General features: G+C 46.3%; 1 long non-coding RNA gene across 2 annotated transcripts; it reads left to right on the top strand.

The window, feature by feature from the left end:
• Window positions 1–25,152: 25,152 nt before the first annotated feature.
• Window positions 25,153–70,486, top strand: LOC109028522 (uncharacterized). 2 transcript variants are annotated; one of them, XR_010135128.1, is made up of 6 exons: window positions 25,153–25,228; window positions 25,871–26,043; window positions 29,846–29,916; window positions 37,930–38,056; window positions 54,319–54,392; window positions 70,194–70,486. It is a non-coding gene; the product is annotated as an uncharacterized lncRNA (long non-coding RNA). The 2 variants fall into 2 exon arrangements; XR_002007532.3 differs by lacking the exon at window positions 70,194–70,486 and adding an exon at window positions 62,811–62,848.
• Window positions 70,487–71,761: the final 1,275 nt, after the last annotated feature.

The raw sequence follows: 71,761 nt of genomic DNA, 5'->3' as shown, positions 1-71,761 counted from the left end.
CTGGCCAGAGAGCAGAATAGGTATACACACACACACACACACACACACACACACACGAATTCTTTTCAATTTTGGGGGACATGTTTTATAACACCAGGTATAGTCTGTCTTGGTTAATGTTTCACATGCAACTCAAAAAAAATATGTGTTCTGCTGTTATTGGGTGAGGTGTTCTATCATTGTGAATTAAGTCGACTTGCTTCATTGTGTTGTTTGAGTCTTCTACTGATATATCTTTATGAATTTTCTGTCTATTTTTTCTTTCCATCATTGAGTTGTTGAAATCTCTGGCTGCAACTGTTGATCTGTTTATTTCTCCTTTCAGATCTGTTAATTTTTGCTTTATGTACTTTGAGCTCTATCATTGGCTTCATAAACATTTAGGACTGATACAGCTTCTTAATGAATCAACCCCTTTATCAGTATAAAATGAGCCTCTTCATCCCTGCTAACTTGCTTGTTGACTTTGATATTATATATCCACCGTGCCTTTCTTTTGCTTGGACTTAGAATGATATATCTTTTCCCATCATTTTACATTAAAACTATTTGTGTCTTTATATTTAAAAAGGGTTCCTAGGGAGCACACAATTCAGCCTTGCTTTTAAAAGTCTGTCCTGATGACCTGCCTTTTAATTGTTGTGTTGTGCTCATTTATATTGATGAGGTTACTGACGTAGTTAGTTTTAAGTCTATTATCTTGCTATTTGTTTCCATTTGTTCCATTTGTTTTTTGTTCCTATTTCTTCTTTTTCTGTCTTATTTTGAATTAATTGTATATTTTTTATGATTCTATTTTATCTCTTTTATTGGCTTCTTAGCTATAACTCCTTGTTTTGTTGTTTTAGGGGTTGCTGTAGAATGTGTAGTTTACATCTTTAATTTGTCATTCTACTTCCATGTGATATTATCTGACTTTATGTATCTTGTGGGAACCTCGTAATAGTGTACTTCTATGTCTCCCCTCTCACCCTTTGATCTATCCTTTCCACACATTTTACTCCTACATATATTATAAATATACTATGCGTTATTATTTTTGGTTTTAACAATCAAGTATAAAGAGATTTAAATAATAAGAGTAATTGTCTTTTATTTACTCATAAATTATCACTTCCAGTATTCTTTATTCCTTTGTGTAGATCCACGTTTCCAACTGTTCTCATTTCCTTTTGCTTGAAAGACTTCATTTAGTGTTTCTTGTGGTACAATTTTATTGGTAATAATAGTTACAGCTTTTGTATTCCTGAAAAACTATTTTGTCTTCATTTTTGTGAAGTATGTTTGTTGAGTAAAGAATTTTAGATTGACAGTGTTTTCTCACTAATTTAAAGATGTGTAACCATCATCTTTTAGCTGGCACTGTTTCCAATGAGACATCTGCTGTTATCCTTATTTTCCTCCCCAGGTAATGTGACCCCTTTTTTTCTGGCTGCTTTTAAGATTTTTTAAATTACTGGTACTGAACAATTTCATTATAATGCTCTTTTGTGTAGTTTTGTTCATGTTTAATGTGCTTGAGGTTTGTTGAGCTTTTTTGACCTATGTATTTATGTTTTCATCAAATTTAGAAAATTTTGGCCATGTTATCCCCAACCTCTCCTCTCCCTTAGGAACTCTTTACATGTATATTTGGCCATTTGAAGTCCACAGGATTTCAAGCCAGGATTTCACTACAGGATTTCAAATCAGACTGTCTTTTAAATTGGTTCTGATTCATTAAATCACACTTTAGAGAGTACTTATTTAACTGATAACTCTTATGGTATTGAAGTTTATGAAGTAACAATATTAATTTTTACTAAACGGAGTAACTAACACTCTGGGTGTTTTGAGCCCTTTTCCCAGTGTTTAATTTTACATGGTTTTTATTGCTGTATCTTCAGGTTCACTACTTTTCTTCTGCAATGTTGGATCTACTATTAACTCCACCCATTATATTTATTTTTATCTCATAACTTATAGTTTTCATTCCTAGAATTTTAATTCAGGTCTTTTAAATGTCTTTCACAGCTCTTCTTAACATGTGTAGTCTTTGCTCTATCTTCTGGAACACATGGGGCAGTTACAATAACTGTTTTATTCCCTTTTCTACTAATTTTATCATTTGTGTCAATCCTGGGCCAGTTTTGACTGATTGCCCTTTTTCCTCATCATGAATATTATTTTCTTGCTTCTTTGTATGCCTGGTAATCTTTGATTGGATGCCACTCATTGTTAATTTTACCTTGTTGTATGCTGGCTATTTTTCTATTCCTATACATATTCTTAAGCTTTGTTCTGCACCATGGTTAAGTTTCTTGAAAATAGTTTGATCCTTTCAGGTTTTGCTTGTATGCTTCTAATGAGTCCTCACATAATATGGTTTCACTTAAAATATAAGATAGGATATAAACGTTTAACACTCACCTAACTGGAAATCTGCCTCCCTTATTTGTAATTTGCTCTTTCTTAATAATTTTTTAATACACTTTTGTCCAAACTTGCCCTTTGGTGGGTGAAGTTTAGACAAAAAACTTAGATGGACACAGAAATTTTTAATCTTCTGTTAACTTTCCCCACTACTGAGGTAAAACTCTTCTGAGTACTCTACCCTATGCCTTGTAACTTACGATTTTTCCACTCTGGCTGGTGGGAATAGGCAGTATCCCTGGCCCTGTGTAAGTTTTAGTGATTGCTCCCTCTAATTTTTTCAGATTGTTCTTTTCCTGGTCTTGGGTAGTTTTTTTCACATGATGCACTAATCAGTGCTCTGCTGACTATTCAAGAGAAACCTTCTGCAGATCTTTGGAGTTCTCCCTGTGTGCGGCTCTCTCCTCTAGGTACTCTGCCCTGTGTGCAGCTCTCTCGTCTCATATACTCGGCCCTGTGTGCAGCTCCCTCCTCTGTGTCCTCTGCCCTGTATGCAGCTCCCTCCTCTGTGTCCTCTGCCCTGTATGCGGCTCCCTCCTCTGTGTCCTCTGCCCTGTGTGCGGCTCTCTCCTCTCATATACTCTGCCCTGTGTGCAGCTCTCTCCTCTGTGTACTCAGCCCTGTGTGTGTCTCCCTCCTCTTGTGTACTTCACCCTGTGTGCAGCTCCCTCCTCTGCATACTCTGCCCTGTGTGCAGCTCCCTCCTCTGTGTACTCCTGGCCCTGTGTAAGTGTTAGTGATTGCTCCCTCTAATATTTTCAGGTAGTTCTTTTCTTGGTCTTGGGTAGTTGTTTTTTTTGTTTTTTTTTTTTTTTTTTTTTTAACATGATGCATTAATCAGTGCTCTGCTGAATGTTCAAGAGAAACCTTCTGCAGATCTTTGGAGTTCTCCCTGTGTGCAGCTCTCTCCTCTAGGGACTCCGCCCTGTGTGCAGCTCTCTCCTCTCATATACTTGGCCCTGTGTGCAGCTCCCTCCTCTGTGTCCTCTGCCCTGTGTGCAGCTCCCTCCTCTGTGTCCTCTGCCCTGTGTGCGGCTCCCTCCTCTGTGTACTCCGTCCTGTGTGCGGCTCCCTCCTCTGTGTACACCACCCTGTGTGTGTCTCCCTCCTCTGTGTACACCACACTGTGTGCGGCTCCCTCCTCTGTGTACACCACCCTGTGTGTGTCTCCCTCCTCTTGTGTACTCCGCCCTGTGTGCGGCTCCCTCCTCTGTGTACTCCGCCCTGTGTGCAGCTCTCCTCTCATGTACTCTGCCCTGTGTGCAGCTCTCCTCTCATGTACTCTGCTCTGTGTGCAGCTCTCTCCTCTCGTGTACTCCGCTCTGTGTGCGGCTCTCTCCTCTGTGTACTCTGCCGTGTGTGCAGCTTCCTCCTCTGTGTACAGCTTCCTCCTCTGTGTACTCTGCCCTGTGTGCAGCCCCCTCCTCTGTGTACTCTGCCCTGTGCGCAGCTCCCTCCTCTAGTGTAATCCACCCTGTGAACTCTGGCCTCTGACATTTGTGGAGTTCCTGCTCAATCTCCTTAACTCAAGGAGACTGCCAGTCTCTGCTTACAGGATATTTCAATGAATACTTACTTTTTATGGCAGATACTAGAAAACCACTTGTTATGTCTTTTCTCTACAGCTTTCCATCTAGAAGTATAATCAACTGACCTTATTACAGTGCCTTGTTTCATGTCTGGTCACCTGTAAGTGTCAGAAAGTGCCTCCTCACCTGTAAATTTTACTGATTAGCTGAGTTCCACCACTCTGACATATATGCAAGCCTTGTGACCAACCTTCCTCTGTATTTCTAAGGGCCTGATTTCAGTTCCTTTTCCATCTAGGTTGTTCTTCACTGAAACACAACTGTTGTCTCTTTTCCCTTCCAAGTGAGGTGCTCGTATTTAAGTATGACACTACAGGCAAGTTCCAATGATAGGGTGTGTCTCTTACCTCCTGCTTCCTAGATGTTATGATTCTATCAAGGTGGTGCAAGATTACTTTGGACTTTCTGATGTTTTCTGTTTTTTTTTTTTTTTTGCTGTCTGGAGCTAGCTTACAGTTTACTGGAATCTCCAAATCTTATTTACATATGTGATTGTTAAGCTGTAGTAAGCATGATATTTCTTTGCTTGAATACTGGCCTCTGAGGGGCAAGTTTGGGCAAAATTGTATTAAAAATGTATTGAGAAAGAACAAAAGTACAAAAGAAAGAGGCAGATTTCCAGTTAGGCGGGTGTTAGACATTTATGTTCTATCTTATATTCTAAGTGAAACCGTATTATGGGAGGACTCGTTAGAAGAGGGTTCATGTTCAAAATACAGCTGAACATTTGGTTACATGAAGATCTTGATATTTTATCAAAGTACTAAATTTTGCAGATTTCAGGATTTCAAGACACACTGTCTTTTAAATTGATTCTGATTCATTAAACCACACTTTAGAGAGCACTTATTTAACTGATAACACTTATGGTATTGAAGTTTATGAAGTAACAAATGGCATGTGCTGTTGACTTAGTACTGAAATAAAGATGAGCTATTGATATTTGATTAAGATAACAGCTGTTCTATAAGTGCTATACCCTAATGCAAAGAACACTGTTATTATACAGTAGGATAAAACAGTTACTGCAAAACACCACAATTTAGAAAATAAAGGTTACCTGAGAGCATGAAATTATTTCAAGTTAATTTTGCACTCTGCTCTTGAAGCTGATTAGTATAAAATGTAATGAAATGTAATTTTTGCAAAACAGCTTAAGCCGGGAAAGAAGCACAGAAACCTGCAATTAGCACTGATTGATGCCGAGCCTTTTCTGTATCAAAGAAGATTGGAATGCACAGCGTTGGTTCACAAGGTGACTCCCAGCAAGGCTGGTCAGCCTGGCCTCTGGGAAGTGGACCAACATTGGTTTGTTTTTCTTTTTGTAATTGCTTTTTGGGAGCCATGGGGACATTGACAGCCACTGTCAATTTTCCTAGGGCAGGAGTTTGTGGCACGTTGCAGCAGTTTCTCTCTCTCTCTCTCTCTCTGTGTGTGTGTGTGTGTGTGTGTGTGTGTGTGTACCCATGGTGGGAAGGGCAGGAGTTGTTTCTCATTCAATTCTCCTGGAATGAGCCCAGGCCTAACCCCCTACTCAGCTCCTGTATCCCTCCCCCTAAATTTTGGGCTAGCGGTGGTTCAGTTATGCTGGTGAACCTTGGCAAGCCACACTTCCTGTGGACACCAAGAAAATAGTGCTCCTTTCCAAAGTCCTAGAAAAGAACCACATCTACATGTCCAGACACAGTGTGTGCCTGACAAGGAGCGTCTGACCCAGCCACCCAGCACCTCGAGTTGCCTCAGGAAAATTGCTGTGTACATGTAAATTAAGAGGACTGTCCCTAAAGAATTGGGCATCGGGCCCAAGCCTGTAGTGGCTTGACATGATCACAGCTGAGCATAACACTGTGGAGAGGTTTTCTTCCACTAACTCGGGGAAACCAGTGCTGGACCAGTGGTGGGACCTTGCCTTTGCTGCCGTGCTGGGCAGGATCTGGGCTGAGCCACTGGGCCACTTGGCATGTCATGGGGCTGCATCACAGACCACAGCAGGAGCCAGACCTCAGGCCAACTGAGCCGACTTCCTGGGTCTCTCCCTCTGCTCCACAGGAGACTAAGTGAGCCTGGGACTGGGGTTTCATGATAGGGAGGTCCCAAGCTGAAGGAAGAAAAAGCATTCTCACAAAAGCAGTTTAGATATACAGTGTTACTAAGTTGATAACTAACAGGTGTGTGAGCACATTTTGTACTATGAGCTGGTGGAGGTGCCACATCAGTTACACACCCGTGAGATTAATATGGGTTACACACTGGCATCCTGATGATGCCAAGGCAGGCGTGAAGAGAAATCCAGCTTACTCCAGACCTTCATTTTCTCTTTCCTGATTTTCACAGGTGTCCACATTGGTTAGAATGAATTTTTATATCCTCTTAAGTCAGTGAATGAGGAGACAGTAGAAGAAAATCAGATTAGCAACCAGTAAGGAGGACAGACATAGCTGATGTGCAACAAACATACGTGTGCGGGAGAAATAGATGTAAAATACCTCCCTCTTTTTCTTAAAGTCGTGCAGGTACAGCCAGTGGTCGGCAGGCATCATTTTCTCTATTTAGGCTCCCCAGGTGTTCTTCTTGGCAGTGGGTCTTATTCTGGACAGCATTTCCTCATTCTGGAGTGTGGGAGAGGTCCATGCTCTGGAGAACTTTGACCCCAAACCAGTAACCAGATTCTGTCCCTGAGGAACCACTTGCCCTGTGACCAGGAGCCAGCCACGTGATGCCTTGCATGACTTCATTTTCTGAAAAAGAAGGGGACAAGGTGGTTGCTGGTGTCTCAGATTTTTGTGTGGGTTAGAATGGGAAGTCATTTGCTTTCATCTTGGGAATCTGCTCTGTTGAACCCAACAAAGGTAGTCTCATGTCTTCGCCGTAGTAGAACATTTCCTGGTGTCAGAAAGAAAAGTGGAGTTCTTTGGGTTGCAAGTGGCAGGCACCCCCATCTCAGTGGCAAACAGGAAATTCATTTGCACACAGAGTTGAAAAGCACTGGAGATTCAGGGCCTTAGCTGGACTGTCACTGTGTGGTCTCTTCTGTGTGTGCCACCTAAGCTCTCAGGTGGGTTTCCGTGGGCTGGTCCCAGCAACTCCAGTGCTTTCCCTGTTTTCCCTGAAAATTACAGCAGAAAGAAAGGGTCTTTTCCTGATGACTCCAAGATTGGGGTCCCAGGATTCTCACTGGGTGATCTTGGGTCACATGTCCCGTCCTGAACTGATCTTCATGGCTGCAGCATGGGGTATGAGGATTTGCCAGGCCCAGGTCATGCATTTACTTGAAATCTTGAAATGCAAGAGAGGTGGGGTCAGTCCCAGCCAAAACACACAAGCTTGGAGTTAGGGTGGGGCTGGCTTCCAGAGAATATCATGGTATCATTTTTGAATAATGCCATAGTCAATGCTAAGTATAAAGTTAGCAAAGTGTATCATAGTGCTCAAAAAATATTTGTTAAATCACTGAATGAATAAATGGTGCATAGGTAGATAGTATATTTGTCAGGGCTCTTCAGAGACATAAAATCAACAAGATGTGTGTGTGTGTCTGTCTGTGTATACATGGGTATATATATACATATATGTGACTGTATATATGTGTATACATATATGTAGACATATATGTATATGTATACACATACACATAGACATACATAAGTCTATGCATGTATATATACACATGTATATGTATATGTGTATATGTGTATATATGTATATGTGTGTCTAGATACACACATATATATGTGTATATACACTAACATATATGTGTGCATGTATAAATGTGTATGTGTGTGTATATACATACATATATACAGAGAGAGAGAATTGGCCCATATGATTGTGGAGACTGATGAGTCCCACCATCTGTGGTTGGCAGGCAAGCTGGAGACCCAGGAGAGTGGATGGTGCAAGTTTCAGTCTGAAGGCAGGAAAATCCTTGACATCCCAGCCAAGCATAGGGCAGGAGGAGCTCCCTCTTGCTTTGCCCTTTTATCCTGTTCAGGTCTTCAATTGACTGGATAAGGCCCACCAGTAGTGGGGAAGACAATCAGCTATACTCAGTCTACCAATTCAAATGTTTGTCACGCAGAAATACTCTCCCAGACACACCCAAGAGGATGTTTAACCAAATGTGTGGGCAGCCATGTCCCAGTCAAGTTGATACATGAAATCAACCATCACAGACACAGTGTTTTTCTGTTAGGTGAGTTGACCAGACCTCTCTTTGACTCTCAATCGACTTTATTTCCTTGGGAAATATTTTAATTTCAGGAGAGTCCTTTTTTTTTTTTTTCATCTGATCAATGTTAACAGCCAAGAATTGAGAAATTCAGAATAATAAAGTACCATAGTCCTACTTTGGGGTGTGACTGTAAGAATTTTAAGCACTATGAGACATAAATATCTCTTCTTGCCCAAAAGACATCCATCCAATGGGTTTGTTTCTTCCCCAATGCCCAAGTTAATTGCATTTTTAATGTTGTATTCTATACCTGTCACGAGTTAAATAAAGCCAATAAGCTCAGATTAGCTTCTAATGACATTTGTGCCATTTCTAAAGATGAAAATAGTTTGTTAGCTGTGCATTTTTTAAACTAAAGAAAACAAGGTGTGACCTGAACTCGTGCCTTGGAATGGAGCATGTTTCCATCCCCGCAGAAAGAGGGTGTGTCTGATGGGCCCACATTCTTCGGGCCTTTCCACATCAATGCTAACAGCTTCTGGAGATTCTGGCACATTCTGCACTTCCTTGTCCCCTGCCACTTGCTCTGATGGGCCCCCAAAGCAGGTGGGTGACAAGCAGAGTCCAGGCACTATTCATAGCCAAATACTGTGCCGTGCACCTGAGGTTCCCAGTCAGTCACAAAGCTCTGGGCAGGTCTGGAGCCTGGTGGGCAGTGGGGGTGCCTGAACTGTCTGCTCCAGGTGCAAGGGCTTGAACAAGCTGGTGGGGGTAGGGGGTGGTTGCAGATACACTGGTAACGGCACCCGCAAAACATCACTGGACTGTGTGTTCAGCCTGCCAAAGAAGCCAAGGTTCTCTTGAAGCCACAGCTCAGCCTGACCTGCAGGGGCAAACATGGATGCTGTGCCACGACTCTCCCCTCCTGTGCCCCACAAGGCGGGAGTCCCCGTGGCAGCCCGTCTGCCCAAAGCTGCCCTTGTCCTGACCTTTCCTGAGATCTGTGCCTGTCCCCAGCCCCCCGCAGAGTCTATACCTCGTTCTGACCTTCTGTACCTTCTATACCGCCCTGACGTGGTGCATTCTGCCCTGTTTTTCTCAATTGTAGCCTTTCCCTTCATCTCTGGCCTGCCCAGCTTAACCACCCGCTTCTTAACCTGCCTGTTTCTTCTTTTTCCCAGATCTCTGGTGGTCTCAGGCCAAGGCTAAATACCCCCAAGCATCCCTGGGTACTCTTTCTTATTCAGGAGGGCTGGTGGGGAGATGCGGGGGTGAGAGTTGCTTTTGAAGATTCTATAATGGGGGGGGGGGGCTGAAATTGTAGGAGGGCCCTAAAAGCGGATCAGCCAGAATGTTTGTTCATGCCACTTCTCCAGCAGGCACAGGCGATTGCTTCCTGGGAGACTCCCAGCATTGTTTACTTGCCTACAAGCCTGTGTCTCAGTGGCCAGCTGAGCATTTCCATGTAGACATCCTGTTTCTAGTGGTCACCAAAGCTGAGGTCACTTTCTGCCTACATGGCCCCTATTTCAGCTGTTCCTCTTCCTGTTCGGGGGGCCTCATTCTCCTGGGACCCTGGCGGAGGCTCAGCCTCCCGGATCTCAGGCCTCCCTATTCCCCACTGAGGTTGCGGCCCCCATCAGTTGGTTCTAACATTTTTTCTGTCTTCTTTTCCATATCCTCACACTCTCCACCCCATTGTAGGCTGACACCTCCTTGTGTAGCTCTAGCAGTTGTTTTCATCAGGATAGAACACAGGGCACCTGTGAACTAGGATGGGGAAAAATCACGTCTTTACGTTCATTAGCCTCTAACTGAAATTTAACATTTTCTTCCCTGTGAATGCAGATCTCAAAGCCCAGTGCTATGAGCAGTGACCTGGGATGGGACTTTGTCCCCAGAGCAGGCTGGCTTCTGGGGGGCGCTGTTGTACCTTTGATCTTACTGAACATTTGAAGCCTTGAACATCATTAAAATCCATGGGAACAATGCAGACCTCTTCCATATCACTTTAGCGTTGTTGCAGATATCTAGAAATCCATTCATGTTCACCAGTGCTTGGAAGTCCTGTGGTTATTGGACCTGCTGCCTGAGAGCTTATTTAGCATATTCATAAAGGAGCTCATATGTTTCCATATCACAAATTTGTTTTCCAAAACATTTGAAAACCATAGTTGATTATAATGGATTTCTATTGCAATCGTGTGTGTGTTTTTCTGCCTTAAAAACTCATTCTTCTGAGAGGGGGCCTCAGGATGTGGTAAGACCCTTGTCCCCGCTGGGAATAGCTTCTCTGTCTTCTTCTTCAGCCACTTTGATTCAGCCTCATACGATTGCTCTTTAATCTTCCCAAAGCACAATGAGGTGATGTCACCTGCTCTCCCGGCGACCACGGTCTGCAGGATTCAAGCAAGGATCCACAGCCCAGCATCCCTGGCGCTTGCCTCCCTGCCATCCCATCAGCCTCGGCCTTGCACATGTCCTGTGCTTTATCCACACTGTGCCACTTAGGGCTTCCTATGCGCCCTGCATTTTCCCACCCTCCTGCATTCACACAGCTCCTTCTTCTGAACACTCTCCTCTTTACTTGAGGACAACTTCAAGTAATGTCTCTTCTGCAAGGCCCTTGGAGAAGTCAGTGTGGTCTCCCCTCCTCTCATGATGATGGCTGCCCAGGGTTGTGCAATTCAGATGAACACTTGCCCTGGGCCGAGTCTCATGGAAGGCAGGCAACAGGTGGGGCGGGTGGCATTCTGGGTTAATCCTGGTGCCCACACCAATGCCTTCTGGAATGAGGGCCATCTTCAGGGATGCGAAACTCACTGCCACGAAGCCATTCCTGCCTGGAAGAACCAGAAGCTCCAGTGAGCTTTTGAATAGGAAGCATTCAGAGGCGTCGCCACCACACATCTGAAAGGGACCAACAGGGATGCAATCGCGGCTTGGGGGCTGCAGAAGGCAGAGCCCTGTGCCCTGACGCACAGTTGATTGAACTGCCCTAGAGCAGGTGATGACATTGCTGCCCTCATAGCATGGGGACAGCTGTGGCTTTGGCCCACTCGGTTGGAAACTGAGAGCCTTGCTGCCTGTACTGGGCTGGATAGCAGCATGCCCCAAAGTTCATGTCTGCCAGAACCTTAGAATGTGCTTTACTTAGAAACAGGGTCTTAGCAGATGTACTTAGTTAAAATGAGGTCCTCCCGGATTCGGGTGGGGTGGACCTAAAATCCACTGACTGGTGTTCCTGTAGGAAGGCTGTATGAAGACACCAAAACCCTAGGAAGAAGGTCATGTGAGGATGGAGACAGAGGCTGGAGTGACGTTGCTGCAGGACACACGGATGGCCTGAAGTCCCCGGAAGCTGGGGGAGGGCCTGGAACAGATTCTCCCCCTACCCCGGCCTCCAGAAGGAACCAGCCCTGCTGACACCTTGATCTTGAAAGCCTGGTCTCCAAAACATTGAGGGAATAAATTTCCATTGTTTTAAACCATCCAGTTTGTGATAATTTGCTACGGCAGCCGCAGGAACCAACGCACTTCCAGCCTCTCCTCAGGCCGCACACTGGTGAGCTTCCTGCTTCCTCCTGGCCTTCTGGCTCCCAGCTGCCCTACCCTGCACTTCCTCCACATGGATGAATGTATAAGGCCTCTACTCAAGATAGGACAAAACTTTTAGGAGTGTCGATGTGTCAGCCTATGGGCCCAGGCGGGATTAACGACAACCTACAATTTAAAGATTTTTAACCAGCCATGTGCTTGTGTTAGTGTGCCTTTTACTTTTAATTGTTTGGCACATAGCATGTTTCCTGATGCTTTCAATTATCACATATAATTCTTTAGATATACATTTTAGAAATGTCAAATGACTAGTTTCTTGGCAGAAGTAGCTGGAAAAATATAAACCTGTCACATTTAGTGCTCTGTTCCCCAAAGCCTGAGCCTCTCAGATCAGAGCAGCCATGCCCCTGGGTGGTCTGCAGGGCAGGTGAGGGGCCATGGGACCAACACGCATGACTGATTTGACCAATGAGCAGTAACTGAAATCACACAGAATTCCTGTGGATTTTCATACAGGTCAAGACTTGTACCAGTGTCCTGTGGGGATGTATTTAAGGGAAACATTGAAAACGTCTTTTCTGCCTGTGGTAGGGTCATCCCTCATTTCTTGGCCTTTCCTTGGGCATCTTCCACATGCCAGGCGGGGCACCAGGATTGAAGATCCTGAGTGATTTTGTGTCTCCAGGACTCAGGGAGCTGACCATTGTCTTTGAGGTGTCCCTGCATGGCTGGGTGGCTGGTTGGGGAGGATTCTTATCTGCCCATCAATGGGGATGGTCAGGACAAAAGTTCTGAACCCAATACATCCTTCCTCATCCATTTTTCTGAGACCATCTTGAGGATAAATGATATATAAAAGTCAGTAAAATGAGGTAAAACAATACAAATCCTTCCACTTGAGAATTCGAGAGAGAATTTTGATCATCAGTAGCCACAGATCATATTCTAACTATTCAATGAGACAAGTGTTTCTTTCTTCAGTGGGGTTGAGGCAGGACAAGAAGCCTGGAGCCACGTGAGCTGCCTGTGGTCCTGCCCCTGGCCAGCTGTCAGTGTGGTAGGGTCACAGAGGGGGATGTGGACAAGTCTGTGGCCTTTACTGGTGGATGGAGGGAAGGAGAAGGGGGAAGAATACTCTCGCTATGAATCAGATGGAGGGTGTAATGGGGAGAGGGCGTCTGGGGGAGGGTCGCTGCAGGTGCAGCAGCATGAGATCACACAAGGTCAAATGTGCTCCGGTGTTCCTAGAACCTCCTGCTCACTGCAGGACCCCCTGATGCTCTTCTCAAGACTGAAGCCCAGACAAGGGTCGGAGGCTTCCTGAAAACACTCTCCTCATTTCCCATTGTTCCTGAAAAGTTCACCTTTAAAGAACAGGTGGCAGTCCTCAAGGTCACACCTGGGGCCCTGACCTCAGGAAGCAGATGAAGTCCAGGCCTGTGCCCAGGACGGGGACACTGGCCTGTGGCCTGACGTGCCGCGGGCCCTTGACCTCACATCACCCCAGGGCTCCCTTGGGCAGATGTGTCCTGGAGCAAATGTCATTCCCTGAGGCCCAAATCACAAGCCGAAATGCAGTGTCCCCTGAGCACCTATCATTTTAAAGAACAATACTTTAAGATTCTCTCACACATCAGGTTTTAAGTTGTTTTTAGGTTGTGTAGAATGTAAACAATGCTTTCTTGGTGACTGAGAAAACTAGAATGGCCATCTCCCCATGCCATGTGGGAACAGCTCTCACCATGCCATGTGGGGACAGCTCTAAAGCCGTTCAGATGTGCAAAGCCATTCACCTCCACGAAATGGCCCCAGACTATGAGGGCTTTTTTCTCTGCCTAGTTTGTAATTTTCCTAGTGGCATCTGTGGAACAGGTTGAAGAATGTGGAAGAGGATTTGTCTGCTACCAGTGGCAGTTTCTCCACTGGGGAAAATCCCAGTGGGCAAGGACCTGGGTGAAGGGCAGTTCTCTATGGAGTAACCCAGGGCCAGGTGCGTGGGAGATGTTCAGTAAATCTCAGGAATGAATGAAGTGGATACCACCACCATTGAATTTGGCCATTAGAGAAATAGATGTTTGCATACTCTATTCAAGGGAATACAATAAATATTTTTCCTCTTTGTTTTTCTATAAATTATGGCATTCTTTAGTAAGTGCTAGTCCTTGGGCAATGTCTTATATTTTGTATCTGTTGTTTATTTGATTTTGTGCTACATTCCAGAGCTGGTGAATACACATAGTCCCACTTGAACCTGACTGGAATTTAATTCAAGCAGTAATTATACATTTGTGTTGAAGGCCTGTTTAGTTCAGGGGCCTGTGGTCTCCATCTCTGCTGGCAGATGGAGAGAAGAGGAAGGGAGGAAGAAGGCTCTCCACAGGAATGGGACGGGCAGCACAGTGGCGAAGGGATCCTGTGGGAGGAACGCCATAGTGCGCAGCAGCACCAGGTCACTCACATCAGATAGGAGTGGACATGGTGCTCTCAGATCTCAAAGGGGAGAAGCTGATCTGGGAAGATGGTACCCACAGAATCAAGGATGACTTCAAGGAGGTGGCATTTGGATTGACCCAGGGAGGATGGGTGCATTTGGAGCAGGTGGAGGGTGAGCAGCATAGAGAATGTGGGCTGGCGATGGGGAAAAGCACATGTTTTGGTTCTGTTGGAGTTTGTGCTCTGCTGAGTAGAATTGGGGAGAGAGAGAATCAGGCATTGAAGGCCTGACACACAGTCCTGTTCCCTTGGGGAAAGGGTACTGAATAGGGCAGAGGCTGTGCCACAGAAGCCCTCAGGAGAAGTCATCCAGAATCCAGGTCCAGAGAGGCCTGGATGGGGAGTGACAGGAAGCAAGGTCAGATGTGGTCTCCAGAGAGGGGGATGGGGGAGCCAGGGCTGGCATTTAGGGTGGGAAGGTGGGAAGAGGTGCTGAACCCATGGCGGGGGCAGATCAAGAGGTGTCCCCGACTACTAAGTGGGTGCTCCTATTAAGTGCAGATAACCAAGGAAACCATAGCTTTCCTGATCAAAACGCTCCTGTGTTTCTATGCAGTGGGTTTAGGCCTTGGACAAAACTTAATCTCAGGACATCAGGGCCATGACACAATGGCTAAAAAAAGTAACCATTGAGAGTTACTACTCAACTTTCATCTTAGTAAAGACTTCGGGTGTCAATTGCCCAAGCTGCTGGTGCCTCTGAATATTTGTAGAGGTCTTGCTAAGTCTACTGAATTGGAATTATTTCTGTCCCTCACCAAGCTGTGGTCTCCTGGAGGGAGGGGCCCCCTGTCCTGGCCACCCATTGTTCTCTGCCACCCACACGATCCTGGGCACTGAAGGGTTAGGTGCTCACACACTGTTGGTGGATGAGTGCGATTCATGAGACATCCTGCTTGGGAATCTACTCCAAATAAGCTCATGGAAAAAAAAAATCTGAAGAATAGTAATATTGACACTGTTTCGTATCTTCTGTGCTTCACAATATTGGACAATGTTGTGTGTCCTACTGCAGGAAAAATAGACATTTATTCAAGGTAGTGACTTCCTGCAAAATCCAGTTCCATCATTTTATGTAATGAATGAGATCACACTCCGTATCCTCCAAAATATTACATATTACAGCCTTACCGTGCTGATAACTGTAATCAGGGGTGAAAGCGGCTTAATAATCTATCATGTGCACAGCCAGTGGATAAAAAGCTGTGATTCCAATATTGTTGATGTGTGTGGAAAAGCTTTTCCAGCCAGGTTTGAAGGTTCATCAGCTCAGGAAAGAGAGTTCATCAGCTGGAAGGAAGAATGAGAAGGCAGCGGTGTTCCCACTAAAGCCCAAAGGCTTCCTGTATCTGCAGCCCCGGTAGAAACCTACACAGAGTATCAGGCAACTAGAGATCTGAGGAGGGCAGAATGTTTACAGAGGCAACTTGGAAACAGGCCTCAGCTTTCCTGAAAAGCCCTGAACGGTGATGCCCAAAGTTGTGCCATGCTCTGCCTTCCAGAGTCTTTTTTTCCCTCCTGCATCATTCCTGTGTCCAAATAGGCAAGTTTTCCAGGGAGCTGAGCTCTGGGTAGGTGATCACAGAAACTGAGAATTGAATGCTTGGGGGATTCAGAGAAAAGTCAACATGAGCTGGTAAGGAAGGTGGACATAGCATGTCACCCACATTCGGAAGTTTCATCTCAGCAGAACGAAACTGCAGGCTAAAAAAGATAGGAAAAGAATTAAACCCTCTCAATAATTTAAATAGTTTTTAATCTTTGTTTAAAAGTTCACTTCTAGGCCTGAGCCTGAGAAGCTTACTATCTAAGGAAGGCCTTCACCTTGAGGAATGTTTACTTCCAGCACCGTCGGGTCTTCCCAGCCAAAGACCCCGCGGCCTCTGCAGCTGATTTTGCTGCTGGACTACCCACTGCCTCTTTGTTGGCCAAGTGCTCAGGGTGTTGTGTGCTTGAGCTGTAGAGTCCAAATATCTGAAGACAAAATAACTTTCCACTTTTTCTATTTTCATACATAAACAAACTGCCCTTTAATGAGTGACACTTCGGGGGTCAAATGAAAAACTCTTTCAGATATGTTAGAAAAGGGCTGCATGCAAATCTGAGCCTAAATTGCAGCGTTCACAGACGCAACGTGGTCGTGACTGGAAATCTTGACTACACTCGATTCATTAAGCAGAGGTGATGCCCAGTATTTATCTGCACGTTATTTGTAGAACTGCAATAGATGTTTACAATGCGATGAAAATGTGATTTTTTTTTGTTTTTGTTAATGGGTAAGTATGTCACCCACGGTGTGTGCTTACACTGTGATCTATAGAATTTAAAAACTGCAGTTTGCCTTCTTCGGATGCCTCAGGCTGCTCTTCTGTGCACCCAGCGTGCTATGTGAACACCTCTGTGTGTCTGGGTGGAGAGAGGACATGGGTAAGGAGAGGCAGGGATGACAGTGCCAGGAGCCCTGTGTCTGGAGTCAGAGTCTGTACAAAGAGCCCTGCACCTGCTTCTCTCCTTGAGCTGAACAGGTGAGGAGGATCTCATAGAGCACAGATTCCTTGTGTTTGAAAATGAAAAATCGGTTCGCTAGAACTTCCGTGCACGATGGGTGAGGAGGCCCCTGCTATATTTTGAGTGGAGGAGGGAGCATGAGCTGGAGGCTGGGGATGTGGGAAGACCTGAAGCCCACAGCCCACGGGCTCTGTGATCACTGCCACATCCTTCATCTCTGAGTCTGGCTAGGACAGGGGCATTGAGTTTTGTTCCCCTAGCCTCTCTGTGTTTGTTTTGGTCATCTGGGGCAGGGATGAAGGCCATTTCCTGAGGCAGGTGTTTCAGGCAGGAGGATTAAATGAGATCCGTTCATCTCTGCAGAACGCTGAGCACCATGTCCAGCACGTTGTAGGTGCTCATTAAGTGTTAGCTATTACCTTTACCAGAACTTAAAGGCCATTGGAGTTTTCAATGCCACAGTGAGACATAAAGACAGTGACATGCGGATCCTGTCCCTGCACACCCTGGCTGGGATCAGGCATCTCTTCCAGTGTGGCCTCCTGGGCCTGGGAATTTGGTTAAAGAGGGTGGCTTTTTCAGACACAGGGCTCTTTCTTCCAGCAACGGTCTTTAGTTCAGTTTAAGACCACCCATTTAAGCTGGCACTGCCAGCGGGTCATGCCAATCTGTCTCTGCCAACCCTTTTGGTTGCAGATGATGGCAAGTTTGGAAATAAGCCAAGGACCCTGTGCACTGGCCCTGCTCAAGGTAGCTCAGCTGCACTGGCCTGGTCTTGTGAGGGCAGAGGATGGCTCTAGAAAAGGTGGCCACGGGCTGGTGGCCTCAGTGGAACCAGGGCACCAGCCCTGGGGAAGGGAAGCAAGAGTGGGTGAGGGGATTGGGGTCACCCAGTCTGGTTACACCTCTCCTACCCATCATGGCCCCAGGCCCTTTCCTATTCTCTGCCCCATTTCATCACCACGTTTCTCTAAGGAGGCACCTCTACTCCCTGCCTTCACATTCTCTTTCCCATCCTGTGAAAGAAAGCATGAGTTCCTTGCCCAACTGACTGCCTGCCCGAGTCGCCCTCCACAGAGCTGACCCATCACAGCCTCTTCACATGGTTGGCTTCTTGGCTGCTTCTGTGCTGATGACCCCTAACCTGTGCTCTCAGTAAATGCCAGACCTGTGCCAGGGCCGACAATATCAGCTCCTAGCTACCCACACTGAGGACCTCTAATGCTCACCTTGCCCTTGAGACACCAGTACCTTCTCTCCATGTTTGGGATGGGATCCCTGAGGCTGAAGGGTGGCATGGCAGAGTGGCAGCCCGGACCGACGCGGAGACCAGGGTTCTTTCATGCACTACCAGGTTTCCGCCTTGCTGCCACCTGCAGCTGACATCGCTGCCTGCTCTCATCTTGACTGACACGCCACATGTCTAAGACTAAACTCACCCAGCTTCCCCCGAGCCCACTGCATCCTGAATTTGCTGCATGTGTCCAGGCTTCCCCTAGCCACTCTCCACTCACTCCATGCAGTCATTATCCAAATACTTTGGGTTTCACCTCTGCCCGTTCCAGCATTTCACTTTCACCCCTCCACTCTAGTTGAGGCCTTCTTTACCCTTCTCCCTCTTTCTTTCTTTTAATTCAAACACCAAGTCTGACGTTGATGCCAGTGGGAATGCATTTGACCTCTGTCTACAGCGTGGCCAGTATCAGCTGCACTGGCTGTTTCAAGAACTGCCACATCGCACCTCTGCTCCACTCTGTATCCTCAGCCAACCCCGACTGGACCCTCTGAACAGGTGGGATCTCTGTACCCAGTATCTTTACATCTCAAGGTAAGCTGGAAATCCCCGAAACTTCATGGACTCTCACAAAAGATAAGGTTCCTTAAAGGTAAACATCGTGAACCTGCCTCTCACCTTACCTGTTAACCTTATTGGGACACAAGGAGGCAGAATTGGGAGGAGACTGGACAGGAAATCATACTATGAGGACCTACAAAATATTTATGGATGTTAAAATGCTTAGGATCGGCCCGGTGCGGTGGCTCATGCCTGTAATCCCAGGACTTTGAAAGGCCGGGGTGGGCGGATCACCTGAGGTCAGGAGTTCGAGACCAGCCTGGCCAACATGGTGAAACCCAGTCTCTACTAATAATACAAAAAATTAGCCAGGCGTGCTGGCAGGCACCTGTAATCCCAGCTACTTGGGGGGCTGAGGCAGGAGGATTGCTTGAACCCAGGAGGCGGAGGTTTCAGTGTGCAGAGATCACGCCATTGCACTTCAGCCTGGGCAACAGGAGTGAGACTTCATCTCAAAAAAAAAAAAATGCTTAGGATCCATGCTGGTCACAGTTGTTCATATGGTATGACCCATGTGTCACAAGGCTGAGGAAATCTCTTTTATGTTTTTATAGACAACCTCAATCTCATTGTTTATAAACCTAAGTGGTCAGATCAAAAGTTTCCAATGATTTCTAGGTTTCTAAAGAGAGTTTTTTCTCCATGTGGAATCCAGCTTCTCCTTGTCCTCTCCATCTCATTTGGTTTCCACTTTGACCTCCTTTAAGTCCAGCCTCATGCTGCCTTCTACGAAGCTCTCCCTGACGCCCCTCCACCGGAAACTCATGGGGAAACTCCCGTTTTGCTTGGGAGCCCCCATTGCAGCCTTTCCCACAGGAGCCTGTACCCCTCCTACGCCTGGGAGGTAAGTCCACATCCACCTTTGGATCTGCAGCCCCTGGACACTGTGCCTGGCAGAGTCTGTGCTGTAGGAGAGCATTTGCAGGTGGAGAGGGGCTGGTTGGTGTCTAAACAATGTCCACAGAGACCCGGGCTGGCTAGAGAAGAGTTTCATGCTCTCTGTATGCCCTCAGGATCTTGTGTAGATGGTTCTTTTTCTTGTTAATCCCTAGATGTTAGATGAGTAGAAATATGCAGCACAATGCAAATAAAGCGAGAAGTATCTTTCTTAATTAAATTTGAAATGCCAGTAATTATCCATATTATTAAAGCAAATTGAACCTACCTTATGTTGCTGACAGGATTAGTGTTTGGAGGTTGGTTCTTCCTCACTTACAATGGTTTAAAGCACATAAAAATTTCAGCCCAAACAACATCAAATGTTTTCTGAGCTTTCACTGCCCAGAAGTGTCTACTTCAAAGCAGGGGCTGAGAAATTTTTTACTGATTTGATACATGTGTGCCAACTTGCAGGCACTGCAGATGTCCTGGTTGGAGCTCAAGAGAGCTGTGGACCTGTGGTTTTGGTCAGAAGCAGATGGACGTCTGCAAGGTCTACATAGTACTAGCGAGAGCTGCCTGCCTGCATGGTGGGGCGTTTCACCTCTTGGCAAAGCTGCAGCAGACGTTGGCTTCAGAGCAGGCGGGCCAGGAGAGGAGCTGTGGCCAGACAGCCATTGCCAAGGAAGGGTCTGGGGCTCGTAGGGTGCCACAGATACCCACACCTGGTCAGTTTGTCACAAAGAAGCAGGTGTGAGTGATGCAAAGCCTTGTACCTTTAGAGGTCAAGCCCCAGGAAGAAGTCAACAGTGGATATTTGGAAATGCTAGTGTTTGCTCATTCATGCCTTTTCTGAAGGGAATTGGAAAACAGATTATTCTGATAGTTTAGGCCTGTATTAGTCTGTTTTCACACTGCTATAAAGAACTACCTGAGACTGGGTAATTTATAAAAAAAGAGGTGCAGTTGACTCTCAGTTCTGAAAGCTTAAGAGGAAGCATGACTGGGAGGCCTCAGGAAACTTACAATCATGGCGGAAGGTGAAGGGGAAGCAAGGACCTTCTTCAGATGGTGTCAGGAGAGAGAGAGCAAGTGAAGTGGGAAGTGCCACACACTTTTAAACCATCAGCCTTGGTGAGAACTCACTCACTATCACAAGAACAGCAAGGGGGAAATCCACCCCATGATCCAATCACCTCCCACCAGGCTCCTCCTCCAATTTGACGTGAGATTTGGGCAGGGACAGAAAACCAAACCATATCAAGGCTCAAAGTGAAATAAAGATGCCTACCTGTAGAAAATTAAACAAATGTAACAGTTTTTTGAAACTTGGATTCTCTGGATCATCTCTTCATTTTGTTCAGTGTGGGGGGTGTGTGTGTGTGTGTGTGTAAAGTGTCTACAATTATCTAATCAACCTTTAAAAACCAATATATTTCTGGTAAAATATTTCTAAAATCTTTTTATTGTCAGTAAATTATATAAGTTTTTTATATGTAAAAATCTGGCACATTCCAGATTTAAATTAAATGATTTATATATTGATATAGTCTTAGTTTTTAGAAATTTTCTCAGGGCAAAGCAATATTTGAGTGGGAAAACTCAATGTCTGGCAAAATAAAAAAAATAAAGCTTACACAGTTTTTAAGCATACAGATTGAAATAGCACTTTGTTTGAGTGCAATAAATTAATTTCAATGTGTTATAACAGCATGTGACTCTTGCCAGCTAATGGATAAAGTGGTCCAGTCCACAGTTTGGCCCAGCTCTCTAAGGACCCGGGTGTGCTCAAAGGCATGGCCAGCACTTCATGGATTCTTCCATCTCAGCTGCCTGTCTTCTTTGTGACTCTCTGTATCTACAGAAATCTTGGAGAACAAGGTGCTCTCGAGAAAAAACTTGACCCCATTCTGATTAGGTGGTGGCCTTGCCTTTGCCCTCACCCTTGCTTTGGCCCTTCCCTGCAGACAGTCAGGCAACTGGGTCCAGGCTTGGTCCTTTGTGGGGGAGGAGAGGTGAAAAGAAGGGACAAGGGAGTATGGAGGCTTTGTGGGCTTTGGTGTAGCTCCAGCCCAAATGAGGGGAAGAGTTGTAGAAGGAGGAAGTGCAACTCAGGGAGTGGGACAAGAGGAGCTTCTCCTAGACCAGCTCATGAAATGTCCCCGGGAGGGAGAAAACTGGATGCTCCTGGGAGGCATGGCCTGGATTTGGCTTCCCAGAAAGTCTGCATGGAGGGTTGAAGATGTAGAGAGGGATGGCTCTGGGTGCTCCTTGGGAGATGACAGAAGGCCACTGGGAGCCCCAGCAGAAGGTGCTGCATCCCACACAAGACATGGGAGCGACAGGAGTTGCCTGCCTCGAAGGGGCCTTGATGATAGGAAGAGTCAACTCTGGGTGATGCCCTGGTGGGTGGGTTGAACTGTGTTTCCTCCACTCTCTGCCGTCTCTCCCCTCCACTCCCCCTCTCTGTTCCTGACTGTGAAATGTTAGAATGTGACTTTGTTTCAAAACAGGGTCTTTGCAGATGTAGTTAGTTAAGATGAGGTCAAATGGCATTGGCATGGACTGTAAATCTGGAGTCCTTATGAGAAGAGGAGATGGCACACCAAAAACAAGCTCCTGCAGCCATGGAGGCAGACTGCAGTGACGCAGCTACAAGCCCAGGAACCCTGGGAGCCACTGGATGCTGGAAGAGGCCAGAAAGTATCGGTCCCCAGAGCTTCTGGTGGGAACATGGCCCTGCTGATACCATGATGCTGTAAGAGAACAAATTTCTGATTTAAGTCACACAGTGTGTGGTACTTTGTTACAGAGGCCACAGGAAGCTGGTACACCTGCCATACCAGGTGCTAACACACTTCCTGAAACCGTAATGACAGGTGTTTGGTAGAAAGAAAAAGTTCCCAGCAATGACTGAGGTGGAATTGTGATAGGGTGGGGCTGGGCTGGGCCTCAGAATTCATATTGATGCATCTTGTACATCTGAGTTTGTCCAATCTGATTTGTGATTGGCTGGAAGTTCTTCCACTCGTTTTTGTTTTCTTTTTTTTAATTTTCAAAATACTTATTTTTTTTTTAGAACAGTTTAGGTTCACAGCAAAATTGAGAGGAAAGTAGAGATATTTCCCGTGTGCCCCCTACCCCTAAACATCCACAGCCTCTCCTATTATTAACATGCCCCGCCTGAGTGATACCTTTGTCATGAGTGATGAGCCTACATTGACACATCATTATCATCCAAGGTCCAAGGTTGTCTTAGTCCCTTTTCTGCTGCTACAACAAGCTATCACAGGCTGGATAGTTGATAAAGACAGGAAATTTCTTTCTCATAGATCTGGAAGCTGGGAAGTCCAAGAGCATGATGCTGGCCTCTGGCAAGGGTTGTCCCATGGTGGGAGGAGAGAAGGCAGAAGCAAGCATGAGACAGAGAGCGCACCAGGGAGTGACTACTTTTATAACCAATTGCTCTTGTCATAACGAACTCACTCCTATGATAACAACATTAATCCATTCATGAGGCCCCACCCTCAGGACATAGTCACCTCTTATTAGGCCCCACCTCCCAAAACTGTTTCTTAAAAAAGTTTGCAATCTATGAATTTGGGGAACACGTTGAAACCATGGCAGTAGTTTATGTTAGGGCTCACTTCTGATGCTGCACACACTGTGGGCTTTGAAACCTGTCTAATGACATGCATCCATCACTACAGTATCACACAGAGTAGCTGTCTATTTATCTTCCCTCTACCTCCCCAACTCCTGGCAACCACTGATTTTATCGTAGTCTTCATTGTTTTATCTTTTCCAGTGTCATATCGTCAAAGTCATACAGTACATAGCCTTTTCAGATTGACTTCTCTCGCTTAGTAATATGCATTTAAGGTTCCTCCATGTCTTTTGTTGGTCTCACAGCTCATTTCTTTTGAGCGCTGAATAATATTCCATTGTCTTTAGGTATCACTGTTTATTTATCCATTCACCTACTGAAGGACGTTTGGTTACTTCCAAGTTTTGGCGATAATGAATAAAACTTCTATAAACGTGTGTGTAGGTTTTTGTGTGGATATAAGTTTCTAACTTTTTTGGATAAATAGTGATATGGTTTGGATCTGTGTCTCCACCAAGTCTCAAGTCCAATTGTCATCTCCAATGTTGGAGGTGGAGCCTGGTGGGAGGTGGTTGGATCATGGGAGTGAATCCTTGGTGAATAGTTTAGCACCATCCCCTTGATGCTGTTCTCATGATGGTGAGTTCGTCCTCACAAGATCTGGTTGTTTAACCACACAGATCTTGTGTGGCCCCTCCCCTCTCTCTCTCTCTTGCTGCTCTAGCCACTTGATATGCCGGCTCCCCCTTCACCTTCTGCCATGATTGCAAGTTTCCTAAGACCTCCCCAGAAGCAGATGCCACCATGCTTCCCGTACAGCTTGCAGAACTGTGAGCCAATTAAACCCCTTTTCTTTATAAATCACCCAATCTCGGGTATTTCGTTATAACAAAGGAAGAACAGCCTAACACAAATACCAAACAGTGCAATTGTTGTATGGTATAAGAGTATGTTTAGCTTTGTAGGAGACCACCAAAGTGTTTTCCAAAGTGGCTGTACCATTTTGCATTTCCACCAGCAGTGAATGAGAGGTTCTGTTGCTCCACAACCTCATCAGCATTTGGTGTTGCCAGAGTCCTGGATTTTGGCCATTCTAATAATAGTGTGTAGTGGTCTCTTATTGTTTTAATTTGCGTTTCCTCCTCCCTCTTTCAAAATAGTGTTTTTTCTTTTTCCTTCTGTATGCATCCCTTTAAATCTCTGTGACTTCCCTCTGCTGTTTCTGCTCACTCTCCTCACTGACTCTCCACCAGGGAGATGATGCTGCACAGTGAGCCTGGCCCCTGCCCCTAGACTGCCCTTGCGGCACAGCCCACCCATCATCACTGCAGGGACTCTCAGAAAACTAAACCTGTTGCCGTTCCAGCTTGGTAAGGTGAATGTGCCAAGAGCAGGTGAATTTAGAATAAGATTCCTTCTTACCATCTTTAAGAGCCAGGGCTGTTTCCTGTGGGCTCCTGCATAATGAGTTCTCTTCCATGCCCTTCTTACATCCCTTTTTCCCATCTTCAACTGCACATCTTCTGCTGTTCACCTAAAATCTGAGGATGCTCCCCTCTGCTCTGGTATTCTGAAGTTACCTCTGCCTGCCCTGCTACTCCAGGGAGCCTGATAGGGGTCACAGCCTTGACCTACCTCCTTAAATGCTTCAGATCAGAGAAGTAAAAAAAAAGAAAAACAAGACTAAATTGCAAGTCATTTGTTCTTGGCTTGGAGGACGTGCATCTGTGCTAGGCAATGAGGCTTAATAGGATTGCCCCTTGCAGAGGGTGAATGGTTGACTGTGGATATTCAGAGGTGCTTAGGTGAAGGTCATGATGGTGCTTTCCCTCCTAATAACAGTCTCTTCTTTTCAAAATGTTGAAGAGGCAGATCTCGAGGACAACCTCCCTGGTTGACCGTGGCCTTCCTTCCACAGCCACTTTACTGCAAAACACAGCATGGTGGTGATCATGGGGCATTGGAAGCACTTGTAAAGTAACTGCTGATGGGCAGTAGGGCTGTGGGGTTTGTCTAAGTGCCCCACCCCAAACCTCTCAGGTTCCGGAACTCAAAGGTCATTGATGATTCATGGCTTGGGGGTCAGCAGTTTGTATCATTGTCAAGGGAACACCTGGAAAAAGGGGAATGAAGACCACATCTCCCTCCCTTTTGAGGTTCAATGTCATTAGAGTATCTTAGAGCTCAGGACTGAGATCTTTGGGCAGAGATGATCCTCCAAGGGGAAACTGGCTCTGAGAGTGGAGAGGGTCGGGGCAGACACTTATCCTGGGAAAGGGCTGGTTCTGGAACTTCCTCCAGCCCCACCTTGTGTGAGGGCTTCAAATCAGTGACTAAATGTGTAGATGTGAAGTTGAGATGAGATTGGGAAGCCCAGCTGGGCTCTTTGACCTGAATGACCATGTAAATCTGAGAGCAATTGGCAGGGGAGCAAGAGATCTACTGTCCTTCCTGCCCCTTCCCATGCACCCCCATCCCTCTGTGAGTCTGCAGTTTTTCCTGGGATTTCTGGGGGGCTCATATGAGCCTTAAGTATAAGGTTGTGAGTGTTGTGAGTGAGCATTCTGGAAGGGTGAAGTAACCTCTGAGGCAAGATCCCACGGGCATAGTCTATTAGGTTTCTGCTAAGGTGGCCACGTGGAGTAGACCTTTGTACTCTGGGGCAAGGTTTGGGTTAGAGGCTGTGTCAAAACCCTAAACTGCGGTATAGGTCCATTGCTCACAAACATATGGGTTCAAATGACCACTGCACCCCCCTGCACCCCACCGCACTATGCTTCCTGCTTTCTTGCTTATAGGAACCATGATGCTGGCTCGCGAGATGGCTGAGATGGAAAGAGCCAGGCTTGGAAACCAGAGACCTGGCTGAGCATGCGGACGCTACCCTCTCCCAGCTGCAGGGCCTGAGCCCTTCTCCAGGCTCAGGTTTGCTTACCTGGTGGGCTCACACCTGTCCTGCCTGCTTCATGAGGTGAGAACATACCTATAAAGCACACTTTCTGAAACTGCAAATTCCCTGCGCGTGGTTTATCATCACCATCCCCCCCCCCCCCGCCCCGCTGCCTGTTTTGTGGGTGCTGACAAGCAGTGGGAATTTGTGCCTTGTGCAGTTTGGGTCTGGCCTATTCATGAGCCCTTGTGTGGTTTATTTCCCCTGACAACTGGGTCAAGCAGACCCCAGGGAGGCCTTCCTGGGAGCACGTGAATTGGCTGCTGAGGCACGTTCCTCTGTCCCTGCGGCAGCCTTCTACCGAATTTCTTCTTCATGCCTCACGAGTTCAGCTGTAGACAGGGATGCATTTATCTTGCTCATGCCTCTCTTGGTGACAGTATTTAATGAAGAGACATTTCAAGGCATCTTCTGAACTTGTGAATTTTGAGACAAGAATAATAGCTTTACAAAATCATTTTCTAAAACAAATTCTGAACTGCAATTTACTTTACTTAATGAAAAGAAATGGAAAAGCATGGCCTTGCTGCTTGGCCGGATATTTTCTTTCAACACGTCTCAGCTTGTACCCTTAGCGAGCCCCAAGTCTCTAAGCTGAGAGTTCTTACTTTTCAGTAAGCTGACTCTTACGTATGTAAAGCCATCCAGCAGGCTTTTGTTGTTTCCTTCCAAAATAGGGAGTCCAGACTTGGCATCTCAGTGAATCCCCGCACTGAGTTTAGAAACTGTGCTAGCCAGTCCCTCCCAACTCCTGACAGCATGTTATGCTGCTGGTTATTTGTGGCCCGGTTAGAATTTTCCAACAGATGCAGTGCCTGACATGTGACATCACAGTGCAGAGTGTGCCCCGAAACTGTCTGGTTTCTAGAAGCCCGCTGGACCCGTGCCTGTCACTGTGTGGTGTCTGTAAAGGAGAATGGTTTAGGGGTACATAGTTGAGGGATGTGACTTCAGTTCTAGCCAGGGAGTGTCTCCTTGGAAATGGGTGCGTGCCCTCTGGTGTGAAGGGGTGATGGGAGGGGCTCAGCCCTTGCTGGGTGCCTGGCTCCTGGGTAGTCCCAAGTCTTCGCATCTGCTCAGCGGTGCACCCGGAAATCCAGAGCCACTCCTTGGGGTGAAGCTTTGCCTTGTCACCTGACGGTTCAGGTTTGTGCGTCTGGCCTTGTATCCAACAGCTCACTTAAATATCGACTTCCCTCATGTCTCGGTCTTCATTTTGCACTGATGCTCTTGTGTAATTGCCTGTGGCCTGGGTAATTAATTGTTGGTGCTGACTGCGTCCGTTTAGTCCTCATGAGCTTGGGAGGCCCCAGTGTTGGGAAGGTCTCTGAATTGGATTTCCATCCATTTGGCACCGTCATTGTTAATTACGGGAGTCGAGGTGAGGCTATTTTGGAAATAAAAACACATTACCCTGACTTCCAGGCATACTGGATCCCATTAAATGTCTCTTTCAGCTGTCATGAAGATACCTGAAGACAATGGCTTCAGATTCCATCTTGGGATCTACTCAGAGATAGGATTATGCCCTTGGAGGCTCCTGCCAAGGGTACACATGAGGGATGCTGGCACTTCTGCCCTGGAAAACAGAAAAGAGAGGCAGGCCCTGGCGGGCTTGGCATGGCCACATCATTGTAGGTAGCGGTTGTGGTGGTGAGAGGCACCTGTGAGATGGACTGTTTGAGGGTGTCTCCCAGGCTCTTCTATGCACAGCGTCTCCCTCTCTGTGCTCCCTGAGCACACCTGGCTCATGGGTGCTGTAAGCACGGTTTCTGGACTGTGTTGATTTCCCTGCCTGACACCACCTCCTGGAAGGACAGGAATCCCATTTTGACTTTAAATCCCCCATGTCGCGCACGGTACCTGCAGTAGACAGGAAAAGGACTCCCCAAATGTTCATGTCTTAATCTCTGAAAACTGACTCTATTGCCTTACGTGGTAGAGGGGACTTTGCAGATGCAGTGACATGAAATATCCTGAGAGGGAGAGATCATCCTGAATTACCTGGCTGGGCCAATGTCATCACAAGAAGGGTCCTTACAAGATAGAGGCAGACCCAAGGCAGAAGAGGAGACATGGCGCCAGAGCACAGGCTTCTTCCGCCGGCCGGAGGGATGCGCCGTGAGGTGGAGGGAGGAGTCTCGAGCCAGGGAGTGCAGATGCTCCTGGGATCTGGAGAAGGTCAGGAAACAGACGCTCCCTTAGAGCCTCCAGACGGAACTTAGCCCTACTCGCGCCATGATCAAGTGTCTGACCTCCAGCGCTGGAAGGGAGAATCTTCAGAAGAGTATCTATTTTCTAAAGCCACTGAGCTTGTGGTAATTGTTTACAGCTGGAATAGGAAACGGATCCAGCACCTGATCCTCCCAGCATGAGGAAGCATTTATAGAGAAAGAGAGAGCTGCAGCAGGCAAAGCCCCCGAAATGCGGTTTTCATGTGAAATCAATTTCAGAATGAGTGCTGGTCAGCTCTCCCAAGTCTCCTCCTCACCCCACTCCAGTGAAGACCATTGATGGTGTTTTGCTGCAGGAAGTGGAATATGCATATGCACGGAACGATTCTGGCTAAAAGCAGCCTATGCCTCCCAATTGCAGCACCGCGTAAAATGCCCATTAAACGGAAACCTATGGGTTCCTTTCATGAAGTTTTCATGATGTGTTTAAAGTAAAAATTGTGAGAATGTCACCCTATCATCTTTTTCAAAGGTGCAGGGAAAAGGTCAGAAAAAAGAGGAGTAAAGTGATGTTTCCAACTTTTGAAGGCGTTATTTTTCTGAGCACTCAAATTCTCCATGGAAGACGTAACACACACCTTTGGTCTAAAAGGATGCTTTGTAGTTTTATGTTTCTTTTGTCCTCTGTATTTTATATCTCAGCATGTCCTTTCTTTGTGTCCAGCGTGTTGTCTTCATTTCAATTAACTAGATGCCAAATATATCTTCAGAGAGGTTTTCGAGGGGGAGGGACGTATCCTGAGTGAGGGTCCTGGAGAGCCACGAGTATTCTGTGACCTGGGTACATCAGTGCCCTGTCTGCATCTCAGTTTCCTCTACTGTAAAATGATGGGTCGGATGAGATAGTCCCTAGGGACACTTCCCTCTGAATTCTGGTACTTCCCCTGCCATCTTGAGAACGGATTCAGTGGGACTCACCTCAGTTCCATTCAGCTAGAGATTTCCAACCAGAAAGTCTTTAGAGGCGTGCTGACCTTCTGGGATTTTTTTTTCTTTCAATAAAAAAACCCACTCAAATAAGTTTCTAAACATGTTAATAAGCTACCCAAAGACCACCATTCATCATTCTGATTGAAACCTTTTAAACTGCATAATTGTGCTCTGCTTTTCTCGGTTACCATAATGAAGTAGCTTTTGGGGCAACAGTGATTAACTACGGGCTTGATAGAGTATGAGGCATTTGTCTTTAGGTGTCTGCTTTTTTTGGTTTTACATTTATCTTAACTCTATATACAGCGAATTGGATAGGCTGCTAGTGCTGCCACAGGAATGACAATTATTGCCTCCTTAATTACATCTAAAATTAGCAAATGATGATGAAGCTCATATTTTCCCTCCAAATGTGCTGAATTTCCCCTCTTCTTTACTTATGCAAAAGCTCATGGTTGTGCCGCTCTTCATTGATCTGTGCTTTGAAATGAAGTCTGCAACCTTATAAATACCATTTTTTTAAAAGGCTTAAAGTACGACTTCTTTAAAGATTTATGAGCTTCTGTAACTAGATTTTGTATAAAGAAAGTACAGATCCTAAATTTTGTGTTTGTAATAAGATCAGAGGGACTGATTCATGGGTTTTTTGTACTTTATAGGAAGTCGATAAATACAGTTCTTCAACCCCTGTGAGACTTGGTCCTCCATCAAGTGCAAATGTACATTAAGGGTAAGATTTCTTGTTGAAATGGGTCAGAAAATGCGTAATTCAATAACCTTAACTGGCAGTCCCTGGGATAACTCACCGTCTCTGATGTGCACAATATGTAACCCCCATTCGAATTCCCAGACTGAGAATATGGTTTGCAATTCCACAGGTCAAAGAAGCGTTCTGAGTCCCTTAATGGTAAGTCATAAAGGGAGAGATATGTAGAAACAATTGCTTATGGTTTGGGAGGTAGTCAGGGAAAGCACGCTGATCCAAATGAAATAAATAGGTTATGAGATCTAAGAATTATCTGCTCTAGCAAACATGAAGTGGGCGTAACTCACCGTGTGATAGCACCCCCCGTGTGGAGAATAAACCAGTGAGTCAGACAGTAAAAAGGCAGGCAGATGAAGGGCCTGCCAATGTAGGTGGCAATAAAAAGGGCTTTTTTCTCTCTTTGCCATAAAACTGACACTGTGCTTAACAACATGACCTCGGAGCCAGCCTGTCATCCTATGGTTGTTCCTGTCCTGCTCGAGAGGACTTGTGTTGAGAGCAATGATGAGGGAAAGGCAGAGAGCTGGACTACAGGTGACACAGGACGTCCTGTTCTTCTGCACCCAGGCGAGACCTGCTGACCTAGGGCCACGCACACCATGTGCTCTGCAATCCCAAGGCAGCCATCAGCCACGTGGGATCCTCGCAACGAGCTATGGTTCCCTCTAAGCAACATTTAGGCATCAGTCCTAGAGTTAATTTTCTTACACCTGCAGAGGAGCAGGGAGGCACCCTGCACCCGGACTGACTTCATGCTCTTCTCTCAGTGTGATCAAAAGCATTGCAGATCTTTTATGAGCCATTAACATTTTTCATGAAAATCACACAAGTGATTTGAGTTTTTCATAGAATGTAAGAATACAAGAATATATAGATATTTAAAAAATGAATACAGATCACCTATATTCCTAGCACCTAAAATCAACCAAGTATCAGTGTTTTGATGGATATTCTTCTAGACTTTTTATGTATGTGTGCATGTATGATAGTGGATTGCACCTTACCTCCTTTCTTTTCAACTAAGCTGCATTTATATATGCTTAAGTACACTAACCTTAAGCATATAGTTTGACACCATTTTACATAGGTGTACTCCTACATAACCACCAGCCACCTCACTTAATGGTGATGTTTTTAAGTGAACAAAGTTCTCAATGTGTTGAATTTATCAAGTTTTTGTTTCTGTTAATGCTGTTGTGATAAGAAATATTTTCCTACTCAAGATGATGAAAATACATTTCTGTGTTTTCTTTTTGAAACTTTTTTGTTTTACCTTTCGCACTTATATCTAAAATAAATCTTGAATTAATTCTTGGTTATACCTTGAAGTAGATATAGAAGTTTATGGTGTTTTTTTCCCTCCACGTGGATATTGATTTGCTTTATTACCATGTATTAAAGACACTGTCCTATCCCCACTGAATTTAGGTAACTTTAAAGCAAATGACTGCATAGGTGTGTCTGTTTTTGGTCTATTTATCCATCACTGCAGAAACACCTCATGTCTTGATTACTGTAGCTGTCTAGTGTGTCTTAGGTCTGAGAGTTTAAGTGATTACTCTAGCTGTATAGTGTGTCTTAGGTCTGAGAGTTTAAGTGATTACTGTAGCTGTATAGTGTGTCTTAGGTCAGAGGGTTTAAGTCTTCCCACTTCCTGTTCTTCAAAATGGTCCTGACTCTTCCAGGTCCTTTGCATTTCCATACGAATTTTATAATTGGCTTGTCAGCATGCACAAAAATTCCTGCTGGGATTATGATTGGAATTGCATTAAATCTGGTGATCAATGTGGAAAGGGTTGACATTTTAAAAATAATGAATTTTCTAATCCGCAAACAAGGACCATCTCCCCACTTACTCATGTCTTCTTTAATTTATTTCAGTAATGTTTCATAGTTTTTCATGAAGAGGTCTTGCATTTGAAAAAAATAAATGTATCCATAAGTATTGAATTTTTTGATGCTATATGAATCAGAATTTATTTATTTTTCTAATTTTTGTTGCTATTACATAGAAACAAAGTGGACTTGTTATATTAACCATGTTTCCAGTGACCCTTCTAAATTCATCTGTTAATTCTAATTTGTTGATTATTTGAATTTTCTATCTATGCAATTGTCCTTTGTGAATCCTGACAGTTGTATTTATTCCTTTCTAATCTTTATGTATTTATTTATTTTTGCTTATTGCTCTGGCTCAATATTTCCAGCTCAACATCTAATAGACGTGATGATGATGTGTGATCCTAACCTGCTGGGGGAGTCTGGCTATTTTACTACTGGATGTAGGCGTTTGAAAATACACTCTTCATTGTATTTAAGAAGAGCTTTTCTAGTCCCAGTTTTCTGAGCATTTTAGTCATGAATGGGTATTGAATGTTAAGAAATGTTTTCCTTTATCTGTTGAGACAATTCTGTGGTCTTACGTTTTACCCTGTTATTGTGAGTAAACATTTACTTATATTTAAATTTAATCCTGCGTTCCTAGAATAAACCCCATTTGGTCATGATATATTATGCTTTCACAGTCCCTAGATTAAAATTGCTAATATTTGGTTTAGGATTTTTGCATCTGTGTTCATGAAAGATACTGGACTATGATTTTCTTTTTCTAGCATCTTTGTCATGCTTTAGTACTGAGGTTATGTTTTGTCCGTGAAATTCATTGGGAAGTAGCCCTCTTTCTTTCCTTCTCTGAAAGTATATTTTCAGATGGGTATTATTTTCAAAGGCTCGGAGAAATTAACCAGTGACTACCTGAGTCTAGAGTTTTCTTTATGGGAAAGTTTCTCACTATTGACTGAATTTTTAAAAACAGATATACAACGACTTACATTTTCTAATTTTCTTCATGCCAGTTTTTTAAGGTTTTGTTCTTTAAGAGGTTTTTTTGTTTTCATCTAAGTTTCCAAATTCCTTGGCCTAAAATGTTTCATAATACCCTCTATTTTCTTTTTAATGTCTGTAGAATCTTAGTAATGTCCCTTTTTCCCTGAAGATAGCGGTAATTTCCCCCTTTTTGCTTCATGGTTCTTGAGAGGGGTTTTTCAGCTTTATTACTATTTTAAAATAATATAACTTAGCTTTGCCTTGCTATATTGTCTATCTGCTTTTAATTTCACTATCTGCTTTTATCTTTATTATTTATTTTCTTCACTTCAATTTGCTGTTCTTTTAGATTTGGGGGATGGAAGTTTAGAGAATGGATTTCAATAATTTCTTCCTGTCTTCTTTCAATATATACATTTTGGGCTATCCATCAATATCCGTCGAAGCACATTTTAGTGTCATGCCACAATTTTTAATATTTATATTTTCATTATTGTTCACGCCAAAATATTTTTGCTTGTAATTTATTTAATCTTCCCTCTTGGGTTATTGTTAAGTTTCCAAACATCTGTGCGCTTTCCTACTATCTCTCTATTATTTATTTTTATTTTTATTTTTAGTTCACTGTCATTAGAGAATATCCTCTGTAAAATGTTAATGTTTTGAATTTGTTGAGGATTGCTTTACAGCCCAGCAGATTGATTTATTTGGGTAAATGTTCCATGTACATCTAAAAAGAATGTGTATTTTGTTACAGCTGTGTGCAGAGTTCTGAATATGCCAGTTAGGTCCTATTCATTAATCATGTTCAAATCTTAATTCAAATCTTAATTTTTGTCTATTTAATCAATAACAGAAAATGGTGTACTAAAGTCTCCAATTGTGATTGTAGATTTGCTTTTTTATCCTTTTAGTTTTACCAGTTTTTTGTTTCCTGTATTTTGAAGCTGTGTTTATTAATAATTATGCAGATACATTTAAATTGCTTTGCCTTTACTCCTTCATCAACATGAAATATTCCAAATTTCCTCTAGTAATATAGAGAGTGTTACAGAATCTGATATTACATGTAAACAATCTGACATTAATAGACTCAAATCAGCTTTTTTTGGTTGGTGTTTGCATGGTATATATTTTCCGATGCTTTTACTTTCACCTAACTCTGTCTTTTATTTAAAGTGTGTCTTATAAAAGGCATGTGACTGGGCTTAAGCTTCTTATCTAGTTTGACAATTTGTGTCTTTTAATTGAAGTGTTTATTCTATTTATATTTAATGTAGGTACTGATATTGTTGTCGGTTGGGTTTAAGCCTATTATCTTACCATTTGTTTTCAATTTGTTCCACCTTTTTCCCTCTCCTTTCTTGCTTTGCTTTGGGTTAATCAAGTATTTTTTTATTCCAGTTTGTCTTCTATGGTCTCATTTTTCTTGGTATTGTTTTAGTGGTTACTTTGGAGATTGGAAAATGCCTCATTCACTCATGACAGCCTACCTCGATACTTCTAACCATTCCCTATTAATATTTGAGTGCTGTGGCAGTTTTAATTCTATTTACCCTTTTCCCACAATTGGTGCTATTGTTTTCATGTATTTTACTTCTACATATGCTATCAATTCAGACATTGCTGTTAGTGTTGTGTGAAGCAGGACGTATTCTTGTATATTTACTCACATGTTTACTCTGTGGTGCTCTTTGATGCTTCATGCATTTCCGTACCTGCATCTAGAATCATTTTCTTTCTGCCATTAGAAACTCCCTTTACTATTTCTTGCAGTGTGGATCTTCTAGCAACAAATACTCTCAGTTTTTATTGGTTTGAAAACATCCTTATTTCACCTTCATTTCTAAAGGATTTTTCCCTAGTTACAGAATTTTTAGTTGGGATTATTTGTTTCTGTTAGCATTTTACCATTGCATTCCATTGTCTAAAAAATGTTTGTTCTTATCATCTAAGTTTTCAAATTCCTTGGCATACAATTTTAAAAAACGTCCTTTAGCTTTTAAGGTTTGCAGGATTGTAGTAATGTCCCCTTTTCATTCACGATAGTGGTACTTTTCTCTTCTTTTTTGGCTTTGTTGTTCTTGCTTGGGATCTAGCTGTTAGTCTTGTTATTATCCATTGAAAATTATATATATTTAAGGCATGCAACGTGGTGTTTTGAGATACATATGCATAATGAAATGATAACTACAGTTAAGCAAATTAACATATCCCTTTCTTCACAGTTACTTTTTTTGTGATAAGAGTACCCGAAATCCACTCTCTTAGAAGATTTTCAGGATACAACGAAATACTATGAGCTACAGTCCTCTTGCTCTATGTTAGCTCTCTAAACTTACTCATCTTACGTAAATGCAAGTCTGGACCCTTCAGTCTACATTCCCCCATTTCCCTGATTCTAGTAATCACCTTTCTACTCTCTGTTGACATGTTTTTGACTTTTATGGATTCCACATATAAGTAAGATCCTGAAGTATTTTTCTCTCTCTGCTTTCACTGAGCAGAATGTCCTCCAGGTTCATCCATGCTGTCACAAACGGCAGAGTCTCTTTTTAAAGGCTGAACAATAGTCCACTGTGTGTGCATCTATCTTATCTATTTGTCTATCTATTATCTATCTACCTATATATTATCTATCAATTATCCATCTACCTATCTATTGATTATCTGTCTACCTATCTATATCTATCATCTCATGTTTTCCTTATTCATTCATCCACTGACAGACACTTAGGTTGTTTCCATATCTTGGCTATCATGAGCAATGCTCCAATGAACATGGGAACATATGTAGATATCTCACTGAGGTGTTGATTTCAATTCCTTTGTGGATATACCCAGAAGGAGAATTGCTGGATCTTATGGTAGTTCTATTTTTAATTTTCTCAGAAAGTTTCATACCATTTTCCATAAAGGCTGTACGAATTTACATTTCCACCAACAGTGTAGAGAGAGTGTAGAGAGTTATCTTTTCTCCATGCCCTTGCCAACACTTATCTCATCTTTTTTTTTATCACAGCCATCCTAACAAATGTGAGGTGCTATGTCATTGTAGTTTTGATTGCACTTTCCTGATGATTAGTGATGCTAGGCACTTTTTCATGTACTTGCTGGCCATTTGCATGTCTTCTTTGGAAAAATGTCTATTCAGATCCTTTGTCCATTTTTAAATTGGGCCATTTTTTTTTTTTTTTTTGCTATTGAGTTGTTTGAGTTCCTTATATATTTTAGATATTAATCCCTTATCAAATACGTGGTTTGCAAATATTTTCTCCCAATCCATGGGCTGCCTTTTAATTTTGTTGATTGCTTCCTTTGTTGTGCAGAAGCTTTTTAATTGAATGTAGTTCCACCTGTTCATTTTTGTTTTTGTAGCCTGAGCTTTTGATGTGATATTGAAAAAATCATTGCCAATGCCAGTGTCGAAGAGTTTGTCATTGACCTATGTTTTTAAAGGATTTTTATGGTTTCAGCTCTTGCATTTAGGTATTTTATCCAACTTTTTTCTGTTTTCTCTAGATTGCTTTGGTTAGTCAGGGTCATTTGTGGTTTCACAGAAATTTTAGATATATTTTTTTTTATTTTTGTAAAAAAACCATTGGAAATTTGATAAAGATTGTGTTGAATCTGTTTATTGGGTAGTAAGAACATTTTAACAAGCTTAATTTTTCTAATTCATGTTCTTTTGAAGGTATAAGACTGTTTCCTCTGGCCAATGATAATTTTCTTTTTTTAAAAAGAATCTTTGGTTTTAAGAAGTTTGACTATAACATAGTTTTCTTTGCATGTATCTCTGGTTCTTGCTTCATTGAGGTTTTGAATCTGCGTGTTATTGGCTTTCATCAGTTCTATATAATTCTCAGCCATTGTATTTTCAAATATTGTTTCTGCCCCATTATTTCTCTCCTATCTCTTGGGACTCTCATTACATTCATGTTAGACCATTTGACATGTGGCAGTATTCCACATGTCTCCAATGCTCTGTTCTCTTTTGATTTTTGTTTTGTTTTGTTTTCCCTCTAAAATTTTTAGTTGACATTTCCGTGAGTACCTCAATTTTCTTCTCTGTATCGTCTGTCTTTAAGGCATCCAGTACATTCTAATTTCAAATACCTTATTTTCAGCTCTAGAATATCTATTTGATTTGTGTCTTTTCATAGATTAAATATTTCTCGGCCTTTTCACTCTTTTGTTGACTTTTAAAATTTTCTTTAACGCATTAATTATAGTTATCTAGAAGTCTTTGCATGTGAACTCCAATATCTGGACAATCTGTGGATCTGTATATATGTTTTTCTTTTCTGAATTCTAGTTTTTCTTTTCTGAAGTGTTGGTTACTTTATTCTGCCTCTTCATAATTTTTGAGTGTATTCCAGGCATCATAAATAAAAGAACCATAGAAGCTGAAGCTGACGTTAATTTCCTCTGGGAAAAATTATCTTTTTCTTCTTTTTATTTATTTATTGATTTTCTTCAGGTTGAGCGGCTCATCAGTCAGGAATTGAGCTGAGTTGTTGTTGCAGTGAGACTAACTCCGTTCTGCCTCTTTTCCTTGGGCGTGGTCCTCTTGGGCTATTGTTCTGGAGGCTGACAGGTGTCCATCACCTCAGCTCTGGTGCAATGCAGGGCATTCCCTCTGTCTTCTGAGGTTTGATCTTGGGTCTTTAGTGAGTGGGATACTGGCTCTGTGTTTTAGCCAGTTCCTCTTTTTCTAGCGGAAATTCATCTGTCAGCGCTCTGTAACTGCAGGCTATTTCAGCCTGCCTGGCAAAGGCTTCTGACCCTGGGCCCCTGCCTCTAGTGTTGCCCCAGAACTTAACAAATGCCCTGAAGATTTAAATTGACAGTAGTTTTTTTCCCCTTTTCTAGATTTTGATCATCTTGCTGGCTTGCGTGATTGTCAACAGCTCTGCTGGTATTTCTTTTTCCCACTAGAGTCTGTCTGTGGAGACCAAACGAAATCCTCAGCCTGTACCCCAAATGTGCACATGCCCCTCTGGAGAAGGCATCTGGCAGTCATCAGCCCTGTGAAGGACAAGGCCTGCTCTTGGATAGTTGCTCATCTAGACATTATTTCTACCATGAGTCTATGGTATTTTAAGAATATGGATTTTTAAAATGTATTCATTTTTATTCTTATTGTTACAGAGGGACCCCTGGCTGGTGGTGACCTACTACTACATCCTACTTGGAATGAAGGCTCAACATCTTGCTTTATAAGCTGTTTTTCCTATTAATATATCAGAAACATTTTCCTTTTAACAAATTTGTGCAAGTAAGTTACACCTCTCTAACATTATTTTAAAAACTGTGTGGATTTTAACTAATCTCCTATAGTTGGATCTTTAGGTGGTCTCCTAAACACATTTTAGCCAATCTTACATCCTTGGGATAACTCCTTAGAGATGCAATAACAAAATTGATACTTTTACATGCTTTTCTCAGACAGTGTTGGGTTAGCTGGCACCATCCTTCTGGAGCCCTTTGCCTGAATTTACCAGACAAGGCTTGGGTATTTTTCTTTACGACAAGTTTGCTTCCCTGTCTTGCAAAACCTGTAATGGTTGACACCACTTATGACTGTGAACAATGCCTACATGGGTAAATATTGTGAATGTACTCACTGGTGTTCAACAGTCCTTCCATTTCCACAGAAATTGCTATGGGCACCACACCACAGAGTGGAAGGTGCATTTCTGTTTCCTGTGGGTTGGCTGGCTGCTTCCATTGCCCACCAAACAATGCTTGAGATGACCTTAAACATTCTTCTTTCTTATCCTTGCTCTTGCCTCCCCACTTTCACTGACAGATAAGACTTAGAGGTCTGATCATTGAGAGACAGAGAGGGAGAGAGAGAGAAATGTCAAGGTAGAGAGAGAGAAAAAGACTCTAAAGCAGTTTGTCTTCAAACCCAGGTGACTGTTGAACTCCCCGGATAACTTGTTTCAAATAAAGATTTCCTGAGTGTGTTCACCTGGAAAATGGGATGGGCAAAGGACTTAGAATCATGCTAGTGGTTGGCACACAGGACATGATCAAGCAGTGCTGGCTGTTGCCCTTGTCATCGCCACCACCTCTACTATGGAATCAGAATCTTCAGGGATGGGGCTAGGAATCGATGCTTTGAATTTAAGCCTCAAGCAGTTCTCACAATGTCACTGGTCCTTAATCAGTATTTGGTAATAAGCACTGGCCTTGAAGGGGACTGAATCCCCTCTTCCTCTGGTATTGGTTGATGCCTGTCTTTGGTTTATCAGACAACCTGAAAGATGGGATGTTTTTGGTATTGTGGCTTTGCTTCCTGGAGGAGCTCCCTGAAACATTTCCATCGCTCTAGGACTGAGATGGGAATGGCCATTCGGAACATCCCGGCATCATTTGGAAATGCTGTGAGTGACATACCTGCTCTTGAGCCTCATGTAAAAGGGCTGCACGGAAAGGGTGGAATCTTGAGTGTGTTTTTCCCTCGTCTATATTTCAGGGCTTCTGTAGCACTGCTGTTTAAATTTCATAACAAATTTCTTAATAAAAACAACGGGCATGCAATAAACTGTTCTCAGTGTTCAAGGCTGAGGAGGTATTAAGCAGATAGTTACGCTTGCAAGCAGATAACGAGCTTTTCTTGGTTGTTTTGGCGTCCAGGAACCGGAGGGTTCAATGTCATGCTCCAGTTTCCTCAGTTTGTTTGTTTTGAGACAGAGTCTTTCTCTGTTGCCCAGGCTGGAGTGCAATGGCACGGTCTTGGCTCATTGCAACCTCTGCCTCCCTGGTTCAAGCAATTCTCCTGCCTCAGACTCCCGAGAAGCTGGGATTACAGGTGGACCATGCCTGGCTAATTTTTGTATTATTAGTAGAGATGGGGTTTCACCATGCTGGCCAGGCTGGTCTCAAACTCCTGACCTCAAGTGATCCACCTGCCTTGGCTCTCAAAATGCTGGGATTACAGATGTGAGCCACCATGCCCCGCCTCCTCCGTTTGTTGATACAGCCCTCTCCCTCTCACCCCTCACCCGCTTATGCTTGTAAATCTCAACTGGATTTGTGCCTTTGATTGTGAGCTGTTTCAAATGTTTTATGGGATTGGTGGTAGTGTAAGTAATAAATTCATTATAAATTCAAGACCTCTAACTGCAGCTGGGCCAGGGGAGCTGCCTAATAATGTCATTACAATTCTCCGGCCAGTTTATTCTCTTCTCCTGCAATGGCTGTTTCAAATCTGTCCCATTCTCCTGAAATCTCTGGCCTGTCCAGCTTCCACACTCACTCTGAGCTCAACTATCACCCCCCCACTTATGACAGAAAAGAGACCTTGCCTTCTGGAACCTCTTCTTTTTTCTACACCTCTGTGCACCACTCATATCCCTTCTCCTTCCTTCTGTCACATCACAGGAGGAGCCTGGCCCTGGGAGGCTGGTCTGGATTCATTCCACCTGCTTCGGCTCTCTTTTCTCTATGCCACACCTTGGCCTTCTCTCTTTCTTCATGATATTCCATCGAAATGGAAGATGCTCCCTGGCTCCACTTCTACCCAATTTCATGCTTCCTCATCATTGTCAACTTTCTTGGAAGGGTTTCTGTGCTCCTTTCTTTATCTCTCCACTTCCATGAGCCCCTCGGCCCAGTTCCATCTGCCCCCTGCTCTGCCAGGGTCCCTGGTGACCATCACGTCTCCATTTGAGGGCTGTTTGAATATTTGCCCTGAACAGAGGCTACACAGCACAGTGACAAAGAAATCACAGTGAGTCTGGACCTGGACCCCTTTGGCTCAGATTCTGGGACTGGCAGGTGCAAGGTGGATGATGTTGGGCCAGCCAGCCTCTGCAAGCTTTGCTCTCCTGATCTACAGTGTGGCAACCTAAGTCATTCTTATCCCAGGGCTGCCATGAGCAAAAAACGAGATAGACACCTCAGGCAGCTGGTTCGCTCACAGGCACGTGGTCGTCCCGCAAGGTCTGTGCTAAAGCTGCTGTTCTCGCCTTTGCTGCGGTGGTCATTGTCACCGGGACTCTGAGTGGCATTTGACCTTGCTTGCCGCTGTGCCCTGCCGACATGTTCTCTCGGATCTCTCCCTTTGGCCTTGGCTGCAAGGGGGCTCTTGCGCTCTGCACGCCCTCCAGTGCTCCTCGTCTGCACCTTCAGCTGCTCCGTGAACGGCCGTGCGCTTTCATCTGTGCTCACATGTTGCTGACCCACCATACCCCCTGTAGGTGAGCAGTGCTCACTGGGTCTTCGTGACAGCATTGTCTGCCCTGCAGAGAGGCTGTGACCCTGGGGGTGCCTGAGCCAGTCTGTCCCATTGGAGGTTGCTCAGCACAACCACAGTGCGATGGCCCCGGGCTTTGCCAGCCCTTCCGGGACTCAGTGGTCCCTCTGCTCTGCTTCCACTGATAGTCATGTCTTCCAGAAGTGACACATGCCAGTGAATTCTGTGTGCAAGGCTGGCTCTAGAATCCTCAAGGCTTGGCTCCCTGGGGGCCAGGGGTGTTGGGATCCTCGGCTGCCATGCCCTGGGCTCCTTCCACCCAGGGGCTGTGTCATGGTGAGACTGGGTGTCTGCAGTGCATCCACTGCAAATATCAGAGTCTGGTGTGTGGGAATTCATGTACATGCACAAAAGGTGCAGGGCCTTGCTCTCTGAGGGCAACTTGGCCCCTTCCAGGGGGAAAGGCAGGCAGCCCTGCCAGCCCGGGCAGCCCCAAAAGCTGTGCTCACCTGAAATGACCTGCAGAATGCCCCGGTATTAGTAACACTCACCCTTGGGTCCAAATCCATGCTGGATTTGTCCAGCAGTGGTGTCAGGGCAGCGTCAAACCCCACACTGAGGCCCCATTTTCTTCCTGTGATTCTATCAGGTACCACAGTGGCTGCTGTGAAGTCACTTCCTGAGTGACTTTCTATAGCTGAAGGGGCCCTGTGGGGAGAGTGGTGCTTTATGCTCAGAGCCCTGGGACTGCTCTGTCTGCCTGGGAGGGGGGGTTCCTCAGCCATAGGGCAAGGCGGTGGCTCCAGAGCTGACCCCGCTCTGCCCCAGACACTTGCAGACCGTGTCCAACTGAAGGGCTGCTGCCACCCCTATCGGATGCTAACTGACGGAGCTCACCTGTGCAATCGATGAGTCTGGTCTCTCCACTCTCGGTTCTGGAGACTGAGCCTTGTTCTTCTTTATGTTATATTCAGGGAGCCCTTGGTTGGCTGAGAGTGGGGAAATCAGGTGGATGAAGCCACAATGAGTGGATACTTGCTGTGAAGGGTGCTGCTAGTGTGCTGCTAGTCACACCCCTGCTGGTCATCCCCCAGGCCATCTCAGGTATTGGCCACACTGCCATGTGTGGTTCTAGGTGAGCTCAGACCTGCCTGATTCTGGCCGTGATGTGGCCAGAGTGTGTGCTGGGTATCCACTGGGCTCCGTTCTGCTCCTGGGGCCTTCTGGATGCTGTGGGAGGCCAAGCGTACCCTGGGGTTGTGGGGAGGTCCCAGTGGGGAAAATGGGTAAATGCTGGGGCCACTGTGCTGCAGATCGGCAGTTCTGGGAGGTTCTGGGGAGCGCTCCCTGCTACTGGTGGCAGGGACCTTGAGTGTGACCTCTGGGCTTGTCTGCCTTCCCCGTCCACACTTCCCTCTGCCCACTCCTGCTTTCTGGGAGCAGCTCCTGAGGGCCTATCTCTGTCTCTGCTTTTCCCAACCGAGATAATGACCCACGTGAATTCCTGAAATGGAATGTGGCTGTTTCAGAAACCAGTGGAATTTGGGGGAATTTTCTGAAGGGAATTTTCTCCAAGTTCAAAAGTAGGTGGGATGTCCTTAGTAGCTGGGGAATTCTTACAAGTCGAGCAGGGTCCTGTCTGAGAGGTTTGGCCTCAAGGTTCTGCTGCACAGTAGCATCTGAGAAAGGGGCTCTGGGACATCCCTCTGCTGGTCCACCCAGAGCCAAGACACATGTGGTTTCTTCCACTTTCTGGAGAGAGGCCCCTGGGCTGGCTTCCTGTGGCAAGAGAACCCCCAACGCCTCTCCCCGCTGTCACCGGACCTCCCAGATGGCCATCTCCCTCTTGAGGTTCCTGGGTTCCCACTGCACAGACCTTGAGTGAAAAGTGGATGTGTGTCCCAGGATTCAAGTCCGTGAATAATACATCAGAGAAGACAGCCCTTAGGAAGTCACCTTTGCCTTCCCTCTGACTGTGGCCCCATCGTGAGCCCCGCATCACCAGCCTGATGTCTGAGGGGTCCTTGCAGGATGATAACAGCTGCGATTCTAGAGGTGCCTGGGGTTTGTGGTGCTTTTTGTTTTCACTCCTACATAAAGCCCTGATTGCTGAATAATGGAGCATCGTGGGCTTCAGTGCATACCTTCATATGCACATCACCACGGGGCTCCTGAGTGCCAAGTTGATATTTTTGTGCAGTGGCAAGTGAACAAAGCAATGTTAAATTCTAAGATGTTTGCAAAAAAAATGCCATAGGGTTTGTTATGCTGTCGTTGCCTTAACATTTTTGTTGCCTGAGTGCGCCTAAAGAAAATACAATGTGTTGGCAGGGTGGGGGGAAGATAAAGACAGTTCACACCGTGTGCAACCAAAGCAGACCAAGCCCGCCCGACTGTGCCTGTCTGCCATGGCGGCTGCTCTGTGCTGACCTCCTGGGTTGGGGTTATCCATCGAGGGCTGTCCTTTTGGGAGCTTCCTAGAGAGCAAGATGAACAATTAGCAGACGGGATTTGAGATTGACTTTGTCTCTCTTACCTCTGGAAGGGCTCCTTGCACTCAATGCTGAATCGGCCAGTGTGGGCAAGAGACAGTCCTGGAGGGCACATGCTTCTCCATGAGAATGGGATGGGTTTTGGAGACCCTCTTCTTGGGAAATACACATTCCTATATACATAGCATGCTGAGAATGATTGCAGGGTGGGGGATCATGCCCCCACTGAACCTCCCCATGAGTCCCAGATGAAACAAACCCCCAATCTGTGGGAAAGGAGCCTACTGGCTGGACTGTTTTGGGAAAGCAGGGCAGTAGAACCAAGACCTTGTATAAGCCCACAGATAATTGAAGTCAGTGCAGATTGCGGGCCCCATTGAAAATATTGGCTGATGAGAGAGAGAGCGGGCAGATTCACTGCAGCTTCAAGAAATAGATTGGCACAGTGTGGGATTAGTGCGTGCTTTCTGGTTAAACTGCTTTTTATAAATTTCCTATACAAATAAAATCAGGGCCATTCTATACCATTAACAGCTGCAATGAAAAGAAAAAGCAAGATAACACCAGCCATCTCCTATTTTTTAAAGGAGACAGAGGCATCTAACTGAGGTCTTTATGAGGTAGCGTGCCCTCCCTTAGAGCAGCACCTGCATCATCAAGAGGGAAGATGACATGGAGGATGGTCAAGGCTGAACCATAACAGATGGCCAAGGGCTATAAGGAATGGCCTCAGGTTAGGACCAGAACCCAGCTGTCCTTGCTGGGGGAGGGCAGTACTGACCCCCAAGGTGGCAACATTCAGGATAGGGAGAACCATCCAGACAGGTGCTGGATGATCCTGGCAGAAGCCACAGACCTGCCCAGGTTTGTAAACGAGAACTGGTGCAGCCAGCTGCTGAGAAGATGACTGCTCTCACAGGCCAGTTGCTCCCTGTGTGATATAAAAAGAGGTATGCGCGTGGAATACTCTGCAGCCATCAAAAGGAATGAGATCATGTCCTTTGCAGGGACATGGATGGAGCTGGAAGCCATTATCCTCAGCAAACTAATGCAGGAACAGAAAACCAAACACTGCATGTTCTCACTCATAAGTGGAAGCTGAACAATGAGAACACATGGACACAGGGAGGGGAACAACACACATGGGGCCTGTCGGTGGTGGGGTAGGGGGAAGGAGAGCATCAGGATAAATAGCTAATGCATGCTGGGCTTAATACCTAGGTGAGGGGTTGATAGTTGCAGCAAATCACCATGGCACATGTTTATCTATGTAGTAAACCTGCACGTCCTGCACATGTATACTGGAACTTAAAATAAAATAAAGAAAAAGAAAAAAAGACAAATAAGCAGGTAGGACAATATAAAGTGGTTAATGAAAAAGAGATGTGCAACTTGGGGGAAAAACAGAGTTTCGTGCATGCCAGTTAATCTCTGTTTTTTATAAAAGAGCCTCAGTTTTGCAGCTCTATGATTGGTACAAGTAAATTGAGTTTGTTTTTCTTTTAATAGTGATCAGAGTAAAGGGCCTTGAAAATAATTTTCTTTTTGGAAAATTTCCCCCTCTAAGAGACAAATTAAAAATATCCCATGAAACATCCAATCTTGTTTTTTCTTATTTTGAAAACAGTGTGTTTTTGTTTTGTTTTGTTTTGTTTTTGACAGAGTCTCACATTGTTGCCTGGCCTGGAGTGCAGTGGTGCGATCTTGGCTCACTGCAGCCTCTGCCTCCCGGGTTCAAGCGATTCTCCTGCCTCCACTTCCTGAGTAGCTGGGATAACAGGCGCACGTCACCATGCCTGGCTAATTTTTTGTATTTTTAGTAGAGACGGGGTTTCACTATGTTGGCCAGGCTGGTCTCGAACTCCTGACCTCGTGATCTGCCCACTTCAGCCTCCCAAAGTGCTGGGATTACAGGCGTGATTTGTTTGAAAGGTAAATACGAACATGTAGCTTGTTCAAGCAGAATTTTTGAATGTCATCTAATTATAAGAGCTGTTAACAATGTATATTTTATTATTCCTAAGATAATGCACAGTTCCCTAAGATACTGAATTGAAATGGTCCTGAGAAAATTTGAAGAGTGTTACCCCACTTGCATGTTTCCAGAATAATGTTATCTGGAAAAGTCATTCTTGCTTGACTGGAGCCACATGAAGTAAAGAGGGCTGGCTGTGCTCCCAGCCCAGGAAACTGTCCCAAGTTTCTGGCACACCCAGGAATCCGGGGAAGGGGTCTCTGGGTCACTGCCTCGCCTCCCTCGTTTGTTCTCTGAACAACTTGGTTTGCAGTTACTCATGATTTCTGTGGTTGCTGAGCGGAGAAAAAAGGCTGACCAGCTCTCATTCCTTTTGTATAATTTAAAAAAATTAAAGATTGTTGCACTTAAAAGTTGAAAACATTTAAAAATGCAGAGAAATATCATAAAAAGAGGTATGAATTTTAATCTGAAAAAGGGGAGTTAAGGAAAAGAGGCCAGATGCACAGATGAATGGATAAATAAAATGTGGTCTATCCATACGATGGACTATTATTCAGCCTTAAAAGGGAAGGAAATCCCACTGTTTGCAACAATGTGGATGAACCAGGACCTGGTGCTAGGTGAAATAAGCCAGGCACAGAAGGACAGATACAACAGGACCCCACTAATGTGAGGGACCTAAAACAGTCACACTCAGAGAATCAGAGGGTGGAAGTCAGGAGTCAGTGTGTACCAAGGGTCAGGTAGCAAGATGAGTAAGTCCTGGAGCCCGACCGTGCAGCATAGTACCTACTGCTAGCAGTGCTGTGTTGTGCACATGAACATTTGCTCCTAGGCGAGATCTGATGTGAAATTATCATATACAATAATAAATAAAAAGGAGCCTTCTGGAGGTGATGGATATGCTTACAGCATAGACTGGGAGGATGGTTTCACAGGTGTGTACCTATCTCTCAACCCATCAAGTTGTACACATTAAATATGCACAGCTTTTTGTATGTCAATCAGACCTCACTAAAGTGGTTAAAAAATTGAAAAGAGACTCATGAGAAGTTACAAGTCTCTGAGCTCTGGGAGACAGGGGAGTTTCCTGCCTCTTGGTGTGGCCCAGCAGCTGGACAGGCAGGGTCAGGTGGAGGAGCAGGCGAAGGCTCCCTCAGAGCTGGGGGAGCCAAGCCCAGGGGCCCTTGCTGGTGCTTGTCCCCGCATCCCCAAAGTAAAGGGGCGTGAAACTCCCCCCCTGACACAATCCAGACCCAACCAAGCCCAGGGAAGTCAGAGGGGTGGAGGCAGGAGAAGGTGAAAAGGGAGGGGTAGAGGCAGGAGAAGGTGAATAGGGAGGAGTGTCATCCAAGGTGAAGAGGGAAGGGTGGAGGCAGGAGAAGGTGAAGAGGGAGGGGTGGTCTCCAAGGTGAAGAGGGAGGGGTGTCATCCAAGGTGAAGAGGGAGGAGTGTCATCCAAGGTGAAGAGGGAGGGGTGGTCTCCAAGGTGAAGAGGGAGGGGTGTCATCCAAGGTGAAGAGGGAGGGGTGTCATCCAAGGTGAAGAGGGAGGGGTGGTCTCCAAGGTGAAGAGAGAGGGGTGTCATCCAAGGTGAAGAGGGAGGGGTGTCATCCAAGGTGAAGAGGGAGGGGTGTCATCCAAGGTGAAGAGGGAGGGGTGTTCTCCAACTCTCACGAGAGGGAGGTGTGGGCTCTGAGGGGAACTGCTCTGTGGGGAGCTCACTTCCAAAGTAGAGCCTTCTGACCCCTTCCCGAGGCAGCCAGAGCCTTCCACACTCCCAGTCCTCTCCTGCCTAAATGCATTTTAGGTGTGAATGTGCTCAGCAGGTGGTCACTGCCCCAGGAACATCTCATCATCTAGCATTTATCTGACACACAGAATGGGGCCGGTCAGTGTTGCCAGCCCCAAGCGACAGCTTGTAGGAAGCAGCTACATCCTGGGGGAGCCACAAGTACCAGCAGCAGCAGCACGTGGGAAGTCAGGACACCCCAGCTCCCTGGCCCCATCTAGATCCAAGAGGAAATCTCAGCGCCTGGGGGGCTGGGTTGGATTTTGGCAGGACTGCACCCATAATTGGTATTTTATTGCCTTCTATCTACCAATTTACCCAGATAGATTTTATTTCTGTTATGCAAAATTAGGGATATGGATTGGTATATTTCATTCCATTCAATTATTTGGATGTTTTATGCAGTAATTTTCCAAGACTGTAACGTTACAAAGTTCCTATGTCAGCTTCTGTGAGAAACAACAAACTATACCTCTAACTTGGTTGGTGGCCGAAGTTATATGGATATAATCTAAACAAAAATTAAAGACCGGGTGGGGTGGCTCATGCCTATAATCCCAGCACTTTGGAAGGCCGAGGTGGGCGGATCACGAGGTCAGGAGATCAAGACCATCCTGGCTAACACGGTGAAACCCCGTCTCTACTAAACATACAAAAAATTAGCCAGACGTGGTGGCGGGCGCCTGTAGTCCCAGCTATTAGGGAGGCTGAGGCAGGAGAATGGCATGAACCCGGGAGGCGGAGCTTGCAGTGAGCCGAGATCACGCCACTGCACTCCAGCCTGGGCAACAGAGCGAGACTGCGTCTACAAAAAAAAAAAAAAAATTAAAATTGAAAAATATAATGAAAATAATTTGGGATATCTTTTGTAATCTGGTTCTTCTAGAACCCCAATATAATTGTGCAAATGATATGGTCCTACAAAGGTAATCTTAAATTTTTTTTGGTGAAGTTTTAAAAATTGCGACAGATTCATGACCATTACCCTGGTGTATTTTCTGACAGTGCAATTTTTTTGTGATGATGGACTGGTAAAGTATTTGTATTTATCTAACAGCTGAAAGAAACTGGAATGCACACCAACCCACATGAGATAACAGACAAGCAATGATATCACGGCTCATGAGAATGAAGAGTTCAGGGGCGCTGAGTCTATAGTTTTCCTTTCTTTACCATAGCTTCAGAAATTTTTCTCAATACCCTGTGCCCTGAAGAGGATGGAATTTCATTTTCTTTCAGCTGAAGCTTGAGAGGTGATGACGGGAGGTTGTCTAGACTTTATACTTTGAAGTCCACTCCGGGATGCTTGACCTACGGGTCAGAGACAAGAAAGCGAAGTCTTGCACAGTTTTTGGCTTCACAGTAGTTTAAGCCCTTCTTGATGTGAGGCTCTGTAACAGTGTGTCCAAGGCAATGGACAAAGACCAGGAAGTCTAATCAGAAGGAGGAACGAGCATGCTCTCCGATGTGCTTGGTAAACACAGAGATAAGTGGAAAATATCAACATGAACCTGTAGCCTTTTAAAAAGGGAAGCTTGTTCTGCTCTGATGTGACCCAGTCTACTGTGCCCTCCTGGGGCTCAGATGTGGGCTTCTCGTGCCATTCTCTGCTAAAAGGAACCAGGGCTACTTCAAGAGTTATTGACTCCCACATTTGGAGGAAGAGAACTGAAGACAGGCCTAGAACATCTATTCTGAGAAAACAAGGATGCATTCAAATGTGGGGAGGTGATAACAGTGGAGTGAGATTTGAGGGGACATCACCGGGTCACATGTGGCAATTTCAACTTCAGAAACAAAACCATGACAGGCCCTGGTGATTACAGCTGAATCTGTAAATATCTGTAGGTCCAAGGTGATATTCAAAAGGAGTGAAAAATATATTACATACTAGAAAAAGAATAGAGAAACTTAATGGGAGCCACTGATCAGTTTCAAATTATAGAAACTATACATATATAACCCACAGTTTCTTGACAAATGCTCACTCATCAGATCCTGGGGGATGCAATGAAGGTCTTGGTACCAGCTCAACAGCAAAGCTTGCCAGCTAAGAGAGGCTTAAGTGAGGCACGGGACCCATGGGGAAGGGGGCTTTCTGGGATGCCAGGAAGTTGGAGGTGCTATTTAAAGACGCCCCAGCCCTGACTCTGCTCCCTGGAGTTAGAGGAGTGATGCAGGCCTGATGTTTTGAGAACTGTGACATTGTTTGAGATCTGCAAGAATTTCCATTAAGGGCAAGATGATTTGCATAAGTCCTTCATAATTAGCGGTACAGACCTCCCAGCATCAAGGAAGCTTGATACAAGAAGAGTTAGGTTCTTCGGTCTATTAAGACCCTAATTTACTAATTTGTGGTGATATCAACAGCATCTGTGTGCCCCTCCCCTAGCCCCCATTAGGGATTTCAGAAACTAAGGAAGCTTGCGCATCTGTTTGTGCACTGGGTGGCTTGATCACCTTAGCATTTCTGTGTTAGGAGCCCCATCTAAATTGAATGCCCATGCATGTGTGTGAATGCCCATGCATGTGTGTGTATGCATGTGTGTGTGTGTGCATGTGTGTGTATGCATGTGTGTGTGTGCGTGTGTGTATGCATGTGTGTGTGCGCGTGTGTGTATGCATGTGTGTGTACGCATGTGTGTGTGCGTGTGTGTGTATGCATGTGTGTGTGTGCACGCGTGTGTATGTGTGTGCACGCATGTGTGTGTATGCATGTGTGTGTGCATACATGTGTGTGTGTGCGTGTGTGTGTATGCATGTGTGTGAATGCCCATGCATGTGTGTGCGCGTGTGTGTGTGTATGCATGTGCGTGTGTATGTGTATGCATGTGTGTGTGTGTGTGTATGCATGTGTGTGTGTGTGTGTGTATGCATGTGTGTGTGTGTGGTCCCCTCTCACCAATGCAAAACCCACCTCCAACATCACAAGATGTAGCTACCTTTGAGCGTGGAGACCCTGTTGAAGTGGACACAGGTGGAAGGCTCCGGTGATGGGCCATGAGGGGTGATGGAGATGCACACTGCAGTCGTGGGGGTGGGGTGGGGTGGGCAGATATTTCTAGAGTAGCCTCAAGGACATAGGGAGGGACAGGGGTGGGGTGGGGTGACTGTGGGTCCTGGCTGGGATGGCTGATGAGAGTGATGTGCAAACTTGGGGGAATAAGGTGGGTTACTTTTAACGAAGCTAAGTTTCAGGCACCTGTTGGGCATCCCATACATGGTTAGAAATATGGGCCTGGGATTCTGGGAAAGGTCAGGATTAAAGGTGGCAAGATTAAAGGTCAGGATCCTTTGGAGGTAATGGTGTGGCAATGGCTAAAACCCAAGGACAGATGAGGTCGCCTGGAGCAGCTGACAGAAGAGGGCCAAGGTCAGACCTCCATGCAAGCCCAACAGCCTAGGACAGGGACACTCAGAGAGATGAACTCATGTGCCCAAGTTCAACTGGGGTCGGTGTCTGTAGATGGTGCCAAGGGCTCCACTCCCCTGTACTGTGCAGTGCTCTGGCTGAATAGCTCCATACTCAGGGCCCTAGATTTAGGAGGGACTGTGGAAGTCACCTGGTCAGAACCCTGGCTCTGGTAGGTACCAGCTGAGTAACATCAGGCAGGGAACTTCACCCCTTTAAACCTCAGTTTCCCTATCTGTGTCATGAAGACAATGCCAGTGCCCTCCTCCCACACAACTGGGCAGTCAGGAGCTGGTGCATGGGAAGTGCTGAGCACAGTGCCTGGCCCACAGTAAGTATCTGAAAGTAGGAGTTAGCCAGGTTCCAGCCCCAGCTGAGGTCTGAGGGGAGTGGGTGGACAGAGTGCAGGGAGCTGGAAGAATACTCAAGAGACAGCAGGTAAATGAGACGTGGCTTTATTCAGCAGCTCTCTCATCAGCAGCTTACTCACTAGCAGCTCTCATCAGCAGCTCTCTTACACTGTCTGCCTTTATCTTGGCTGTCTGCTCCAGTTCTGTGGCTTCTCTCAGCAGCCGGCTCCCGTGCACAGCTGCACGGCCAGCTCTCCCTTGCCTTCAGGGTCAGCAGCTTAACTCTTTCTCTCTCTGGGCATGAGCTCGAGCCATGCCGAGCCATGCCGTTCTCTGGCTCCCCTCGGTCCATCTGCAAAATGGACAGCTCTGGTTCTCTCTCTCTTTCTCTGGGTGCCAGCAGCAAGAGCCATGTGGAGTCATGCCCAACAGCTGAGCCGAGCCCAAGAGCATCTGTATGGCGCAAGCAGGGTAGTTATACCTTTTACAGACAATAGTGGCTTAGAGCCAAGTGATGGCGTTCCGTGTTATGGCTACATGGCTGTGGTAACAAGTGGAGTTACACACCTGTGCTCGAAACTCGCTGAGTACACAGGATGTTTACCTTGGCCTATGCCCACTTGGCTGCAGTGCAGCCATGTTCCTTACAGTGTTGTTCTTATTCATCAGTATGCCTTCTGTCTACTTTCTGGAACATTCATGACTGATGGATTTGGCTTAAGTAATTCCCTCTCCTGGACTCCTCAGATCCTCAATGCAGCACTTTTGGGCAGTCATTTGAGCAAAGCTCATGCTAAGCCATTCTTGCTACCTGTCTGTGTCTTCCTAGGGTCCCCCATGGAGGCTGGGCTGCCCTGGCAGGTGCCTCTTCCTGTGCTGACATCCACCCTCTCTTTATGCTGCCTGGAGGGGTGGGGCCTTTCCTCTGGTGGAGTGGGTAGAGAGACAATGAGGAAAGAATTTTCACTTGTTTTGAAGAAAACATCCCATCTGCTCTTCATCTGTGTTGACAAACCCACGCCACACAGGCCTGGGCCGGCAGACAGCACGGAGCTCACTGGAGCCTCCTGCCAGGCCACTGAAGATGCTCTTTCTGGTTCTAAAGTTCTCAGGGAAAAACGCACTGAGTTTACTGTTGAGCTCTACACACAGTGTGGTCGGAGTTATCTTCAGGGACACATTAGGACACCTTAATGCAATGAGAATACAAGGAGAACCCTGATCTTGGATGTAGGACAAGGCCATAAACACAGATTTCCCACACATGTTTATGAAAAATACAACCTAGCATTCTGTGTGTGTCTAAATGATCAATGTTCAATATCCTTTGTTACTTCAGACTATTTGGCAGTTTCTTCCTCCAAAAATGGGTATGATCCCCTTTAAATTAAAGTCCTAATCTCTGTATCTTAGAATGAAGGCAATACTGTTCCTTTCTTTTGCCCTGCTAGTCTGAAAGCCATTCTCATTTCCACCTTGTCCAGGGCAGGAAGGGATGAGGGTGGTGTTGGGTTTGCTTACTGACTTCTAGGATTGAATTCTTCCTGCTGACACCAGGAGGCGTGTCCACACGGAGAGCACCTCCATCTCCCCTTTGGTACCTTCTGCCCCTCCTAACTCCAGTGCACAGAGGGCACAGTGGGGTGGGGGAGACCTGAGGGGTCTCTTTAAACCATGTCCTGGGGGTTTTCTGTGGAGTAGGGAAGTGGAGCGCTCTGGGCTCGAGGCTCAGGGCTTGAGTGGGTTTAGGGTCTATGTCTATGGCGTGGCCACATCCCCCAAACGTCTGGCCTCTATTTTATTACTTGAAGAGTACGCCATTACATCAAGGAGTTGATTTCTTGGCTATATGCATGTATTTTAACTACAAAACAGTGTGTTCAAATATGTAATTTTCAGTTTCCATTGTGATCCAGATAGACTCCAGCAGGTTCAAGAATGCTCTGTTGACATTTCTCTCTAAACCGGAAAACATTGCTTTAGCTCCTGCTTGGCTCACAGAAATGCAAACGAACACCTAGTTTCTTCCTCGCTATTAGAGGGAACACACACACGAAGATGTCAGAGGAGGCTGGGGACAGATGAGCCAGTGGGACTCCAGCTCTTCTCCTTGCCCACGGAGGCATCTCTGGAAGTTTGGGTCCCCTGAAGTTGGCTTTTCTTCCGTGGATGTGCCCTTGACATGGGATAAAATGAAGGTCGTTGTGGGTTAGGTAGTAGGGGCTCTTAGCGAAGGAGTTTCACTTTCAACAGATAGGTCCAGTCAATGACAGACACCTCTGTACGAGCTAGTCGAAGGTGAAATAACTAACTTTGGACCAAATAAAGCTTTCTTTAGATTAGATGGTTCTTTGCTTTCCTTTTCTATTCAGTTTTTTTGGTTTTGTTTTGTTTTGTTTTTTGATTTTGAGACAGGGTCTCGTTCTGTTGCCCAGCCTGGAGTGCAGAGCCACAATCTCAGCTCACTGCAGCCTCACACCTCCTGGGTTCAAGTGATTCTTGTTCCTCAGCTTCCCGAGTAGCTGGGATTACAGTTGTGCACCACCACACCTGGCTAATTTTTGTATTTATAGTAGAGACGGGGTTTCACCATGTTGGCCAGGCTGGTCTCCAACTCCTGAGCTCAAGCGATCTGCCCTCCTCTGCCTCCCAAAGTGCTGGGATTACAGGTGTGAGCCACTGCGCTCAGCCTCTATTCAGTTTTTTTAAAAATGCCTTTCCCCTGTGAGCTATTTTTGGTTATTGATAACTTAGACACAGGTTTCCATTCTTGGGTCCTGTGAAGTCATCGTGATATACCAGCTGCACCAGGGCGTGGGCCGTAGCCTGCAAGCTGGGCTCTGTAGATATTAATACATCCTAGGGCCTGGGTCAAGGCTGCTGTGTGGGCCTAACAGCACCCAGACTGCCAGTCCCTCCCTGCCAACACCTACATGAAAATAACCAATTTAGTCTAACTGCCTCTCCACCATCAAAATCAACAAACTGAAACAAGCAAGCAAAAAGAAACCCTTGATCATTCAGTTAAATAGTCAGTTTAACTCAGTTAAAAAAGAAAAACGAAAGCAACTCCAAAACCGAGCTGCCGCTTTGGGTAGAAACATCCCATGTGTTTCCGTGTGCATCCACCCATATGGCATGGCGAGACGCCTCCTGCAGGCCTGCCCCCAGCCCTCCTGAGTCAGCAGCTCTGGGACCTTAGACCTGACATTTTCAAATGTGATGTCATTCTATGTTGCCTTTTTAGACTCAAGGTCTTAGCATGGTATGAAGTAAGTGACTGAAAACTACTTTTTGGTTTCTTTAACAGGAATTGCTGCATTGTGGCTTACTGATGGGCACTACGTATTGGATTTAAGAAAATACGTCAGTTACCGTTTACAGGTGCAGTTCTCCTAAGTATCTGAGGGGAAACGTTTGGCAGTGTTGTTTGCAGTGCAGTTTAGGCATCATCCATCCCTGCATTTGGAGTGGGCTCCTTCCCGTTTCAATCCTGTTCATCCTGTTAAACACTGAATCATGTGCCCTTGGTCAGATTTGCCTTCAGGAGATCCTGGAGGCTGCAGTCTGAGCTGGTGGCTGGATTGGGGCATCTTTTAGGAGGCCATTGACTACTGGCAGTTAGAAGGTAACTTGAAACAGAGTGTTATGTATAGAGATGGAGAGGAAGGGGACTTTTAGGGAGATACAATTAATAGGATTTTGTACCTGTGTGGATGTGGAGGTTGGTGAGAGAGAAGAAAAGGACAACCTGCAGGATTTGGGCTTGGGTGAGTGATAGGGGAGTGGTGCTGGGAACCCAGGAAGAGGACCCAGCTGGGGAGAAAGGTGATGAGTGCACGTGAGGGACCTGTTGGTTCTGTTCAAGGGAAGCAGCTGGGCTGGAAGCCCAGCTTTGGGTCTTGAGGTCCTGAGAGTATACAGTGAAAAGAACAGTGATCTCTCTCGCCATCATTTTTCTGTTTTCAAACTATAATTTTTGTGCTTCTCTTTATTACTTTATACCTTCTCCGTCCTTGCACTTGTTCTTTTTCTATTTTCTAGTGGTGGAAGATTAGATGATTGATTGAGACTTTTTCCTTTCTATGTGACCTTATTGTTAAAGCATTGACCTGGCTTCATCCTGCACATTTGATAACATTGTGTTTTTATTTCCATTCAATTAAAGATATTTTCAAATTTTCCTTGTGACTTCCTCTTTGGCCCATATATTATTTAGAAGTGTGTTATTTAATTTAGCATTTTGAGGCATTTTCCGATATCTTTCTGTTATTGATTTCTAGTTTAACTTAATTTGGATTAGAGAACATACTTTGTATGATGTTTCTTTTCCTTTATGTTTGTTGAGGTTTTAAGGTCAAGAACATGGCCTATGTTAATGAATATTTAATTTAATCTGGAAAAGAATGTGATTCCACTGTCATTGTGTGGAACATCCTATAAGTGCCAGTTAGGTTAAGTTGGCTGATGGTGTTATTCAGATATTCCATATTCTTGCTGGTTTTCTGTCCACTTGTTTTCTCAATTACTCAAAGGGAACCAGTGACGTTTCCAACTCTCTTTATAGATCTGTATACTTTTGCCTTTCAGTCCTCTCAGATTTTGCTTCATGTACATTGAAGCTTTGTTGTCAGGTGTGTAGACAGTTAGGATTGTTATGTCTTCTTGGGGAGTTGACTTTATTCTCATATAATGTCCTTCTTTGTCTCTGGTAATTGTCCCCATTCTGTAGTCTGTTTTTTTCTGGCATTAATATAAGCAGGACAAGTCTCTTTCTTTTTATTAGTGTTTATACAGTATATATTTCCCCATCCTTTTGCATTTAACATGTGTATGTATCATATAATTTTATACATATATGTATGCTTGTCTATATTCAAAGTCAGTTTCTTGCAGATTGCATATATTTTGATCATACTTCTTTATTGTCTGATCATCTCTGTCTTTTAGTTGTTTTTTAGACCATTTCTACTTAATATAATTATTGATAATGCTGAATTTAAAACTACCCTATTGCTAGTAGTTTATTGTTCTCCTCTGGTTATCTTTGTGTGCCATTTCCTTAAATAATTTACCTCCCTTCCTTTACAAACTCACCAAATTCCAACCCGCTATGTGTGTGTGTGTTTGTGTGTGTTTTCTTTCTTAAAAAATTTAGACATGAATCCAGAATTTCCATGCTCTGTTATCAATATATTTCGTGTGTGTAAGTCTTGTCTCCTATTAGATGATGGGTCCTTGACACTGGAGGCCATGCCTTTTTGTCCCTCACAGCATCTAGAAGAGTAGACGCCTACAGATGGAGTTGACTGCCCAGCTAGGGTGGCCCAATCATCTGGTCCCTTTATCATGGAAGATGCTGAATGATATTGGAGGGACAACTGTGTCATTACCATACAGGGGCACTTATCCAGCTGCTATCTACCTTCAGCTAGACCCTTGGTGCATCATGTGTTTCTGATGAGACTTTTTTAGTTTTCTCACCATCTCAGCCCACCCTTCCCCTCTCTCTCACACACTGTGGGTGTGGGAGCTGCATAGAGCTCCATTTGTGGTCCACTTCTACCTGAACACCTCTCATCCACTGATCCCAGTGATTTACACCCACACCAGGTGCAGTTCCAACAGAGATCTGTCTTCTGGGCTCCTGGTTGACGTACCTGTCCATACTCTAATGACACCTCAAATGCCACATTTCTCATACTGACCTTTCTCTTTGACTTTCTGTCTTGGATGAGGAATCATATTCATATAAGACCCAACCTCAATGTCATCTTTGAATTCTCCTTCTCACCCATTCCTTCTCTTCCCATCTAATCAGTCACCAAGTCTTCTCTTTTTCCCAACTTTGTCTTTGCTGTCTGCTCCACCACCATCAATGCTACTCTCTGGGATTAGAACAGTGGCTTGTGTCTGATCTCTCCAGACCTGTGGGCTCCTTTCCTCATCCCTGCTGGTCCCCTGCCTTAAACCACTGCCATCTCCACTCCCTCTGGACCTGCAGGGATTCTTCTCGTCCTTCCTCTAACTTAAGTTAGACAATAACTGCCCGGCCATGTCTTTCCCATCCTGGTCTCTCCATTCTCATCTCAGCGCTTACACCGTCTGTCTCACATGGCGCTGCTTTGTCTCCTCCCTTCGAATGGAGGCTTTTTGTGGGCAGAGTCCATGTCATATTCCTCTTGGTAACCCCGATGCCTGGTGCACAGTTGCTTCTCAGCAAATGCTTACACTGAGCAAATCTTTTGTTCTAAACATTTCAGCTTCCCTTGATAATGGGAGTCTTACTACAAATGGCAGAATGACACGTTTGCATTTCTTTTCTGCTCCGGGTTGCTCTGAAGATTCAAGAGTTTCACCTTTTTGATTTGACTTTCTTTCAACTCTCTAAAAGTGGGAACAGAGTTATTCCCTATCCTCTAGAAGAACTGGGTGAAGTCTGAAATCAGAAACAAGAGAAATTCACGAGAGACACCTGCAGCTGTTGGGAGCTCCATCAGTGCACTAGCCTGTGTGTTATTTACACCCCAATCTCAACTTGGAAAAGCAATGCAACCAAATAATGGGAAAGAAATTAGGACAAGAGTTTGGTCGCCACAGGGCTGCAGCAGAGTTTGACCCCATGGAGTTGTTTTAAAGCTATTTCACCACAAAGACTTTTTTCCCCTCTGAAAATGTGTCTCAACACCAAAGACAAGGTTTGTTTTACCCTGTTTAATACTTAATTTCCAGTGGACTGACTTATGCAGTGGAGTCAAGTCTCTTGTGTCTGCCCAGCCACTGACTGGGGGAGAGAAATAGCCTTGTCACATCGCATTAACAGCGATGGAGCAGGCCGCCTGGCAGCCACTCAGCCCCGCCACCATGCTGATCTGTGTGCAGGAAATCATCGCTGACTCACCAAAGTGCTCTTGATTTCTTGATTTGGCCATTTGTCAGGTTTCCATTGCTTGCACCCCTGGGCACCTGTCTCTGAGGACAAGCAGAGCCTTTAAGGAAAAAGACTGTTTATTCATCTCTGGGAAACATGAGTAGCTGCATTGCAAAATGAAAATGTAAGACTGGAAGTGAAAATATATGAGGGCTACTCCTTGCAGAAGCCCTAGCCCTAGGTGCTGTCAGCTTCCTGGGAGAAGTGACATGAGACGGGGCTGTCCTTGTGCTGATTAAAGACACGGAGTGTAGGGGCGACGACCTCGGGTCTGTTTGAATATTTAGATCCCAGCTTCTGTGGAAAACATTAATAATTTTATACTAGATGTGAATTTTCTGACCTGTTTTTAACCAAATGTAGAAAAGAAACGTACTTGTAGAGCAGGCTCTGCAATAGGCTCTGCAGTAGGCACTTTATGTGCACTGTCTTAGATCATGGAGTGATCTTAATGGTCCTTTTTTCATGAAAAGCCTATGAACAGGTACCTGTTTTTGTTCTTGATCTTTCTAGGTTTAAGTGTGTGTGTTTCATGTGTGTGTGTGTGCATGTGTGTGTTTATGTGTGTGTGCGCACATGCATGTGTGTGCATGTGTTTGTGTGTGCACACATGCATGTGTGTGCATGTGTGTTTGCATGTGTACAAATGTATGTGTGTGCATGTTTGCGTGTGTGTGTGTGTGTGTGTGTGCTGGGAAGATCCAGTGGCCCGTTGAGCAAGACTGATTGCCTTCTGGTTTGGTGCTATCTGGGTGCTAAGGGACTCTTTGGGGCATAGAGGGACCTTTACTGATCTGCAGTGAACCCCAGGAGTCCAGTGTGAATTTGCTCATACAGTTCATGGGCTTCTGTCACATGGTTTGTGCTGCCCATAGGAAAATGCTGGTAAATGAAGAGGAGTCAGGCTCAGCTGCCATAGAATCTTGGGTGGCTTTCCTGCGGTTAACATATCAGTATGTATAAGCTCTCAGAGGCAAACACGAGGTTGGTGTTTCTCTTGGAAACAGAAATTGTTGGGGATCCATCCCCTGTCCACAAGCGAGCCGTGGTGGCTGTGTCAGCCTGGGTGCCACTCACAGCTTCCCTGGAGAAGTCGTCAGCCAGAGAGGCAGCAAGTCTCTCCCTGAGTTCTTGGTGTCGGCTGGAGAACTGGGGATAAATGGCGATTTTGAAGGGCTGGATCTGGGGGCAGAACCAGAGCTTTCTCTGGCTGTTTCCAAGCGTGAAGCAGCTTCCCCAAGGAGATAGTGACCTAAATGGGGAGAATTAGGCTGGATTAAATGACTCATTAAATGTCACCTCCATAAAAGCAGGAGGGACGAGAGCTGGGAGTGCAGAGCCACGCGGGGATCAGTGTGAGGGGTGCAGGCGGAAACAGAGCTTGAAGCTGTCGCTTTCTGCCAGCCACCCCCATCTGGGCTGCTTAACAACAGCCTGGATCGGAGCATGACAGAGGCAGAAGCAGGTCCTCAGAAGGTATTTGTTGAATAAAATGAATGAGGGAGGTGGTGGCCCACCAGGTGACAGGTAACATGCCCATCTGGCTCAGCCTCAAGGTCTCGGCTGGCTCTCCTGGGGGCACAGCCTGCATCCATCCGAAGGGTCCCTGTGGATAATTCTTTTTATTTCCTTTGTACTGTCAGCACAGCAAAAATTGTCATCGTTGATAACATCTTATACTATATAAAATACAAAGCCCTAAAAATATGTGCAATTTGGAAAAATTAAGGTGAATTCAAACACTTGAAAGGCCCGCTTCAGCTCCATCGTCCAACAGTAACAGCGCTGTGTCTGCACCTCCCCACCACCTGTGCAACCTCCTGCTCCAGCTTGTGGTTCCTGGTGTTATTTTCCAATAACTGCAACCAGGACTCCTTGCAGGGCAACTGATGTCTTTCAGTCTTGAGGCAGGAAAAGATGAGGGTGGCTTGGAGCGTCCCTCTCTCTGAACACACCCTTCCTGTTGCCAGAAAGAGACAGTCCTTTCCTTAAGGGCAAGGACAGAGTGGAAAGGATGAAGGAGCCAGCTGGTAGGGCATCTCGAGCCAATGTGATGATGGGAAGATGAGAAAGCTGAAGGTTAAGGGACAGAAATGAGTCTGCAAATGCCATGAGCTCACCATGAAGCACAAGAGGAAAAGGTTAACATGGAGTGTGTATAAAGGGGTTTCTCCTAGCAGACAGGAGTGAACAGAGCAGGACATGCTTCAGAAGCGGTGGATTCATGGCGTGTTCAGTCCCTTCTCAGTTATGTTCCTGTCTCTGACGTGTGGAGATGGACTTGTTTTTGTGCAAGCAGGAAAGAAGCTTCGTAGGAAAGTGGGAGAGAGTCCAGCAGTCCCGGGCCAGGTAGGAACCATCCGAGGACAAGAGAGATCCATCCAGAGTGGAGGCCATGTGTCATCCCCAGGGGGAAATGGCAAGGGACGTCCAGAGCTGCTCACCCCCAGTGGCCACACACAGAAACCACGTGGAAGAGAGTTTATGGTATTCTAGGATGGCAAATTATCCCAGTGGACTAGGGAACAGAGCCAACCACTCAGAGCCAGTTCCTTCCTTCTAGACCAGAGGACTCCACACTTCCTTGACGAGATCCATCATTAACAATGCCTTTGACATCAGGATCTGATCACATGTGTGTGCAAATGCACACACACAACACACACTTACTAGAAGAGTGGGTGAGTAGAACCTACGATGGGTAATAGATACACAGAGCGTGCATTTATTCTTTATCTACCTGTCTGGGAAGACAAGGCCCACTGGCCCTCCTGTGAATGTGGCCACCACAGACAGAGGACCCCTCACTGCCTGAGTAGCTGGAGAGTGACCAGTGGGGAAAGGAGGACGAACATGCCATCCCATCTTGGTGCCACCTCTGGTCCCAGAACCAGCCTTCTCGGGACCCACAGAATCAGGGTCTTGGGTGTTACTTGGGGGTTCAGGCTTGGGACGTTTTAGTGAATGTTCTTTGTGGGGGCACCAGACAGGCCAGGGAATGCCAGCGAGGGAGTTTTCCTTTTGAGAAGAGAAGTCTTTGAGGCAAACTCTGTTATCTTGGAAGAGGGGCAGCTTCTCTGACAAGAGAAGATAGGAAGCCACTGTCATCTTTTAAGAGAAACGCAGACTCCGGCACAAGATGTCAAATGGAAGGTTGCTGTTCTGTGTAAACAGGAGATAATGTCTCCCTCTTGTCATGAGTGCTTCCTCGGTGCTGGGCTGTGTGCTAAAGACTCAAATCCTCCATCTTGGGGTCTCGTCATTATTTGAGTGCTTCCTCGGTGCTGGGCTGTGTGCTGAAGACTCAAATCCTCCGTCTTGGGGTCTCGTCATTATTTGAGTGCTTCCTCGGTGCTGGGCTGTGTGCTGAAGACTCAAATCCTCCATCTTGGGGTCTCGTCATTATTTGAGTGCTTCCCTGGTGCTGGGCTGTGTGCTGAAGACTCAAATCCTCCATCCTGAGGGCCCTTCTGCATAGAGGCTTGTCCCTATCCTGCGGCAGAGGTAGCTCAGGTCGGCCTAGCTGAAGACGCAACTCCTAATTAGTGGTGGGGTCTGGATTCCATCCAAATGTCTAACTGCAAACACATTATGTTCTCATAATGGCTTCTGTATTGAATCTTCCGACATTTCTTAGGCAGCACGGAGGAGGTGGGGAAATGCATTTCATTCCCAGGGAATAATAGCTTGATTATTTTGTGCTGCTTAATATTTATAAATACTTTCCAATCTAAGATGTAACTTTTGGTGAAATAATACATGACCTCATGCAGTGAAGGCTCAATTGGCCTTTCTCTACTAAATTATGGTAGATACAATGGTTATTTCGAAATATATCTGCACTTGGCACAGAGTCAGTAAATGTCATCTTAATTCATTGTGTTTCCACCCCTGTATCTGGACCTGTCTGACTCATAAATGATCAATTTTTGGTTTCTGAAATGCATAAACATAGAATACTCAGAGTGTGATATTGAAATGAGCACTTAACAGGGAAATAGTCATTATTTTTTATCATTATCATTTAGCTGTTGGTTCCTTCGTGGTTTAGGAGAATGTGATGAAGCCTTGGTTATTGTTCTTGGGGAGGCAGGGAGCCGCTGATGACCCCAAACCTCATTAGCGCCTTTTCTTTCAAGCTCTTCCACGCAATTTTTATGGCAGGTACGAGGAGTAATCTGCATGGTCAGTTTTGCATCTCGCCCTTTTCTCCAGCTTTCTTCCTTCTGTCTGTGCTACAAGTAATGGACGGGGAAGAAAAGCAAAGAAAGACTTGCAGAGCTTGGAAAATTCAGCTGCAAATTCTAAATTCCATTGTCATAAACAGGGCCGTTTGGAAAGGCAACCCCTTTCTCTCCAGGCTCCTCCAGCCCATAGGGGAGATATGCTTCCACAATAATGCCTTAAGAATGCATCTCCAGGCCTGGCCCAGTGGCTCACGCCTATAACCCCAGCACTTTGGGAGGCTGAGGTGGGCAGATCACCTGAGGTCAGGAGTTCGAGACCAGCCTGGTCAACATGGTGAAACCCCGTCTCTACTAAACGTACAAAACTGAGCCCGGCATGGTGGTGGGTGCCTGTAATCCCGGCTACTCAGGAGGCTGAGGCAGGAGAATTGCTTGAACCTATGGAGGTTGCAGTGAGCTGAGATTGTGCCACTGCACTCCAGCCTGGGCAATCGAGTGAGACTCCATCTCAAAAAAAAAAAAAAAAAGAAAAAAAAGAATGCATTTCCACAAAATGTGCCCACCCCAGCCAGTGCAGAACCCACCCACGACTGTGCTCCCCTCACTTGGAGACTTGAAGACTTGGCCTCCACCACGTCCCCTGCTGGAAGGACCACAGAGTTCATCTTCCGTCTCCATCCACAGGGGCTTCTTCACATGTGAACGGACACAGAAACATTGGCACAGGCTTCCTTTGATTGAAGCTCCTACTTGGTGAGTTGGATGTTGGAGGTAACCTCCACCTTCTGTTGTGTCTCAGGCCTCCTTTGGAGGTCATTGTAGCAGGAAACTGTCAACGTTATGCCGTGCTGGGATGTGACACTCAGCCCCACACTTTTGTAGGGATGACATGGGACATTCCACATACTCGAAGGGTCCCTGCTGTCCCGCTGATACCCCTGTTCACTGTGGGTTAAAAGGAGGCGGCAAGTTCCTTTAGCCCCTGATAGAAGCTCAGACTAGGTTTCTATTTTTTGTGATAATAAACATGTTTCCAAAGTTGTAGGAATGTATCAACATTGTTATCCATTATTCCACTACATTATTTTCTGACCTGCTTCCAGTGGGGGTTGGTGTGTCCGTTCTCTCATGTGCTTCAAAGGGAGGAGCCTGAGGATGTGTTGTTGGCATTCCTGTGGGAGCCTCGGCCCAGACGAAGCCTCTGCAGATGCCTGGCATCCTGGGCCGACACTGGGGAAATGGCCTCCATCCCTGGCTGTGTGGTGGCATCCCTGCGTCAGCTTGGCAGCTGTGGTGTGGCCACAACTGCGGTGCAGGCCTGGACCTGGCTGTGCTGACCTCATGCTGTGTTAGCCAGTTGGATTTCCAGATCTTAAAGGAAAAAAGGAATTAATTAGAAGTAACACAGTCAAGCTCTGAGCAAATATGTGCATGTATTTAACAATGATTAGCCGGCAAACTAGAATCCGGCGTGGAGCCCTTAGGGAGGCCTTCGTTCCCCACCACTTCCTCCACCATTGAGACAGGACGCCCCAGCCAGCCTCGGCAGCCCTCTTGCCTCTCCCCTGCTGCTTCCCCATGTCCTCCCAGCTCCTGTGTCCCCTTTTTGATGATCCTCCTGGGCCGTCTGGCCTCAGTCTCTCGTGTTTTCTCTTTGGGGCCAATGGAAGGTTGTGTTATTAGGGCACCGGGACTTGCCCCCATCAGTCCTGCTGGGCTGCTACAACAAAGTCTCATGGACTGAGGGCTTATCAGCCACCAGTGTCACCGTCTCACTGTTTTGGAGGCTGGAGGTCTGAGCTCAGGGTGCCAGCAGGGTCGGCCTCCTCCAGGCTGCAGATGGTCGCCTTCTCCTGGGTCCTTGCTTGGAGAAAAGAGCACGAGAGAGCCCTCTGTGTGCCTGTTATAAGGCACTGATTCTATCCGTGGGGCTCCACTTTCATGACCTGGTCTTCTCCCCAAACCCCCACCTCCTGACACCATCACCCTGGGGGTTGGGTTTCAACCTATGAATTTTAGGGACACAAGCATATGGCCTGTGTCGCCCCTAACTGCACCGAGCTCCTCTCTGCAGCTGCAGTCCTTACTCTTATCTCAGGTTCCTTTTTCTTGCCTCTGCCATTCACTCACGGCAATGACAGTAAGCCAGCCCGCCCTGACTGCTAAGCAGGAGGCTCTGTCTCTCTGGGGAGGAAGCCATCATCCCTCTTCCCAGGTAGAGGGGCCACGGTCAGCTCCTGGGAGGGAGGGGCTCTGCCTTTTTGATTGGCATCCTGTAGAAGGCTGGTTTTGCCTGGAAACCTGAACAGACTATGCTCTACAGCAGAATCAAAGGAGGTGTCCACTCCAGGGTGCCCCAGGGCATAGCAGGCGCAAGGCAGCCGAAGTTCCTCTCACAATCCTCAGCCTTAGAACCCAAGAACAAAAGTGCAGGACAAAACCCGTGGCCAGGCTGCTGGGGAAGAGGGCCATCACCTGCATATAGCCAGACCCAAGTTAGGGGATGGGGACTGCGTCAGGGCCTCCGATCACCCCCACATGCAGAGATTCACTGGGACTCACGGTTAGGATGGATGATGGCAGCACAGAAGCACACAGGACACACAGCCCGTCAGGAGGGAGGGACACAGGTGGGGCTGGAGGAGTCCACCTGCCGGCTTCCTTGTTCTGTCTTCCTGCCATGCGGGCCACACGGAGCTCCCTCCTCCCTGCAACAACAATGCAGCAGCCTGTGGGGGAGGTTTCTACCAGGGGCCGCTCAGGTAGGTGCCCTCTTCCCAGCAGGCACTTGAATTCCAGACTTCCAGGAGGAAAGCTGATGTCCAGCACCAACCTCACTGTACATGCAGTTTTGGCACAGAGAGTGGTGGGAACCCACCCTAAACCCAAGTGCCCAGATGCAGCTGAAAGCTGACCTTGCAAATGGACCTTTCTCCAGAGAGCAGTCAGGCTGCTATGCAGCCCTCTCTGCACTGAGACATTCACTGTTTCCCAGAGAACTTCATTTCCATGGAAAACAGCTTTTTTCAAAAACAAAACAAAAAAAAAGGCGTCATCAGCATCCTTATTTTTCTAACAATGTTTTTCTTTTTCTTTTTTTTTAATTATACTTTAAGTTTTAGGGTACATGTGCACAACGTGCAGGTTAGTTACATATGTATACATGTGCCATGTTGGTGTGCTGCCAATGTTCTTCTAAACTGCCCTCCAATGTCTGTCTTGATTTCTAGTTCAAAAAGCATGACGAGTTGGAAATACTGAACATTTGCACTAGTGTGCATGAAATTCCAGTGGTTAAGCCTTGTGTGCATCCTAAAATTTTATTCACAAACACTGATAAAGCCGCAGAGCATTAAAAGTCAAAAGTAATCCCTTAACCTTGGAATCAATACGATTATTGTGAAATGATGGGTATTGATGATCTGTTTGAGAGATTGTGAGCTTCTGAAGTTGAAAATAATCAGGTGCTGGAAGTAGTTGTAACTGTGCATAGATAAGCCTTTAACAGCTCATTAAACCCATTTTTCCCTCATAAGTGAAACTGGCCCCAGTCAGCAATGTTTAATTGAGAGAAAAACAATGAAACTGAATAATGCCATTGGTTAGATACAGAGTTGGGTTTGCTACAACATGTGAAGTTAGTGCCTGCTGAGTGTTTTAAGGAAAATGCCAAATTTACCATACACATTTATTTTCTTCATTATAGACCCTGTTTCAATGACAGTTTTTTCCTCAAGTGACCCTCTGAGTCACTTCTCAGGGACAGCCACACTGATGCCATTACTGCCACATGGGGTCTTCCGTCTAAGACTACGGCCAAGGACATTCCCCAAGCTCAGTGGGACCACAGTGCCTGGAAACACAGTGCCTTTCCCAGGAGTGCCAAGTGGCAGTTTTTGGGCAGCGCAGCATTAAACTTGAGCTCCTTTCAGGGATCATCTTGCAACAGTCATCCTGCTGCTACCCTGATGATACCAGTCCTCGGAAGACAGTTTAGTTGGAAACTAAAGGGACTTGGGGTGGGAATTCGCTGCTAGGGCCTGAAATGCCTGCCTGTAGGACTTGGCCCACAGAGCTTTGTCCTCTTGCCTGCCTGTGCCTTTGTGCTCTAACAATAGAGTGGTTGGGGAAGAAATCGGAGAAGGCACTGCCTCGTTCAAGGCGGGGCCTGGGCAGCTTGCTGGGCAGTGGGCAGTGGTCTATGGATAGGGCCTGACTGCTCCCAGTTTTCAGAGGCACGTTCAAGCAGTGACTCCTGGTTCCCCCTAGAATGCCGTCTCCATTTAACATGGGAGAGTGAGGGATTGTTTTTAATAGGGGGTAATTTTGCCTATTCCTGTCCTGGCAGATCTACTAGGGCACCTACCTGGCCAGCCCCTAGTAAAAACCTCAGGTAGAAACCTCACTCACTGGCTGGGGCAAAGTGAGCTCCAGGTGGCCCATTGTGGGAGGAAAAGAGGATGAGGAAGCCAGCACGTGGACTCCTCCGGGTCTCGCCTGTGACCCTCCCTCCTGATTGGCTGTGACCCTCCCTCCTGATTGGCTGTGACCCTCCCTCCTGATTGGCTGTCTTCCTGGAATACGGGGCAGCACAACAGAGCTCCCAGGGCATTTGGGGAAGACAGGTTCTTCCCTGCGTGGGGTGGGATTCACAGGCAGGCAGAGAGATGGCTAGACGTGGTGACTCCTGGTTCACATCGCAGCTTGAGGGAGGCGCTGGCAGGTGGGTGCAGCCTCCCTGGGTGATGCGATTTGAGCCGCTGTCACTGTGTTCCTGAAATCTATATTCTCCTCAGTGCCATCTGGGAATTCCTGACACCAGCTACAGTAAGGACAGCATTTGAAATTGGAGCTGCTTGAGAATAACTGGGGGAGCGGGTTGAGTTGTATCAGAAAATCCATTAAGTGCTTAAAAGATTAGTTTTCATTATAACTGCTAGATAGTAAATATTATCTTTTATATCATTCTGAAAAATGATATGAGTAATGGGAACTATTTAACTTATTTTGGTATAATTTTAAAACTTTAATTATGGTAATACTTTGCATTTTTATTAGTTTTACAAGAGGATTGAAGCAAATGAATCTAGGGGGTTGATTTGTTGAAACAGGTTCTTTTCTGGATCTCGAGAAGTGGATGGTTGTCAGCTCTTGGGAGCAGATGCGGGTGCAGGAGAGGAGTCTCATTTCCTGGGGGTTCCAGCGGACTTAGTTCAGGTGAAATCTCTGTGTCGTGACAAAGGAGATGACCTTCTTCCATCTGTGCATGCACTCAGCCAATAAATGTTTACTGAGGCTGAATTTAGAGCAAAGCATTGCCTTGGCCAATTTCCTTGAGCTCCGCGTCAGCTCACACCGTCTGTCCATTGTGCATCCTCTGAATAGAATCACAGCTGTCAGGATAGATCTATGTAGACATAACCTGACATGGGGAGAAGAGCTAGGGTTTGGCCTTGGAGTGGCCTGGAATTCAATCCGGGCTCTAGTGCTTCTAAAGCTGTGTGACCATGAGCAAGTGACCAGACGTCTCTGAGCTTCAGAGTCCTCAGCTATGAAGTGGCAGTAAACAGACCACCCCCTTAAGGGACAGTCATAAGAATTAAATCACCTAAGGGGTGAAGAGGGTTTGCCAGCAGCTGGCCCACGGTGGGTGCTCAGCTAGTGCTGCACTCTGTCATTCCCTAGGAGTTGGCTGCGAAGAGCTTTTCCCTGCTCTACGGAGAGACAGAGAGACCCGCACACCATCACACACTGGCAGCACATCTCCGTGGCGAGCAGCGCCTCTGCACCCATCTCGTTTCCCAACGCGTGGGCCTGAACCCCCTGAGGCCTGAGCAGAGAGCCAGTATCGCCCTCCTGTCTGATTGGTTTTGCGGGGGAATCCCAGGGCCCCCCAGTCCTCCCCGCTCAGTGCGCCTTTGTGGAATGAGAGGCCAGGAGGCAAAGGGAGGCGCCCAGGTGATCCAGGTACTGGGCATGGGCCCCCAAATTCTCCAACTCCCTGTCCGCCTTCCCATTCTGGCACCGGAAGACACTTTCTGCATTTTGTTCCTGCCTTTGTCACAAACGTGGTGTCCTTGAGAGCTGGAGGTATGTGGCCCCCCTATTGTCCTCGGAAGATGTGACTCCAGCATGGAGGCCAGGCCCCTGACTCATCCCTGGAGACACTAAAAATGCCTCATAGAAATAGGCATCTGTCTTTTAGAAATAGTGACCAAAGTGGAAAAAATAAAATATTTTGGGAGAAAAGAGGAAAAGGTTCTAACCACTGTCTGAAAGTCTGCGGCTAGCGCAGAGTCCCAGGAGGTGCAACGAGGGCAGACTTGTTTCCCTGGGAACAATGGGGTTTGTCAGCAGGTCCCCCACACCCACCAGCGGGGTCTCAGCCAGCAGCCAGGGCCACCCCCATGCCATCTTCCTGGAGGCATCGTCTCTGCTGCCCTCCACAGCCCTGCCAGATGTTTCTGCTTCAGGCTCAGCCTGTTTCTCCCCTTCGGGACTTGCGGAGCCTCCCACGACTGTTCGAAGCTCTGCACTGAACACATTTGGGCCCCGTGGTCCCCAGTGCTGCTGAGTCAGGGGTGGCCCTGCTACCAGGGACCCAGCAGTGCCAAGCTCAGAGAACTCCGCCTGACCAGCACCAGGGAGAGCGCATTCAAAGGACTCATGATGTTTGGAGAAAATGAACGCCACTGTCTCTGCGCTGCCAGGCACAGGGCCAGGTGTCTCCGGGGCCCTCATCTGCTGGAAGCCGCCCTCTCTGCCAGTGTGCATGTGGCTGGAACAGGCTTGCTTCCGCTGGGCATCACTGTCTGTGTGGGAACCATTGGTACTGGCCAGCAATGGTCGCACTGAGAACCAGTAAACTGGGGCCAGAGCTTGAATGGAGGCTCAGCCTGCATGGGAACCAAGCACCGTGCCTGGGTGTCTAGGCAGGTGCAGGTCCAGGTTTGCTCGCCTGCAGAGGGACCAGTCCCTGACTTCCTCCTGGCTGCCTGTGTGAGTGGACATCCAATCACCTCTGACTCAGTGTCCCAGCTGGAGAAGCAGAACGGCCAGGCTTAGGCTGACTCCACTGCCTCCTCCTTTAAGGGGCCATAAAGCTTAATTGTGGTGCAGGAACCATCCAGACCCAGTGCCAGACACTGCTGCCCTAGAGAGAACATGGCAGGAGGGCACCTCTTGGTCAGGAGTCATTTGGTTATAAGGGACAGAAACCCATTGCGGTAGCTCATGAAAAGGAGGGTTTATGCTGAGGATTCTGCTATCTATGGAATCCTAGGACAAGCCAGGCCAAGAGGACAGGAGCTGGCTTCGCTCCAAAGGGAAACCTCAGCCGGCAGCTTTGCAGGCTCGATCCGGAGCTCGCTCTCCAACACGCCATGTCTCGCTCATCTCAGCCTCCCTGGGATCCCTCAGGCCCTTTTCCCATCCCAAATCCAAATTCTAGGAGGGAAGTCTGTTTGGCGGAGCTCGAGTCAGGGATCCCTCAGGTCCAATCAGCGGATCCAGAAGAGTTGGACACAATTCCTGATGTGTAATGGGACCTGGAGCCTGGTGACACTCAGCTGGCAAATGCAGCGACATTCATTCACCGGTGCAGACTGACAAAATGCCCATGTGCATGCACGTTCATGACAGGTGCCACTCGGCTCACACCCCAGATTGCGTAGACTCTGGCCTGGTTCACGACAGGTGCCACTCAGCTCACATCCCAGATTGACGTAGACTCTAATCTGGGACTAAGCATTTGTTCACAGGCCTTGGGAGGGCAGGGGCCACAGGGCATATGGAGCTGACCAGCAGCTGAGCACCAAGGAGGTACGGACACTGCATAAAGGGGAGGTGTGAAAGGTGGTCCCAAGGCCTTCGGACCCATTGTCGTTTCGAAAAGGCCCTGGGTATTGACAGCATATGCTACAAGAGAAGGGATGATGAGCTCAGGGCACCAGGTGGGAGTCCCGGGGAGGGGGAGGCATTCGTCCGCCTCTGAGATGTTTGATGCAGTCACCTAGTTCAAAGCTTCTCTGACAAGCTCGCCTCTGATCACTTTTACTTTTTTTGCAGGTGGCATGATGTCATTTTGTTATTAGGCACCACCATGGGGACTGCATGTTGTCAATGGACCCACTATGCTCATGATGCTCCTTATCGGGTTCTCCCCTGTGCAGCTCCCAGGCCCTGCTCCTGGGGCAGTCGCGTGGGGCCCCTCACCATCTGACGGCTGTCACCGCAGGCCAGGATGTGCATTCTCAACAGTCCAGGCATCGAGGGCTGCTCCTGCAGTATGATGGATACTGTAGCTGTTTGCTTTTGAAAAAGAAAGACCTGTGGCGAGAGCATTTCCTTCTCGAAGTAAACACCTGACTGGGTCCTGTTCATTGGATTCTGCAATTCTGCACGTGAAAATGTCAAAACACGAAGTCCTCTCATATTCTGAATAGCTGAGAAACAGCCTAACGTGCAGGTCAGTTGCACTGCACTGTGTGTGATAGTGAGGCTGGGACCACTCAGCGCAGAGCTGCCCCTTCTTGTGCTGAGACCCTCGCTGGGGTCTGGTCACCCCAACCTGCTGGAGCAGCCCTGACATGAGGTTTGTGTGTCTGTGGTCAGGCAGGGTCCCCTGTGTGTGGGGTGACACTGGGGAGGGAGACCAGGGGCTTTTGTCCAGGCAGGTCCCAGTCTCGGGGCAATGCAGTGTCCCCTGCCTCCTGACCATGGTCACTTGCTCCAGCCTCATGGGACGGGGGCCACTTCCATCCCATTAGCTCGCCATTGCGGGGAATACCCTGCCCAGCCCCCATCTCTATCCCCTTCCCCCTGGTGTTCTGGGGGATGCTGCTGCTGTTCTCTTCTTACAGCTCCTGCTGTCCACAGGGGGAGCAGAGTTCCTGGGCTTCGGGAAACACAGCAGGACTTCCAGCCCAGGAGCTTGGCAGAAGGGTGCCCTTTACCTGATAACTTCTGAGGGCTGCGGTGACATAAAGCTCCCCAGCCCAGTGAGCTGAGGTCTGCACGATGGGCTGGTGATGGGGAGTAATGGGCTGGAAAGGCGGGCGCCATTTGGACAGCATATTGTAGGCTCCTAAAGGAGAATCCCGAGCTCTTAGCACGTAGTTGATTTTCTTTGGCATCTTTCCACGGCACTTCAGAGGCTTGTTCCATTTGGCTTTATTTTAACCTACTTCACCGTGTTAAGGGAAATGCCACCAAGAAGGTTCTAGGGCAGAAGAGCCGTGTTCAAAGGGGGCAGGGAGTGAGGGGCCTTCTTGGTGAGGGGCTGGGCACAGCTGGACCCTCCGGTGTGGAGGAAACCCTCAGCACCCTTCAGTCCTTAACCCAGACAGGCTAATGGGGAGCAAGCCAGGTGCTAACAGGAAGCCTATGAAAGCCTAGACTCTTCTTCCCTGAACCAAGGGTGAGACACGGGGAGGGTGGGTGCCTCCAGCTCGGGGTTGCTGACTTGCAGGGGGGCCATGTCTGCAGCCCCTTTCCAGGCTGGGCATCGGGAATAAGGTGATCTGGAGGTACAAGGGGAGGGGAGGGGCTGGGAGTCCATGGAGTCCTTGGTCTTATCGAGATCCACGGCAGTGAGGAACTGTCTTTCCCCTTCCAACCTGCGAGGGAAGACTGGG

The sequence above is a fragment of the Gorilla gorilla genome, chromosome 8, assembly GCF_029281585.2.
Source record: "Gorilla gorilla gorilla isolate KB3781 chromosome 8, NHGRI_mGorGor1-v2.1_pri, whole genome shotgun sequence".
In the NCBI taxonomy this organism is placed as follows: Eukaryota; Metazoa; Chordata; class Mammalia; order Primates; family Hominidae; genus Gorilla; species Gorilla gorilla.
Note: the sequence above shows the minus strand (reverse complement) of the source record. Positions and strands in the feature narration are given on the sequence as shown.